This window comes from Rhincodon typus, chromosome 10 (assembly GCF_021869965.1).
Source record: "Rhincodon typus isolate 14 chromosome 10, sRhiTyp1.1, whole genome shotgun sequence".
Taxonomy (NCBI): Eukaryota; Metazoa; Chordata; class Chondrichthyes; order Orectolobiformes; family Rhincodontidae; genus Rhincodon; species Rhincodon typus.
Window position 1 is genome coordinate 59,273,536 of NC_063341.1, and position 53,245 is coordinate 59,326,780.

Sequence of the window (53,245 nt, forward strand, 5' to 3'; positions counted from 1 at the left end):
TTCAGGACTACGTGTTGAGGGATGCACTAAAGCTTGGGGCAGCCGCCACCAAGGCGCGGTGGGGAAAGACCACCGTGTAAGACCCCTCGACCCCGCGCCTCCTCCAACTGGTCAGGGGGCCAACTATGACTACGGTAGAGATGACCACCGGAGTTTTTCTTTTTTTTCCCTTTGTTTTTTCCCTTTAGTTGGTGTACGTACCCCCAGGGTAATCCGGGACGGCTAGGATGACCGGGTAGGTGAAAGTGTGTTTTTTTTTGTATTTTCTATGAATAAAGTATATTTTTTTAAATTAAAAAAAAAATCTATATGGTTGGAGGTAAGAAACAGAAAGGGAGTGGTGATCTTCATGGGTATTTATTATAGACCTCCAAATATTGGGCAGGAAATAGAAGACAGCATTTGTAGGCAGATTATGGAAATTGGCAGGACAAATAGGGTGATTTCAATTACCCTAGGGGAGACTGGGCAAGGTAGCATGTGGGGCACGGAAGGGGAGAAATTCCTGCAACATGGGCAGGAGAATTTTTTGAACACTGCATTTCTAGTCCTACCGGGGAAGAAGCAGTGCTGGATCTGGTCCAAGGAAATGAGGCAGGCCAAGTGGAGAATGCCAGATTGGGGGATCCCAGTTGTGGAATAGTGATCCTAATATAATGTTCTGCAAAAATTTTAATAGTAAAGGACTAATGAAGGATAGTGTAGGGCCCTAAAGAACAAGCAGGGTAAACTGCTCACTGAAACAAAAGGTGTGGCAGAGACACTAAATAAATACTTTGTTTCTGTTTTTACCAAATTAGAAGACGGTATTGAGTAACAGCAGTATATTGATAAATAAAGAAGAGGCGCTAAAAAGGCTGGCAGTACTGCAGGTAGAGAAGTCACCTGGCCTGGATGCATCCCAGAATGCTGAGAGATGTAAGGGAGCAAAACGCGGAGCTGTTGGCAGAAATTTTCCAGGCCTCTCTGAACACAGGATAAGTCCCGGGGGATTGAGATGTCCAAGGATTGCAAATGTGATGCTAGAACATAGAACATAGAACAGTACAGCACAGTACAGGCCCATCGGCCCACGATGTTGTGCTGACCTATTATCCTACTCTAAGATCAAACTACCCTGCATACCCTACATTTTACTATCATCCATGTGCCCATCTAAGAGTCACTTAAATGTTCCTAACATATCTGACTCCACTATCACCGCCGGCAGCGCATTCCACGCACCCACCACTCTCTGTGTAAATGCTGTTGTTTAAGAAAGGACAAAGGATAACTCAGGAAACTACAGACCTGTCAGCTTGACATCAATAGTAGGACAATTGTTGGAGGCTATAATATTGCTGAAGAGGTGATGGCCTAATGGTATTATTGCTAGGATGCTAATCCTGAGACCTAGTGAATGCTCTGGGGATTCAGGTTCAAATCCTGCTGTAGCAGATGGTGGAATTTAAATAAAAATCTGGAATTAAGGAACTAAAAATGGCTATGAACTAATTGTTGGAATAACGCATCTAATTCATTAATCCTCTTTAGGGAAGGAAACTGCCATTCTTACCTCCTCTGGTCTACATGTGATTGACTTTTAACCAACCTCTGGACAATTAGTGATGGGCATTAATGCTGGCCGAGCCTGCAATGCCCACATCCCACGAATGAATAAAAAGAAGGGGCAGGATAAGTATACACTTGGAGAAAAATAAGTTGTTACTAGGCATTCAACATGACTTTGACAAGGGCATTTCTGACAAATTTAACTGAGTTCTTTGAGGTGAAACAGGCAGTGGATGAGGATAGTGCTGAGGATATTGTCTATTAGGACTTTCAGAAAGTACTTGATACAGTGTGACATGGTAGGTTGGTTAGTAAATTAGAAATGTTTGGGATTAATGGGTCCTTGGTAGTGTGGATTAGAAGTTGGCTAATTGAAAGGAAACAGAGGATAAATATAGATGGTATTTCTCAGACTGGAGATGAGTTGAAAATTGTGTTCCCCAAGGATTGGTGTTTTCTGGTTTGTATAAACGATTTGGAGATGGACATTGAAGGCATGATCTCTAAATTTGCAGATGTTACAAAGCTAAGGAAAACAGTGAATTGTGAGGATGATGCTGAGTGACTTCAGAGAGACATTAACAACTTAACCACATGGATAGACACCTGGCAAATGAACTTCAATGCAGGGAAATGCTTTGGTAGAAGAAACACAGAGAGACAATTGAGGGTCAATGGTACAACTTTGAGGGGAGTACAGGAGCAGAGGGACCTCAGGGTTCAAGTGCATAATTTTCTGAAAGTGGCCAGGCAAGTTGAAACAATTGTTAAAATGGCTAATAGGATCCTTGGGTTAGAGGCGGCGAGTATAAAAACAAGGAATTGATGCTAAACCTCTACAAATCCTTGGTTAGAACATATTTGCATTGAGTTCTGGGCACCTTCTTTAAGGAAGGATGTTAAAGCCTTGGAGAGAGTGAAAAGGAGATTTATTCGAATGATATCATGAATGAGGGATTTTAGATGCAAGGAAAGATTAGAGAAATTGGGCTTCCTCCCCTTGGAGCAGAGAAGATTAAGAGGATCCCTTATTGAGGCGTTCAAAATCATAAACAATTTTGACAGGAAAAGGGATGATATTCTGGTTGGTATGTCAGTAACTCTAGGTCACAATTCCATGATTGTCAGCAAGAGAGCTAGCAGTGAGATGAGGAGAAACTTCTTTACTCAGACAGTTGTTAGGGTTTGGAATGTGCTGCTCAGGTCAGTGCTGGAGGTTTCCAAACAGATCTGGGTATATATTTGAAAGTGATTAATATAGAGGGCTACGGAGACAGGGCTGAAGAACTGTACTAACTAGGTAGCTATTTTGAGAGCCGGTACAGACCCAATGTGCTGAATAGCCTCCTCTGTCCTTAAAATTCTACGATTCTATGATTGAGACTGACAATCCATTCACATGAGGAAAGGAGTGTGGAGTATTTTTAATTTATTTGCAAGGGCAAGCAATTCTCTTCATGATGTCTGAAATATAAACACCGAATTCCTTCCTCTCAAGATTTTCATAAGTCACAAATCTGATTTTTAGGGACACCTGTGGAGGTGGAGCTGGTAGTGTAAGGACAATGATGGAACCGCTTATACGAAGTTTGAATGCCCTCGGACAAGTAAAAGTGAATGTGTTTTAACAGAACAGAATATATTAATTAATGAGATCTTAATTAACAGTTTTAAATGTTCATTAAATATGATGGTATGATCAAAAGGTTGGGTAATGCCAATTATTATTTGAATATTTGAAAAAAAAATCACCAGAAGACAATATCTTGAAACTTCAGGCTAGTCAGTTTGACATTTGTTGTAAGATAAAGAACAGCTTGATAAAAATGAATTTCAGAAACAGAAATGATAACTAACAAATTTGAAATTTTTTGAATGTATTACTGACATACATAGCAAATGAAGGAAACTCAGTGGTTATTATACATTTGATTTTATGAAACTTTTGGCAGGTTTCGTGCTGAAGATTTAATTGCTTTGATAGGATTTTTTTTAATTGGCTTACAAATCAGGCAACAGGATTGCTGTAAAACAAAGAGCTTATGAGTACTTTACCTAGAGATTGTGTTATCTAAAATAAATGCAGATAACAGACGAAACTATTGAAAGATTGATTTTAAAGGACATTGTAAGATGGAATAGATTATGTGGTTGTTAGTGTTGGAAGTATTCTGGCTCCAAAACCAGAAAAACATTCAGTTTTGAGAACTGACATTCCTTGTTATAGTGAGCAAATTTCATTAACTTTGGTATTAAAGCGAGTATTTTAACTAGATGCTTGGCTCCAGGATTCTGTGCTTGATTGATTTTTACTCTATACCAATGAAATATATTAGAAAAATAAAACACTAAGGAGGCCAAGATCCTGAGGGTCTGTCTGATTGAGAAATGTTACATTTACTGTAACACATTAACTCTGATTAAAAAAAACAACTATGGAAGTATTAGAACGAGCCTCCACATGCCAGTAATAGTTGGATATTGATGTATTGGTTGGGCTAAAGCTCCACTTCAAGATGTAAAAGACAAATCAGACCAGTATATGTTATTCACAAGTACCATTGTCTTTTCTTTGAAGGAGTTCCATTGGAAAGCAGTTGGCAATGTAGACGTGGTTATTTTGATCAAGACAAAAAGCATTGACTAAGCTGCTCTGGTTCTGTGATGGAATTTGAACAGGAGCAATGTACCAGTCCAATGTCTGAAATTAGGGACTAAGACGTCCTTTGGTCACTGTGGGTAGCACCATTAGAAGTACATTTTAAAAGAAGCTGTTTATGATTTCATTAGGATGAGTTGGATTGAGACTGTTTGTTTCCTGTGGAAATCCAAAATGTTTGAAATACAATCTTGCATTGTACTTTAGGGAGATCTTGATGATATTTTTGGCTAAGTTGTGGTGATAGAGTGAAACACAAAACCATGTCTTCAGGCAGCAATAATCTAGCATTTGAATACCTCAATTTCTAACAGTTTTTTTTAATCCTGCACGTCGGACACAAGCACGTTCCCTGAGGAGAGAATTGTCAAGTTCCCATGGCAACCAAGAGAATCACTTGGGAACTACATACTTGTGGTTATCATGTCTGCTGAGTAACTGCAAAATATGCCTGGTGGCAAACACAAATTAAAAACCAGATACCCCACTTCTGCTAATCAATAAGGCCATTGATTAACCAGGTAGTGTGTTCCACAAAACCATCAAAACATCTTAGCATGATGTGCAGAGTTCAGAAGGAAATGAATGTTGGCAGTTAATATTGACAAGAAGATGGGTTTGAGATCGACATTGAGATCAACAAGGGAAAATGATGGCCTAGTGGTATTATCTCTAGACCTTTATTCCAGAGACCCTAGTGATGTTCAAAGGAGCCAGGTTCAAATGTAGAACTTGAATTCAATAAATACCTGGAATTGGAAATGTATTGATGACTGTGAAACCATTGTCAATTGTGAAAGGGGGAAAAACCCATCTGGTTCACTAATGTCCTTTAGGGAAGGAAACTGCTGGCCCTACAGACCCTCAACAATGAGGTTGACACTTAATTGTCCTATGGCCAAACCAGTGATGCCCACATCCTGTGAATGAATTTTAAAAACAAATTAAAGAGACAGGGCTTGTACATCTAAATATCTATGTCTGCTCCAATTTTTTTCAGTATTCCTAGAAAAAGAGATGAGTTTTATTTGCTTTTAGAACATCCTAAATGCTTTTGGAATCTCCTAAAAAGTCTTTCTTCCTTCCTGTTTTGCCAATTTTCAAGTTGCCCAGTCCACATACAATCTGCAACCAAATGAGTGGAAATTCTAGCATGCTCCCAAGCCATTATTCATGCTACACTTGACCAATTACCACATCTAGGGTAGCCTGGTGGGATTGATGAATTCTTCCTCATTACTATAGAGAAATGTTTCATGCATCAGAGCTGAAAGCAGAAAGTAACTGCAAAAATCTTCTGGCCCTCTATGTATCCACATACTGAAGACCTAACAGGCAACACATTTCTATTGTTATTTAAGAATGGAATTCCGTTAAATGTTGCTCACCTTAGTCTCCCCACTGTTTGCAAAGATTTCTTCTTCAGTTCTCTGTCCAAAGATGAGTCTTATCCGTAGCACCAACAACCTCCAACATGGGTCAAACAAGAAGGCATGTCCACCTCAGCTGAAACAGGGATCAAACCCTATGCTATTGGCATCAGTGTAATCCAAACCACCCATCAGGTACACTGGATGCTCCCAGTTGCAAACCAACTGAGCCAACTGGTCCTCCAAGAAGTCCAGGTTGTTTTGACAGTATACATGTTTACATCTATGTAGCAGTCCTGGAACTATGGATGGCGATAGAGCATCCAATTTCTTCCATCACACGGATGACCAGGAAACTCTCCCACACTTACTGCCTGCCATTGACCTGTTTGGCTATTTTGATTGCACCTTTCCCAAGTCCTGGAATGGGACTTCTGCCTCAGAGACAGGAACACTACATCAAAACCTCACATGAACGTTTATGCAGCTCAGATATCATTGTACAATGCAGCAGCTGATAAATGGAAATAGGCAGCTGACTATTACTTGCACAAGGTAGAAACATGGACAAGTAGATACGAGCAGCTCATCCTTTCAGGTCTCACTAAGCAGTTAGTGGGTGAATATTTAGGATTTTTAACATCTGTAAAAGAATGACGCTTTTGTTTTTAAATTGACCTGCTTCTGGCATTCCAAAGTAACTAAAATAACACTCACAGGACATTTTACAGATTTATCCCAAGCCATTTTCTAATCAGCTGATGCCACCAATAAAAAAAGGTTACAATAATGTATTGAAGATTTCCAGCAGGTACTCTGGACTGTAGGAAAATCTTTCAACATAATTAGCCACTGGAGATTAAGTATTAGAAAAGTATGAAAGCTCTGATTCTGGCATGTTGGTTCAGGGCTATGAAGATGGATGTTATAGTGTGAATCCCAGCTGAGGATTCTGACATTGGCACCATCTTTTGTGCAGTGTATGTTATTAGAAGTCTAAGACCTCTTGTGAGCAATCAGTGTCGCTAGAGTACACTGTCTGCGAATGAATGAATTGAGATGAGCAACTGAATGATCCTGGACAATGTTAAGTCAAGCAGGAGTTACATTGGTCTGACTGTGAGGGTCCAATCTGTAGCTATTGTCAGCAGAGGATGCTGGTGTGAAAAGGACAATAATCACGGTCTCCTTGTACTGATGGGGGTGTGGAGGGGTGCTGATATAACATCAGGATTTCAAGAAAGTTGTTCAGATCCTCATGAGGGCTAAGATGAAACGTCACAACTCATTTAAATGAAGCTAGAACATTTTAGGTACAAAAGCAGAAATGCTGGAAATACTCAGCAGGTCATTAGGCATCTATGGAGACAATCAAAGTAAACATTTCAGATTGATGACCCTTCATCAGGATTGCGGAAAGAATAGATTTTAGGGATTTCTTACACAGAAGTTGCATTCCTTTTTAAAAAAAAAGACTGCTTCCATGAAACCATCAAATAGTTCAACCATCAATGTCAACTATGAAAATAATATTGTACGCTATTATCTCTCTGAATAAGGAACAGAAAGCTCAAGATGGTTTGTTTTAGCGAAGTGGAAACCGCCGTGGATGGTTGTGATATAGAGCAATGTGAATCCATTATGAATATGGAAAAAGTAACTCTGGCCTACAAAGACAACCTGAGGAATTTGGAGTTCTAGAACAATTTCAACACTGATATAAAAGAACCAGACTTGTATGCATTCTGATGATTGAAATGAACTGATAGGTTTACTCTGATTACAGAAGTGGCAACATCTAATATTGCTGTCATTCGTAGATTGATTTATTTTGGGGAGGTCATTCAATTTTTGTTCTACTTTACTTTCTCGTTTTTTTTCCCCCTCTTTCACTGTCAAGACATGAATAGCTGCTGGATAACAATTCTTCACTGCCACTCACCCTTCTCTATCTTACAAAAGTACAAGCCTAAACATTAAAGGTAGGCAGGTTATTCAAAAACCAACCACGTCCTCATCTGGAAACCAAATGAAATCACCAGACAGCAGTCAGCTCAAGAATCTTGACTGACTTTCCCCCTCCCAAGCCCATGGGAGTGATAAGGCCAATTGCAACCTAATGCCATTCTAAATGAGGCCAGCTAACCAATCACTGAACTTTGAACATTCTAAGGAGGGCGATCCATTTGCCAAGTGACCTATCCATCTGGAGTAGGATGAGGTAAATTTAATAAATTGTATAATCTCAATGTCCTCCCTTTGCTTCTTTAGTTCCCTTCACACAACATCTTGGTTGTCGGTTCTCTGGCGCAGTTTCTTGTTTATTTCACTGCACCCAGCCACTTGGGGGTGCTAGATTAAATTGGGAAGACTAATCTTCCCATCTTCTATCCTTGCCTTTGGGAAAACAGCTCACCTCCTTCCACAACTCATTTAGACAGCACAACTGAGACTACAGCTTTAATCCATGGAAACTCATGCTACAGGCTCATTCCATAGCATGATGCTTGGGGCACATGCTACATAGCCATGATTCAGATAAATTGAAGACTCTCTGCTTGACGGACTTTTCCAAGAGATGTACATCAAGACAAACATACATCCAGGACAATTAACTCAAGTGGATAAAATGTGATGGCATTCCAGTATAAGAGCTGTCTACAACCCAGTGTTGCAGATGGACACATTCCACAGCTCATTACTATGAACTGAAGGCTGCACTAAATCACTGGGGCAACCGCAACAAAAGTTCAGTGGTGAAAGCTCAGAGTCTAAGGCTCTTCTATCATTGTACACCAGGGGCTAGCAGCCATCTTTGCAGCAGAGAATGTTTGGAATGTTAATGTATATTGTAAATACAACCAGTAAGAGTAAGTGTGGTAAGCACCTCAGAGTGTGGCACACTATGCACTGAAAGTAAATGAGCTATATTTTAATTTATGGAATATCAAATTTGCACTGTTATACATCATACCTGTTCAAATTTGATCAAGTATATTTTTGGAAAAAAAGTACAATATTCTAACAAAACTGTTTACACTGACAGAACCTGAGGGTGGTGAGATTGTCTCCATTGCTTTTCTGCTTCACAATTTAGAAATCCAGGAACAAAAGTAGTCTGTTGAGTCTATCTGGCCATACAATACAATCAAGGCTGATCAAAATTGTTAAAGATAGTGGTAAATAAGTGAAAATCAAATGTTTTTAGATTATTCGCCAATGCCTCCTGTTTTGCTGTGATATTTTTATCCTTACATATGTTGATCTTTTCAGATCTTTCACAAATTCCTCTTGCAAGGTATCTCCAAATCAAGAGTCTGCAGAGATGTTGATGGTAAATCTTACTGCAGTGCTGGTGACTGCATTTACTCAGTGCTGATATCGATAAAGTAAAACAGCACCCTCTTTAGGCAACTTTAGCTAGTATCACCAATGTGTAAATCCAGGCAAACTATAATCTCCTTGCACATAAAAGAAAACTTTGCTCTGAGACATGTCATCCACATTTTATTCAAAGATTTATTCTATGAAAGATGACTCCTGATAAACATTACTAATCCAGTGAGAAATATTGAGTGCAATTATACAAGCAGCTTGACAGAGCCAAGTTATGATGAGCAGAAATGCAAATTTCCTTCTTAATTTGTCATGGCAGCAGTTTAACCTGGAGGAATGTTTGATATACTGTTCAGAATCAGTAGAGGGTCACTGAGGAGTGGAATTCCCAATATAGATTCAGTGCAGAATACATGTCGGAGTACAAATAGAGTGAGACTTATTGTCATCCTCAAAGGGTTACTGATCACGTCTCATTGATATTTTATTAAACTACTCCAATGCAGTAATGCCATCGGGATTTTAGCTTCAACACATTTACAGGCTACGCTGATGCTCCAGCACAAGAAATTCTGAAATTCAGGTAAAATCATACCCCTTTTTCCTCCAGAGGAACATATAGCTCAGTTTAGCTCCACTGGCATTTTTTAAATCCCTAGGTGCAATCTTGGAACATCAAAGGGAGTTTATGCAGACCTTTGTATTATTGGTCCCGATAACAGCTAAACACGCATGGAATTGACATTCTGTGAATATTCCAGCAAGTCTTTTTGACAGTTCTGGTCCCTACAGAGGAGTTGACTGACAACTTCAATAAGTCTCATCGTCTGTTCAACCTGCAACCTTCTCCATCCCACTGTCACTACAATTAGACACGGAGACCTGCAGTAATCTAACAGCAAAGGAGGGTTTGTTTATCTTGTGGTTTATATCCAGATAGGCTACAGTGAAGCTTGCTGGGCAATGACAGGGAAAGGTCAAGGATGTGGCGAAGTGGACATTGCTTACATTCTCAGGATCTTTCAACCCTTTCAGATCCACTGATCAGATTTCTCACTGCAGATGAGATAAACACTAATCGGTCATGAAAAGAACCGGGTTGATGACCAAAATCCATGTCACTGGTGTAATCGAAATGCTGCCCACCATGGCTCAGTTATGGTACTCTAACCTCTGAACCACAAGATCCTCAGTTCAAATCCCAATTCCAGGCTTAAGCACAAAAATTGAGGCTGAATTCCAGTTTACTATTGAAGGAAAGTTGAGTCACTATTGCCCTGGAAGCCAATGTTTGCACACTCTTTAGAGAGAGGGGGAGGACTGTTGGTGACTTTAACCCAACGGTCACTTCTCAGGAGGGGTGGACTGAGAAGATAGGGCTTTCATAGTAACTTCAGGAATTGAACCTCTGCTGTTAGTATCATCTTGCAGTGCAAACCAAGCATCCAGCCAACTGTTAACAGATCTCCTCGTACTGAACGAATGCTGCTCTGTCAGAGATGCTGTCTTTCTGATGAGCTGTCACACCAATGTCTCATCAGCTTAAAAACCAAAAGAACTGCAGATGCTATTCATCATCAGCTGTCTCATCAGCTTGCTTGAGCGGATATAAAAATTATTTTAAAGAAGAGGGGGGCTAGTTACCCCTAGTATCTTGGCTAATAGTTAATTGCTTGGTCAATGTTGGAATGAAACACTTTATGTGATCATTACCAGATCGTAGTTGCTGGGTGTTTGCAGCGCACAATTTCAGCCACTGAAACTCCTTCGTAACAACAGCTATAGTTCGAAGTATTTCATCGGCTGTAAAGTGCTTTGAGAAGCGCTATATAAATGCAAGTCTTTCTTTAGAGCCTTAACCAGCATTACACAAAGCGTGGCACAAAAACTGGTATAATGCAAGGACCAAGACCATCCTGGGAAGAAAGCCTGCTCTGCTTGTACCAAATCAGAAGCAAAAAGGAGATTTAGAACTCATTATTTCAATACCTTATCCCCACATCATTTATCGAACTATTGAGAATTCCTTTGCTCAGTTTGATAACTTATTCCAAACATTACCATCCACCACTTGGATCTTCCTGCTAAATGTGTAATTTCCCTCCATGACTCCTGCTTCTTTTTTCTGGACGTTGAGGTTGTCGTCTAAGTTTACCTTATTGAAACCATTTAATATTTCATGACACATGATGCAATCCTGTTCAACTGCATTCCCTCTAGGCTGTAAACCTCAAGCTTCTCCACATTTTGACTCTCAATGAATGTGCAAAGTGCTGTTAATCCTTCCTGCAGGATATTTTATCGATCCCATCTGTTCTGAAGACACATCCTTCATAATTATAAAAACATAAAATGCTGCAAACATTCAGCAACATCTGTGGAGAGAGGGTTAATATTCAGCCTAGCAGTGTTATTGTTTTGTCCCACCTTTAATAGTTTGAGTTTCAAAATAACAGTGGTACAGCAGTGAGCAGTACATTGTCAGCTTTATTTACATTTAGCACATTGTCCTTTTGATTCAATGAATACTGTAACGTTTGGGGGATGGAGAGAAGCTGAAGGTTCTTTGCGTTTTTTCCCCAATTGCCAGTAACATAACTCACTTATGTTGAGCCTGGAGGCTCAAAACAAACAACAAAGGTCACAACAAACATTTAGATTGATTCAATAAATGGGGAAACGATTGTCAGCAAAATTCAGTAGTGCATAACATGAAAATAAACACAAGATAGGCTATAATCCTGAAATACAAGCTACAAGTATACTGTCCAAAGGCTCATAATAAATTTCATTTTATAACACAAATGTGATTCAATCTTTCAACCAGTTGAAGTCACTGGCAGATCAAGTTTGCAGTGATGAGTAATTTTCAGCACATCCACTCTGCCCCATAAATCAAACTTCCTCTTCCTTACCAGACATTTGTTTTAAGAAAATCCGTTACCAGCTCGAGATGTGTACCAGGCATTAATACTGTAACATATGCAAATTCTTTGTGAGAAGGATAAATGTCAGCCATTTTCTTTGGTGTTAGAATTTACAATACAGGAATGTGTAATGAAATTCAATTACATCAATGTTCTCACTTGCTAGTTCGGTTATTTTGATTAGCAGCATTTCATTTTCACATGGTAAATCTTCTCAGATTGTTGGTTTGCTACTTCTCCTGCTTCTCTGTGAAGCAACTCCACAAAGGCCAGTATCCCATCACCAAGTCACCCTTTGGTACATGGTACATGGTACTAACCCAGCTACCTCAGGGCCAGCTCCTAGAGTGAACAGAACCCCTGACACTCCTGTTTATATTTGTCAACCAGGACACCCTGATTTGACCAGGCTAACAGCCTCAATCAGGGAAATCATATTCTATGAGGTCCATCTGGCTGACCTCATTCCAAATACTACATCCCTCCCCCTCTAAGTCCTGGGACGTAGGTCTGTTCTTTTTCCTGTAGCATCTCAAACTGGTTTGATGATCCTTTCACTTTCCAGCCTCCTGATTTCTGCCTCTACTTTTGCACATAAGGCAAATGGTACTGGGCAGGCCTTGCAGAATTGTGAAATTGCTTCTAGGCCAATATGTAAGATGGCCCTGTCTCCTTTGATAGTCCCTAAACCTTTCAGAAAAGCTTCTGGGTACTTAATTAGGACTTCACTCAGGCAGCCTTTTTCTAATGAAAAATGCTGAGCCAATCAAGTTGAATCTTTCTCAACCAATTTCTCTCTATCAAGCATGGGCCTGAGCTTTTTACTACAACAAGTGAACCAGCTGCTTCTCATAAGTGACTGGAACTGACGTTGTACCCTTAATATCTGTAAAGGTTCCCCAGTATAGGTGGTCAGTCTAGCTAAGGTCTTACGCAAACTTAAGAGTTGGAATCCAAAGCGAAACTTAGTAAGACTGATTCTGTGATCACTGATACAGCAGCGCCGGTATCAACCTCCAACAGAAATGGGTTACCATTCATCCAGATGTTTATTTTGATTGGTTTTGATTTGGATGTTGCTAAGCAATTTAACTGTTCCAAACCAGCTGTAGGTGGACTTTCCAAGGTGTGCATTTTCATGGATATTGGCCTACAAGTTCTGGCCTACGAGTTCACTTACTCAGTTCAGGCCTAGTGGGACTCTTTCTGCTGTCTCAAGTCCACATACCAGGAGCAATTACAATGGCTTGCCTGCCCGGATCATCAAGAAAATTTTAACCATTTGGCCAAGCCTTGGCTTTGTTTTGGGGTTTTGCTTTAGCTGTCCTGGAGTCTCTCTGTTCAGGATGTGTCCTGAGTGGGGCTATGCAATTGCCTTCACTCAAGTGGTGTCCCACAACTTCAGTCGATCTGGAGAGGGTGTCCATTCCATTGGAATAGCCTGTAACCCATATGCTCCACTTGCCACATTTTCCAATGATAAAGCCATTTGTGGTGCCTGTTTGAAGTCCGGTTGGGCTTCAGCCAGTAGGTGCTTTTGCATGGTCACATCATTAATCCTATATACCAAATTGTCTCTCAGCATCTTACTTGGGGTTAAACCAAAATCACAAGCCTCTGCCAGTCGTTTTAACCTTGTCAAAAATCCCATTACGGATTTCCCTTGTTCTCAAACTGCCAATTAAAACTGATGGCGTCTCAGAATTACAGGAGGCTTGGGGTCATAATATTCCTTAGATAAATCCACCAACCCATCAAATCTTTCAAAGGTTTCAATATCTGGTGCCTCAAGGAAAGTTAGGCTTCTAATAACCAAAAAAGCTGTGGGTCCACAAGTGATTAGGAGAGTTACTCATTGTTTTCCACATACTGGGCCCAGTCTTCGATAGCAGGATCAAACGAGTCAAGTTTCCCAAACAGCGACATGATGCCAGGAATTCTTACCCAACTCAAAGACAACTGTTGTGAGTGAATTGAGTAAGTGAGTGAGTGAGATTGGTGGAGTAGCAGATAGTGAAGGGGACTGTTGGAGAATGCAGCAGAATATAGATAGATTGGAGAGTTGGGTGGAGAAATGGCAGATGGAGTTCAATCCAGGCAAATGTGAGGTGATGCATTTTGGAAGATCCAAGTCAAGAGCGAACTATACGGTAAATGGAAAAGCCCTGGGGAAAATTGATGCACAGAGAGATCTGGGTGTTCAGGTCCATTGTACCCTGAAGGTGGCAATGCAGGTCGATAGAGTGGTCAAGAAGGCATATGGCATGCTTTCATTCATCAGACAGGGTATTGAGTATAAGAGTTGGCAGGTCATGTTACAGTTGTATAGGACTTTGGTTCGACCACATTTGGAATACTGCGTACAGTTCTGGTCGCCACATTACTAAAACGATGTGGATGCTTTGGAGAAGGTGTAGAGGAGGTTCACCAGGATGTTGCCTGGTATGGAGGGCGCTAGCAATGAAGAGAGGTTGAGTAGATTAGGATTATTTACATTAGAAAGACAGAGGTTGAGGGGGGACCTGATTGAGGTCTACAAAATCATGAGAGGTATAGACATGAATGGGCAGGGAGCAGAGGGATACAGATCCTTGGAAAATAGGGGACAGGTTTAGATAGAGGATCTGGATCGGCGCAGGCTTGGAGGGCCAAAGGGCCTGTTCCTGAGCTGCAATTTTCTTGTTCTTTGTTCTTTGAATCTCTACAGGGGTGTGTTTTTCTCTCATCGCCACTGAAATAACTCCACAAAGGCCAGTATCCGTCATTAAGTCACCCTTTATTTACATGTGCATAGTACATGACACTGACACAGCTAGCTCAGAGCCAGCTCCTAGTGAACAGAACTCCTGACACTCCTGTTTATACCCGTCAGCCAGGACTGTCTGATTGGAACAAGTTAACAGCTCCAATTGGGGAACTCATATTCTATGAGGTCCACCTGGTTGACCTCATTCCAATCACTACGCTCTCTGTTCAGTTCCACTGCATGCTCATATATCCTGAGGTTACAAGACCCTCTTTGTATGACTATGTCTTCTTTCTCCATCTCAGTTTTATAGTTAAGTTTTGGAATTTTCATTACTTTTTCTCAAATGTCACGGGTTACTTCAATTGGAAATTTCTAATGTCAGCCTAGTTCTGTGTTGTGACCATCTGATTGGCGAGGGTGAATATTTAGGCTGTAGTATTTTGCCTTTGGGTTTCTTTGATTTAAATCCACAGATCCTGCTGAATGTTTCCAAAATTTTAAGGATATGTCTTCAGAAGAAAATGGAATTGATAGCATATCCCAGATGTATAAGTCATGAGTAACAGAAAAGTACAATCTAAAAATTTGCAACTTGTCATACCCTCTAAGATATACACAATAGACGGAAGAGCAGAGCAACAAGAACAGATCATTAAAACCTATAAGCCTGCTCGAACATTTATTTAAATAATGGATAGTCTGCACTGCAACACTCGCATATATCAATTTATCTCTATTCAACCTGTACTTCTGCAAGGTTCTTGGCACTTCCTCAAATCTCAGTTATGTTAATTTTCACTTTTATCTCTCATTACCTGCTGTTATTCTCCGTTTTTCAGTGAAACTCCCGGGTTTTCTTCCTCTGCTAAAAGATCGTTAACCTTTTAACTGTTTTTCTTTCTCCAGACTGACCTAATGGATGTCTTCCAGTACTTACTGCTTTGATTTCAGTTTTCTCCCTCTGTCTAATCTTTCCGTCTGCCAAAATGCCTCCAACACGTCAAGTTTAGTCCCAAGCAGCTCTGTGATGAAGAACTCTGTGCTTTAAAGTCTGTTCTCTGGAATGCACACCAAGATAAATATCAACTGTGCCTGGAAGACCATCAACCCAGTGAAACACATTCTTTGGTCTGCCTGAAACCTGTTGGTCTTCCAGAGCAAGGAGTAAACCTCGACAGACTGATGCAGACTGGCATATTCTAAGGTCCAAGACTATGTGCTAAGGGACGCACTAAAGCTTAGCACAGCTGCCACAAGGTGCAATGGGGAAAGACCATCGTCTAAGGTCTTTCTGCTGAAGTTAAATGGAGATCTGTTCAGTTACCAGATACCCCAGTGCCTCAAATGCATGCAAATATTGTGTTGTACAAGTAAGAGACGCCTTTAATTTGTTTGTTGGATAGAGTCAAGCTCCAATGTTTGTTTCAAAAACAGAAATTGCTGGAAAAACTCAGCAGATCTGGCAGCACCTGTGGAGAGAAACCAGAGTTAAAGTTACAGGTTGAGTGACCTTTCCTCAGAACCTTCCTCAGGAGTTCTGAGGAAGTGTCAATTGACCCAAAACGTTAACTCTGATTTCTCTCCACAGATGCTACCAGACCTGCTGAATTTTTCCAGCAATTTCTGATTTATAGCATTGCAGTTCTTTTGATTTTTATCCAATGTTTGCTTGTTTCTTCATATGCTTCTGTAGGGAACCAAGCTGATTCAGTGGCTATGTATGTTTACAACGATATATTTATGAATAAAGTATATTTTTCAAATAAAAAAAATTCCAAAAACTTGTGTCCACAAACGATCCTTGTGCCTATTTATGCTATTTGTGTCCCTACTATTGATTTTGGATATCACCAACCTCTCCCCTTACATTCTCTAACTTTGGTTATATCCCATTCCTTGACTTTTCCCTTTGTTTCGTTCACCGTATCTCTTACAGACTGGCAGAGTTGGTTTTCATTTTGCAGTATTGTGTCTCATTTTGTTGTAGTTTCTGTTTTCATGTTGCCTAATACTGAGTTCTGATGAATCATAAAGTGCTGTGATTTGAGTGGTTTGTAAATTGAGGCTGCTGGAAGCCAAGGCCTGTTTTACAACTTGCAAATCTGCAGGTTTGCTGGATTACGGACATGACAATTGATATTTACAGTAAATGAATATATTCTGTGTAGAATTTTATGCAGTACTTGTTACATTTTTATTTGAAAATATCTAATGGCTCTTGGAAGTCTGTTTTAGAAGTTTTGAGGACTTGTTTGCAGATTTTGTGTTTCTGAGGTGGCTGGAGGGGAATCAGCGAGGGATGCCATGATTATGGATTCACAAAGTTCTGAAGTGGATACTATTTCATATTTACTTTCTTTCTTGTTAATTTTTTTACTCTTTATTTTTAGTGACAGCCACTTTGGGTCAGAGTTTCTGCTTTAAACTCATTCTGTGGAAAAGGCACAAACTGTGTGTTTTTGAGAAATGTTTTCCTTTCTTTTGAACTTCCACTCAAAGTTTACTTGCAGATCGCAGAAAGCAAAATTTGCCACAATATTGGGCAACTTTTTAAAAATATTACATTTTAAAAATGATTTTGATAAATACCTCTGGTTTGATGAATCTTGTGGATGAGACCAGGAGGAGGTCATCCCCTGCTTGTAACTTTCAAGTTCGAAGGTCCTGGAGACATTTTTAAAAGGCATTCGACCAAACATTCACATGCTGCAATGCTGGAACATCACTCAGGCTGTCAGAGATGACATCCCCAGGCATACATTTTGTCCCTTCTACAATCGGTCCCCCTTTTATGGTCAGCCTACCACCCTTGTCCAGGGAGACTTCCACCTTTGGCCAGATTTCTTTACTTGTGTCAATGACTATTGAACCTCTCTCTTTCTGTCATCCTGCATGCCCTGTGCAACTTAGATTGTTACCGTCCGATCTCAATTGTAGCCTGACACAGATATGCATTCCTCAAAGATAACAGCGCAAATTCCAGAAGTACACTAACTTGCCTGTATGCCTCTAATACACAGTCAGGAATTTCAAGGCTTGACTTGCTTGCTCTTGAATGGTATGAGTTGGTGAGTTCTGGTGAGTTGGCCTATTATTAAGCACTCACAAATGGCAAATACATACAAAAAGGCCTATTGGACCTTTCCTTTAATTTCCATTTACTAAATTACATAGGATTCTGACCTTTTATCTCCCATATCACTCTGCCTCTATTCCCAATTCCACGAGCAGCATAAGGGACTAACCTACTTCAATAAAAGCCACTGTGTGGTGCTATGGAGTGGATTTTTTTTATTGGACAATGTGTGCACTCAGTGGAAGGTGAATGAGCAGCAGTTTAGGTGGAGTGAATTAATATTGCCCTTTTAAAAGGTATTTTTCAGATAAAACTATCCTTCAAAAGGCGTTCTTCTTTTGTAGTTTGTTTGTTTTTAAAAGAAAACTTATCTGTGGTTGAACACAATCCTGCATGCTGACAGTATGTTTTGTAGGCCTCAGTATTTCCTACAGCTTTTATTTAGAAGCTGTCCTGTTCACAATGTGCTGCAATTCGGGTGGTTTGTAAATTGAGGCTGCTGGAAGCCAAGGCCTGTTCTACAACTTCCAAATCTGCAGGTTTGATGGATTAGGGTCATGGTAATTGATATTTACAGTAAATGAATATCTTCTTTGTAGAATTTTATGCAGTACTTGTTACACTTCTTTTTGAAAATATCTAATAGCTCATGGAAGTCTGTTTGGGGACTTGTTTGCAGATGATGTGTTTCTGAGGTGGCTGGAGGGGAATTAGTGAGTGACACCATGATTATGGATTCACAGGTGACTGGTGAAAGCTATTGCTGTAATTCGGTTTGGTCCCTGAATTTGGGATTTCAATGAACAGTAAAATTCAATCCAGACTAGCTATGAGTTGTATTCCCAACATAAAAGCAAGATCTCCAAACACTTTTAGGCAGGTTTGAAGCACGATTGTTGGAGGCATGATCAGTGGCGAAAGAGATTAGTTTTCAGGTGACATTCAAAGGGTTGTGATGCGTATCAGGTTTGGGCAAGCATTCCAGGGAGCATAGAAACTTACAAAATAGGTAGACTCTTCAGCCGCTCTAATAGGACCTTTGCTGTAGAGTGAGGGAACAGGGAACCAGCAGTAAACTCAAGGCAGACAAGCACAACTTGCGAACTGGAATATGGGGCTGGATGATAATGTTTTAGATGATGCAGATAGAGTCATGGAATCATACAGATTGGGAACAGACTCTTCAGTCCAACTCGTCCATGCTGACCAGGTTTCCTAAACTAAACTTGTCTCACTTGCCTGCGTTTGGCCCATATCCCTCTAAACCTTTCCTATTCATGTACCTATTCAAATATCTTTTAAATGTTGTAACTGTACGTGCATCTACCACTTCCTCTTGCAGTTCATTCCATACACGAACCACCCTCTGAGTGAAAAGATTGCCTCTAGGGTCCTTCTTAAATCTTTATCTTCTCACCTTCAAAATATGCCCCCTAATTTTGAACTCCTCCACCCTAGGGGAAAGACCTTTGCTATTCACCGTTTCTATGTTGGAGTAAAAATCTAAACTTACATTATATATTACCTCCGGACTCTTGAAAGCATTTGACGGAAGCAAGGACATACAGGTATCATGTTTATTTTGTAACATTGATCTGAAGGAAATTTTCATCTATCCAACAGTTATTGTCAGACGGACAATTTAAAAATTTCAGTAGCAGTCTTAGGATGTTGCGAGGGAGAATTGGCTATCGCTGCTTCATCCTTTGCTAATTGTCTAATCTTCTCCATCTCTCCAACTCTCTAAGATCCCTGAGGTCCTCACACTCTATCCTCTTCTTCACATCACACATTGACAGCCAGATGTCTCAGCCCTCACTGGAGTTCTTTCCTTCAACATCTCCTTTTAGATGCTACTTAAGGCACACAAGAATAATACAGAACTATTGTAGAAAATACATGGCGTATGGAAAAACACCTTCAACGAACCCGTGTCTTATATGGTTTACAGTTTGGGGAAAAAGGATCAAATTTAGTAAGATTCAGGACTACTCAGTGCTGCTCAAAAATCTCCCTTGTATATTTTCCGATATTTAGAATGGTTCACCGAATGCGCTCAGAAGTTACACTTTGCAGCATCAAAGTTGTCAAGAAATACACTGCAACCTGAAATAGACAAGCTTCCAATCTATCAAGTTCCCTGATCAAACAATTAATTTGATTGTTCTCCGTCTCTGTTGACTTGACAATTAAACATTGCAGTCTTAAAGAGCAACTGCTTCATCTGAATAATATGCCATGTATTACACAATATACACTAACTTCCTTAATTAGTCACTTACAGTATCAGGAGAGATGGGGCACTGTATGAAACACACACCTGTCACATTTCTGAATTCAATTGAAAAATATCCATTCCTTTTAAACACAGGAGCAAGTCTCTCAGTTCCTGCTAGCATTTCTAATCTTACTCTTGTGGTCTTTCTCCCTAGTTAAGGGCTGGAATTTACAAGTAATGTACTGTAACCTCCATCAATTAATCTCTAATGCAGTTCAGTTCCTGCGTAATTAAGCTGCTTCATCACGGAAGATAACTGCAAAGAGACAAACCAAATGTATCTTAGTGGCTCAGCAACTGTAGTTCAGCCTAGTAAGTTCCACTTAGATACATTTAAGAATCTGTTGAAATTCATTCCCGCTCGCATACTTTCTCTTTAAATATGAATCAAAGCCACAGGTAATGCGAGAGTACTGGAATGTAGTGGTATCTGAAGTAGACCTGAAACATTGACTTTGCTTCCTCTCCACAGATGCTGCCAGACCTGCTGAATTTCTCCAGTAATATCTGTTTTGCTGCTGGTATATAGTGTCTGTCCGTTAACTACATTACAATAGTGGCTACACTTCAAAAGTATATAATTGACTGTAAAGTATTTTGAGGGATCAAGTGACAATGAAATGTGCTACATCAATGCAAAATTTTCTTCTTAGCCTGAAGTTTTCAATGACTGATGATCACTGCATAATAAAAAAAATCCATAGCTCCGAAAATCCTGATTGCCCAGTTCCCTATTTGAAATGCGACAAGTGGCATGGTACCTTCCAGTCAATCTCTGCATTGGCAGGACATGTGCTTGTTGATGCCCAGTTCAGAAATACCTCCATTTTAATATTTTCATCCCTGCATTCAATCCTTCCATAACCATTTTTTCACTATCTTCATAACTTCTTTCTGCTATCTTTGCAACCTCCTATAGCATTAGAGCACTTCGAGATCTCTGGATAACTGATTCTGACCTCTTGAGTTTTATTGCTTCAACACTGGTGACTATGTCTTCAGCTCCCTAGGCCCGAAGCTCCTTTATTCCCTCCCCAAATCTCTGCTCCTTCAACCGTGCTCTCTCCTCCACTAAAATATTTCCTAAAACCTATCTCTTTGACTTAGCTTTTGGTTATCAGAATTAATATTTCCTTAACAGGTTAGCTGTCAAATTTGAATTGGACACTATCCTGTGAAGCAGTTTGGAATGATTCCTACATTAAAGATTGGGTCAGAGAGAGAGAGATGTTTTGCCTGTTTCAGAGTCTTTTGTCTCCACCTAGATCCCTATATTAACTTTCCGGTCTCACCCTTCAGGTGCCCACAATTGGGAACCATAGTCATTGTGGGGTCAAATTGTTTTACATAGGCTTAGCAAAACTTACAAGCCTTTGTGCTCTATTCCTCTATTTATAAAGACGATCAAAAACACAGGCCTCAGTATGATACACAGTACAACTTTGGCTTTGTTGGGCAATTACACGCAACTTGGTCATTCATTGAATACAATCATCTCTTTGAAACTGGCCTTACAATATCCAAATCCCATCATCCAAAAGACTTTGGCTTTATCAACAGCAAAATGAAACTTTTTCATTGACTGATCAGTATTTTCTCATTTTAAATTGAAATTAACCAATCTTACAAATGCTTTTACCATGAAGCATGAAGTAGGAAAACAAAATGGTGGAAATCTGAAATAGGAAAAGGAAATGCTGGAAATACTCAGCAGGCTAGAAAGCATCTCCGGAGAGAAATACAGACTCAACACATCGGATTCACAATCTGCATTGGTTCTGATGAAGGGTCACAGACCTCTGTCCCTCTCTCTGCATAGACACTGCCAGACTTGCTGAGCATTTCCAATATTTCCTGTTTCTTTTGAACAAAAATAACCCTTTTTCTCAGCCCTCCAAAAACAATCAGATTTCTTTTGAAAAAAAAAAATACCAAAGATGCTGGAAATCAGAAACAGAATGAGAAGTTGCTGCAAAAACCCAGCAGGTCAGGCAACATTTGTAGAGAGAAAGTAGAGTTAACGTTTCGGGTCCAGTCAGCCTTCCTCAGAAGCCCCCTTCAGCAGGAAACCAGCAGCAGCTGTCTGAGATGTGGGTGGAAAACATTAAGCATCAACTTGAAAAAAAATTTGTTACGATGTGAGGACAACATGAAGAACCTGCTGAACAAAAGAAAATTCAAAGTTTGAGAAATAATCAATCATTTAAAAATATAAGTGATGGGTGCTAACAGGAGAGCTAACTAACAAAATCTTTCCTCTTTTTGATTAAGAAACAGATTCAGTAGGCCTCAAGGCCTGGTCACCAGGGAAGAGGAGGGGAACTGCAGCCAAGTGAAAGAGATGGTTTTAGGTTGTATTTGTTTCAGGTGATGCGCACTCCAAGTTGGCCATAATGGAATTGTGATGAAAGTGGAGATTGGAAGGGGGTTGCCTTTCAGCCTGCATGTTCTTTCTCTCCCGACCCAGTGTGTGGGTGGATATTGAAGGGTGGGGCAATGTTTTTTGTGACCCCCATCCTCCCCCGTACTGAGCAGCTTCTGTTTATTTGTGTGTGTGTGTCCAGCTCATTCCCAGTCTCAGAATTCTCTTTCTCTCTCACACATACTCAGTCTTTTTCATTCTCCAACATGTGCACACATAGACACACAATTTCTCTCTCGCACACAACACACATTCTGTCACACACATAAACATTCTCTATTTCTCTTCTCTCTCTATCTCATACACACACACTCTCTCTCTCATACACACACTCTCTCTATCTCTCTCACACGCATACTCTCCGTCTCTCTCACACACACACTCTCTCTATCTCAAACACACACTCTGTCGGTCTCTCTCACACACTCTCTCTCTCTATCTCTCACACACACACTCTCTCTCTCTATCTCACACACACACACTCTCTGTCTCTCACACACACACTGTCTCCGTCTCAGACAGACATGTACATTTCCTCTCTGTCTCACACACTCTGTCTGTCTCAGTAACTTTCTCCTGATCCATCTCTCTCATACACAGGCACATACACTCTCACACTCTCTCTCTTCCACACACACACACACCCTGCCTCACTCACAGACCTCCTTCTCTCTCTGTCTCTCTCTCACACACACACGTACACACACGCGCGCACACACACACACGTTCTCTCTCTCTATCTCTCTCACACACTCACTCTTTCTGTCTCAGACGTAGATACACATTCTCTCTTGTCTTTCACACACATTCCCTATCTCTTTCTCTATCCCTCTTTCACACACGCACTCTAAAACCATTGAGAGGGAAGAGGTTGTGTCAGGAGGCAGGACACAAAGGTGGTGATTAGGAGCTATCATCAATCAGCCTGTCTGAAACAGCATCGAGAGGAGAATGAAGGAGGGAGGGATGAGGTCAGGTGTGGGCATGGGCAATGAGACAGCCTAAGACACCAGGAAGAGATCAGGGTTTCAGGTCGGTACTGCCCAGTCTATGGAAGGGCCACATACACCATTGTAGGAAGGAGGTCAAGAACGACCTTTCAGGGTGAGGCTGAACACCATGAGGCTCTTTACCTCATCTTGTACTGCAGCAGCTTCCGCCCACGGCCATCAGAACAGCCTGTGAGTTACCACATAAGGTACGAAAGAAAGGAAGGGTTGGGGGAAATTCCTGTGCCCTACTCAGCCAATATACACTGCTGGTCAGAACGTCAGCAATCATTGGTCGATGATACTGTAGAGTGAGGTGGTGCACTGACTTCATTAGGTACAATGGGCATTGTATACCCTGACTGATAGGCTACTCAGCCAATCAGCTCAGGCCTCCTTGGAGGAATGGACCCTAGTGGTTAGGGCCCTGGTTCAATTCCACCCTCAGGTGACTGTGTGGAGTTTGCATGTTCTCCCCGTGTCTGTGTGGGTTTCCTCCGAGTGCTCCGGTTTCCTCCCACAGTCCAAAGATGTGCAGATTAGGTGGATTGGCCGTGCTAAATTACCCATAGTGTTCAGGGATGTGCAGGCTAAGTGGATTAGCCATAGAATATGCAGGGTTACAAGGATAGGGAAGGGGGGAGTTGGATCTGGGTGCAATGCTTTTCGGAGGGTTGGTGTGGACAAGATGGGCCAAATGGCCTGTTTCCACACTGTAGTGATTCTATGACTAAAGTACTTGGTGATGTCCACTGGTTATGAAAGCATGACATGTATGCAAGTCTTTCTTCCTTGCCTCTGTTCTTACAATTGTAATCTAAACAGTTCAGGTTTTGACAATGATTGTTATTGTCCAGTGTGACTTTCTGCTGGACTCTAGTTTTCCTATCCTTCATGGGAAACATACAAATACAGCACCCACTGATTTAACACACCCTTTCTCCCATGTCCCACACGCCAGCTCCTCAATTGTACATTACTGGAGCCCTGCAATCTGATTGGTAAATTTAATTGGTGAGTTACAGATAACTGTTTTCTAAATTTAGGCTCTTTTAAATCTAATTGTAAATATCATTAGGAGTTGTCATTAGTGTTTTCTCATCATTTCTCTGCAGCTCCCAAGGCCTCCAGGTTCCTTTTCCCTAAGTGTTTTGTTGTTATGGAAACCCGTGCAGGTTCGTTTTTATGCAACAGGATGATTCGCCCTGAGGTCTTTTACTAGAATGACTTAATTTAAAACCAGTATAGGGTTGATTCATTTAAGTCAATTTATATGCAATAAGGAGAGCAAAAATATCAATAATAAATCAACTACCAAGTTTCAGAACTCTAGTATTTTAATCCTCATTGAAGGAATAAAATTTAATAATTAATTATAAAAGTTAATGATTGTAGAATTCATTATCTTCCAGGCCCTGTCTCTGGCAGTGCTGGGTTCGTAATGTTGTGTTTGGTCTCATGCTTCCTCTCCGCTATTGTAACTGGTAATTCTGTCTGCACACCGTTACTTCGGGTTGATTTGCTACAACTTTCTCCCTCACATGTGGGCGGCTAATTTGCTGAGGTAGATGCTGGCGCTTGTAGGCATCAAATGGGCACCAAAGGATCGCCCATTTTGGGGAGCGAGGTCCAAAGACGGCTCAAAGGGGTCCGACTTAAATGGATCTGGCAAATCTTTCACGTATGCCTACAACAGGCATTACCCCGCCATTTTTAACGTGAATAATGGGGGCCTATTTCCTGACATGGGCCTTGTCTGTTGCAGAAACCAATCTGTGCTGGGCCTGCTCTGCTGGAGCCTATGCCACAGCTGCCAATGCAGCATGATGCTTTTCTGGAAAAGGTTTGTTGTCTTTCCAAAAGGCGCTAATTGCAACACTGTAACCATTGTTACATATTGTTAAAAAAAGTCCCTGGTCTGGCCTACATGTGACTCCAGACCCACAGCAATGTGGTTGACTCTTAACTGCCCTCTGGGCAACTAGCGATGGGCAGACAGTGATGCCTATATCCTGTGAATGAATAAAATAAAACCCATTTAGGTCACTAATGCCTTTTAAGGAAATAAATCCGTTGCTACCAGGTCTGACCCAAATGCAGACATACAGGAACATAACTGCCCTCTGAAATGGCCTATCAAGGCTCTCCGATTTATCAAACACCAAAAATTTCGAAAGAAAGAAATGCAACTGATGGACCAGCTGATGCTGACCTAAACAACAGGCACGATAATAGCAAAGCCAGCCCAGTCCACCCTGCAAAGTCCTTCTTGCTAACATCTGAGGACTGTTTAAAAATAAATTGGGAGACTCTCCCACAGACTAATCAAGGATCACAATCTCACAGATGCCAGTCTTCACCCAATTCAAGTCGCTCCTTGTGATGTTGAGAAACAGCTAAAGGGAATAATTCTCAAGGCTTGTGCACCAGAAATGGTCACGCCCCTAGCTGAACTCTTCCAATGTAGTCTACAACACTGGTGACTCCCTGACAATTTAGAAAATTGCCCGGGTAAGTCCTGTGCACAAAAAGCAGGACGAATTCAAACCGGCTAACTACAGCAAAGTGATGGAAGAGATCGTCGACAGTGCTATCAAATGGCACATGCAAAGGAATAACCTGCACACTGGTGCTCAGTTCAGGTTCTGCCTTTCAGCTCCTGACCTCATTACAGCCTCATTCAAATATGCACAAAAGAGCTGAAATCCAGGAGTGAGGTAAGACTGACTTCCCTGACATTAAGGCTGTATTTGAGTGTGACATCAAGGAGTCCTAACAAACCTGGAGTCAATGGAAATTGGGGAAAACATTCTCCTGGTTGGAGTCATGCCTGGCACAAAGGAAGATGGTTGTGATTGTTGAAGGACAACCATGGTCAGGTCATCACTGGAGGAGGTTCTCGGGGATTTTTTCTAATATTTTCTAATTAACCTGTTCAGAGATAGGGCCACTACCACTATGCCACAAGAGCCCTAGTTCCTCAGGGTATCGTCGTAGACCCATCCATCTTCAGCTGTTTCATCAATGACTTTCCCTCCATCATAAAGTCAGAAGTAGGGATGTTCACCAATAATTGCACAATGTTCAGCACCATTTGTGACTTCTCAAATACTGAAACAGTCCATGTTCAGATGCAGAGGTTCTGAACAACATTTAAGCTTGGGCTAATAAGTGGTTAGTAACATTCATGCCATGCAAGTACCAGACAATGACCATCTCCAATGAGAGAAGATCTAATCATCACCCCTTGATATTCAATGGCATTAGCAAGACTGCATCGTCCACTATCAATAACTTAGGGGTTACCATTGACCAAGAACTGAACTGGACCACTCATCTAAATGCTGTGACTACATGATCAGATAAGGGACTAGGAATTCTGCAGCACATAACTGACCTCCTGTCTCCACGAAGCCTGTCCACCATCTGCAAGGCACAAGTCAGAAGTGTGATGGAATACTCTCCACTTGTCTAAGATTGACACTATTTGGGACAAAGTTACCTGTACAATTGGCACCCCATCCATCACCTTCAATATTCACTCCCTCCAGCACTCACATACGGTGACAGCAGCGTGTACTGTCTACAAAATGTACTTCAGTATCTTGATAAGACATCTTCGACAGCACCTTCCAAACTCACAACCCCTACCATCCAGAAGGACAAGGCAACAGATGCATGGGAACACCACCACCTGAAGGTTCCCCTCCAAGCCACACACAATCCTGACTTGGAACTATATCATTGTTCCCTCATTGCCACTGAGTCAATATCGTGGCACTCTCCTCCTTACAGGACCAGGTGTCTCTGCGCTCCAAGGACTTCTGTCATTCAAGAAGGCAGTTCACCAGCACCTTCTCCAGGGCAATTAGGGATGGTCAATAAATGCTGGCTGCCAGCAATGCACATGTCCCGCACATGAATAAATAACAGTTTAACAATAAATCTACATAACTTCAACTGGATATTTTTATGCTGAAGGAATATCTGTTGGAAATTCTCATCATTTGTTAACCGCAATTGCTAAAGAACCTGAACCCAAGGACTGAACAAAAGTTTTGTAATGGGCAAATAAATGCAGAAGAAGGTTTCTCTCCTGGTAAATGTTAAATTATTAGTGCCCTTTGAAATATGTGCACTAAATGATGTAATCACAGTTGGTGGTTTAAAATGATCACACTTTGCTTGGATCACCCGCTGTGACATTACATTGAAGGATAATAAAGTTCCATAATTAAGTTCTCAAATGAATCTATATTTAGCAGAAATGTTGTAGAATATTTGTTGTTTAATGAATATCATCCAAAAAGAAAAGGTTTTTAGTGTCTGTTAAATGTGTTTAATAGGCCATTGAAAAATAGCAGTCTAATGAAGCTTCATCATACCTGCTTCTTTTTGTTTAAAACAATAAGGAATGAGTCTGAAAGATGAGTATAAATTGTATGTGGCAGTAGTGAATCGTAGTAACGCAGTTATGCCCTGCACTGTATGTAATAGCTATGTGCTAATGAGAATGCACAGAGCAATTTTGGCATTTCAATCAATCTGTGCTCTCACCTTTAGAGAATGACAGTTCACCTTTGGACATTTCAAAGCTTTCCACTGATACTTTTTCTTCCATTTGGTTTACAGTCCCAATGCCTTATCCTCTGCATTTCGCTGCTAACCTTTCCTGGCTTTTCCTGGAGTTTGATAACTTATGCCAACGGGTTGAAGCAGCTGCCCGGGCAGGATTCAAAGCAGTGGAGGTGGCATGGCCGTACGATACTGAAGCAACACAGTTAAAGGAAGTTTTGAAGAGGAATGGAATGGAGATTGTATTGATTAATACCCCACCTGGTAAATATATATCAATTAATTCCAAATCCAAATTGAATGTCTAAAGAAGTAAATGATGAGAATGAAGTAAATGATGAGGGAGAGATAATCAACCACGATGTACAGTCTAGATTCAATCATAAATACTTGGGTAGTGAACCCCCTAGAGTCATAGAGTCATGCAGCATGGAAACAGACCCAAGCTAAACTAGTCCCATGTGCCTGGATTTGGCCCATATCCCTCTAAACCTTTCCTATCCATGTACCAGTCCAATTGTCTTTTAAATGTTGTTCCTGTACCTGCATCTGTCACTTCTTCTTCCGCATATGAACCACCTACTGTGTGGAAAAGTTGCCCCTCAGATGCCTTTTAAGTCTTTCTCCTCTCACCTTCAAATTATGCCTCCTGGTTTTGAACTCCCCAAATCTGGGGAAAAGACCTTTAATGATATGTCGAATTAGTCTGTTGGTTTTGGAAGGATCATCAGAATCAATTTTCATTGAACAAAGGCGCTGTCTTTGCTTGCACCTGGGATATTACACTCTTTGGTTGGGCAATGAATGTCCAGGAAGATAGAAGGGTGGGTCTGGAAATTCCTATTGTCCTTCCACTTCACGGCTCGCTAGAACTCCTGCTGGACTTTTTTTCTGTGTTGTCTTTCTCCTTTCCAGGAAACAAAGCAAAAGGAGAACTTGGGCTTGGAGCACTTCCAATGCAGCAGGCCGAATTCCGAACAGGATTGGAATCAGCAGTGAAGTACGCTAAGACTGTAGGGTGCAAACAGTGAGTATCATTCAGGTGCTATTTTAGGACTTTGGTCATTTTGATTACAGTTATTTAGTCAATGCAAACCCCTTAAGCCAACCAATAGCCTGCTAACTGGTTAAGTTTTGAGATGATTTAGTCTGTAGAGGGAGCACTCCTTGGTAATGCGAGCATTGATTGTATCTCCCCACAAGTGCAAAAGGGATTTGTACGGAGGTCCCAGAAATAGCGGTTGGCCATGCAGGGCCCCCCCCCAGTTTGTTCTTAATCTGTTGAAGAATGACCACTGTCACTGTGGTATTTCAAAGACTGCCATTTGACAAATAAGTTTTGCCGCAAAGGCTTTGTTAGTGACTTCCCCTGTTTCCAATCCTTGATTCAATATGTGTCTGCTGGTAAATCTTGTTCAGAAAGGTTGTTTCACATGGGCTGATGAAATGGAAGACAGGCACGAGGTGGTTTGAAATGTCATCCAGGAGTGGTACGTGAGGTGTGGCATGAATATCAGCTTAAGGGTTTTTGTCAGTTGACAGATGTGTAATAGAGTGATGTTTAAGAAGCTGGAGATTATTGAGTGGAGGTTTCCAATTATAATGGCCATTGTTGTATTCAATTGAGTGTCATGAGATGTGTGTATTGGCAGACAAGTACACAGTGCTGTGCTGCAGGGTGTGACAGTGCAAATGCTGAGGTCCAGACTGTTGCAAGCAACAGCACCCCACCTAGAACCGACAGTTTGGCAACTGATACATCTAAAGCCGATTAACTCAGCAGGACTTTGGGTAAAGCGAGAGCAGGGAGAGTGTAGAACTGTTCAGAGAAGACAGGGAGAGAAACTAGAGTGAGGTCAGGGAGAGGGGGAGAAGTGTACTGTAGGGCCACAGCAATAGAAGATAGAGCAAGAGAGGGAGAGACTTGCTGTAAAACTGGAGCAAATCAAAAGTCTCACAACACCAGGTTTTTCTGATGAAGGGTCTAGGCCCGAAACGTCAGCCTTCCTGCTCCTATGATGCTGCTTGGCCTGCTGTGTTCATCCAGCTCTACACCTTGTTATACCAGGTTATAGTCAAACAGGTTTATTTGAAATTACAAGCCTTCAGAGTACTCCTCCTTTGTTAGGTGAATGCCAGTAAGACTGGAGAATAGAGGAGGGACCAAGGGTGCAGACTCAATAACATATTCCATGTAATTAATAATCCAGTGGATTCTCTATGCTCCTACAGCCAACAGAGTCCTGACAGAGCAGGAGGACTGAATTATAAAACTACACATACTGCATTTGTCTAGATGCCAGTCAGAGTAGTTTCTGGACTGGTCGATATGATGTTGCTCTTCATCGGTTTTGAAAGGGATGAGATAATGTCAACCATGGCAAACTTAGCGGGCAGAACCCGTGGCTTGGGATTGAAGAGGATTTAAATTCAAAACTCAGCTGTGGTAACAATATTCTTATGAACAGTTTGGTAAATCTGTGGAATGGGCTCCCAAAGGACTTGATGGAAGCAGAAAGTGTTTATTCATTCATGTGCAAAATAAAGCGATTTATTTCAGCAAATAAAAAATTGGGAGACAGAATACGCGACATGATAATGGGGTAAGTGTAGTGTGCTTGCCTGGAATGGATAATTTCAGCTTTTTGGCTGCCAAAACTCTCCATCACTACTGGTTTTTCTTGCCATTTGCCAGTTCCATCGCAGAGCAGTTGATAAAGATTAATTGCCATGATTAGTCAACAACTCCATTACTGCTGTACCATATCAAAATGGTAGAAGCTAAACTAAGTGAAACTTGCTCATTTACTGTACCTATTGTACATATTGTTTCTATACTCCTATTTAGCTACTGACCTGGACTACTAAATCAGGGAGTGAGAGTTCAGATAGAGAATTTATATTCCATTTAGAACCTGGAAACAAGTGCAGAGTAAGTGTCAAAAGAAGCCCTAGATCTCTACAGTAAGGAGAGAGGCCATTTGGCCTACACCAACCCTCCAAGCAGCATCCCACACAGAATGGGCCTTCATTTCCCCACAGCTCTGCATTTACCATGACTAATCCACCTAGCCTGCACATCCCTGGACAATTTAGCATGGCCAATCCATCTAGCCTGTACATCTTTGGACCACAGGAGAGAACCAGAGCAAACCCACACAGACTCAAGGAGAATGTGCAATGCCAAGGCTGGGATTGAACCTGGGTCCCTGGTGCTGTGAGGCAGCAATGCTAACCGCTGTGCCACCTCATCTCCTTGGGCTTTTGATGGACTACAAATACATTTTGCCTTTAAAACTTGTGTACACCCATGATTTGGACAACAGTCAAGTTAGTGGGGCAGGTGAGAAACATCAACACAACATGCTATTTGAACCTTCGATCTATAACCACAGATTAATTAGGAAATGTATATTTCACTAATAAATTCTTGAAGCAGTGAAACTAAAGCCAAATATTGGGGGAAAAAATCAGACATACTCAAGCCAGACAATATCCGAAGACAAAAATAATGAAATCTGCATATACATCTGAAATTCAAATTGGGACTTAAAGCTTGCCTTTCCATGCATACACAAATGAATTGGGAAGAGGCAGCCACTTTGCTCACTAAACCTTTCGTGATAATGAAGAGGAAGGCCGTGAAAATGTCACACTGATATAATGGCATAGTAGTCACTGGAATAGTAATCCAGAACCCCAGGCTAATGTCCTGCAGCATGGGTTCAAATCACACCATGGCAGATGGTGGAATTTGAATTCAATAAAAATTTGGAATAAACAGCTAAGTGACTGTGTTACCACTGTTGATTGTCATAAATATCCATTCGGTTCACTCATGTCCTTTAGGGAAGGAAATCTGCTTTCCTTACCTGGTTTGGACTACACGTGACTCCAGATCCACAGCACTATGTTGACTCTTAGCTGCCTTTGCCTCCAATCAAGCCGTTCAGTTCAAGGCATATGCAATAAATGCTTGCCCAGCCAGTGACACCTACATCCTGTGACTGACTAATGATCACGGTATTAACCCATCTAGTTCACTGATGTCCCTTAGAGAAGCAAATCTGCTGTTCTTATGCGATCCTTATGGTGGACCACGAAGCCACTCAGTTATAGGTAACCAAGGTAACTAGAGATGGATAGTAAATACCAACCTTGTTACTGACTTTCACGTTCAAGGAAAGAATTTAAAATGTTAGAATATTGTGAAAGGTACATTTTAAAGTAATGAGGTGTAATATCAACGGGAACATTTTTTAAGCAGTATTGCTATTCTTTCTATTTAAGGATCCATTTGATGGCAGGACGTGTTCCAGTGGACTTAGACAGAACATCTGTTACCAAGGCAATGGAGACCACATTTATAGAAAATCTGAAGTATGCTGCAGACATCCTCTCAAAGGTAGCTTTCTAATAGAACAGTAAAACGTCAAAGACTAATGATTCATGGGGAATGTGGTGATATCTGTTGTGCACAATGACTGTTAATGGATCTTCCTCCTCCGTCCTCTTCACTATAAATCTGTTTCGAAAAGTGCCTTAAGACGAGAGTACATCTCAGCCTCGGCAGTTCCTGGAATTAAGTTCACGTTTAAGAGCCAGCCCTTGTAGTTATGGGTAAAAGCAATTGACTTAGGATTGTTACTGTCGCTGGTGAGATTAGACACTGATAACTTTCTGAGTACAATTGAAATAAAAGCAGTAAATGCTGGGAACGCGCGAGAGTTCAGGCAGCATCTGTACAGTTATTGAGGCTACATGTGCTATAAAGACCATAGCACCATTGATTTAGGTAGTTAATGAGTTAAGACATTGGTGATAGCATTCATCACTATTTAGCTGGTATCGCTGACTTAGACTTTTTGTTCTTTGAACCAGATATTATTGTTTTCCCCTCTTTTGTCCCTCCCTACTCTATTGTACCTGAAGTACAAAGACTTTGTTCTGCCTGCCCATAGCCCCTTTACTGTGGGCTACAATGTACCGATCTACTGATGGACAGGAGGACTGGCTGATACTATCATTTTTCAACCTCCCAAAGATATGTCATTCTCTTTTTTTGTATTATTTGCCAAACCTAAGCACCTGAGCATAATGCTAAACTTATTATTTTTATTCAGGAAGAGATGCTAGGGTTGATTGAACCTATTAACTCTCGAATCACAGATCCCCATTACTTCCTGAATACTCCGCGTCAAGGTAAGTGTGAACATTGATCTTTAGGCAGCTCCATTCAAGGTCTGTAAAATACTCAGGTAGTCAGGCTATTCATAAAATTTAAAAAGCAATTGATTTTAAATTTGCTCAGCTGGGTAGAGAAATAAATGTCACACAATATGATCATCTCTTGCTATTTTTCATATGATTTATTAAGGAGCAATACATGAATTGGGAAATCTATTGGGCGTTTGCTAACATACTAAAAGCCTGTGTGCACTTTTGTTCACCATTCCAGTGTCCATCTTTATAATGGAAAATGCCGATGTAAATTTGTCATTCCGTTGGTATACCATCCTGCTAGTGATGGCACTGTTGATCTAGTTTTGTTTGTGCCTCCTTGGTCCCAGCCTGTTTTCTCTTCAAAAAACCTCTTCGACTTTAACTGAACCTGTTCTCCACTTCCCAAACTGCTGTCCTTTTTTTGTAAAGATATTGAAGACATAAAATCTAAGTGTCGTACAAAGTCAACATAGATTATGAATATTCTTCTGGAATGAACGTTCTAGAGTATGAAAAATATAATCTCCACAAGATCTGTTCATCTACAACCTAGATTTCTGCAAAACCCTTCTCTATACTGACCAGCATGGTTTTACTATCTGGGAAGTGAAGCATGTATGTTGGGTTTTTAATCCCTTTTGTAATGTTGTTCTGTGAATTAACTTTCATGTCACACAAGTGCCAGACATAACAGATGGGCTAGGGTGGATTAGCTGTGGTACATGTGGTGTTACAGGGATAGGGTGGGATGCTCTTTGAAGAGTTGGTGCAGACTTGATGGGCTGAATGGAGTCCTTCTGCACTGTAGGGATTCTATGATTCTAGCTGAGAATCTAGCCATTGCTCCTTGATGTTCAACCATTTTATTATTGGCTGATTCCCCAAATGGCATTGCCACCTCTGGATTCCCCACTATCAACATCCTGGGGATCACCATTGGCCAGCAACTGAATTAAGCCAACCATGTAAGCATTACAAGAACAGTTCCGAAGCTAATGGTCATTCAGTGAGTAGCTTCCCTCCTGACTCTACAAAGTCTGACTGCCATAGACAAGACACACTTCAGGAGTGTGATGCTTCTTCGGATTTGGACAGCCCCAACCAGACTCAAAAAGCTTAGCACTGTATCTGTGACAAAGCAGCCCAAATACACGCACCCTGTTCATCACTTTGAAGATTTACTTCCTCCACCGCTGGCAGACAAGGACAACAGTGTGCACCATTTGCAAGATACACTGCAGCAACTCTCCAAGGTATCATCAATAGCACCTTACAAATTTGCGACCTGTCACGCCCCCGCCCATCTGAAAGCTTCTGTCCAATTCACTGGATCTCCTGACTTAGAAGTCTATCACTGTAGCTTTACTGTCCTGGATTAAAATCCTGGAACTCTCTCCCTTACTGCACTACAGGCATGTTTTCCAACTTTACAAGGCTGTAGTGTGTCAAGAAACTGGCTCACCACCACTTTCTAGAAGACAATTAGAGATAAGCATTAGATGCTGGCCACACTAATGGCACCCACTCCTTACAATCAAATAATAACTTGCATTTTAGACATGTAAATGTCATCAGCCTCTCAGGTGTGATGCATATGAAATACCCTTGAGATACAAAAATAAATATTTATATTTATATATTAACATCATACAAGTGTAACTCACGTCAGAATCTGCATTTTAAATTGGTATCTAGGTATTTCCTTCTAGGTTTCAATACTGTTTACAAGTCATTTTAGCACCAAAATGATATTTCGGTATTTCCATGATGAGCCAAAGAGCCTCTTTCGGTGCTGTGAAAACTCTGTGCTGTGCTAGTACAGGACCATATTGAGGAACTGTGTTTACTGGGGTATTTATATCACGTGGAGACAGCTCTGCATTGTATTTACCATGGATTATTTGTGAGAACTGCACATTTATCTCCTGAAATCATGACAGAGAAGGCATGCAGTGCTGACAGCTTTTTAAAGCAGCACTCCTTTACAGCTGCTCCTTTATTTACAAAGGATGCAGAAGGGATTTACCAGTTTATACCAAGGTGGGGTGTGTGTGTGTGTGTCTCTGCTGGAGAAAGTGAGATTTGTTGTATGCTTGGTAGTCTGGATAGGAGTGATTACTGAATCCCCAATAGGTTTGAACAATAACCACATTATTAAATATTAAGAAACAAAATGCATCTTTACAGAAGTATGACTAACTCCACAGTAGCCATGATGCTTCTCTGTCATCTCTTACATGTTCAATGTGGGACGTGATACTCCCTCTGTCCCAGACATTAACCCTTCTACTACACGATTGTTCTGTTTAGAACACAGAAGGTAATGGGAAGCTGACTAGAAGCATTCAATTTTATGAGGAATGTTGATAAGAGTAAATGGGAAGAAATTGTTTTGACTGACAGGAGACTCAGTAACTCAGAGGATACAGATTTAAGATAATTGACAAAAGAGTGAGAGGAAGGGGGTGGTGGGGAAGTGATTGTTGATGTGATGAACTATTGTAATCTGAAATGTGCGCTTGAAGGAGTGTTGGAAGCAGTTTTAACATTGCAAGTGGAATATGATCCACACTCTTAAAAAAGAAATATTTGCAGAATTACAGATACAGGGCAATGGACTGGGAATAATCAGATTTCCAAAGTGTTGACACGGGCATAAGGGGCTGAGTGACCATCTTCTGTGCTGTATAATTCTGCAATCATTAATTCTGGTTAAATGAGCATCTCTCTTGGAGATTGTGCCAATTGCTGTTTTCAGCCACTTGTGAATGACTGAATGGAGCCTGATGCCAATCGTTCAAAATGGCAACAGTTTGCCCATTGAGCTGCGTCAAGCATTGAGTACAAATGCCTCAATGATGAGGAAAAGCAGCAGTAGCAAAGGAAAAGCAAACCCTACACTCTGGATCCCACTACCTCGTGCAACAGCCTATCCACAAAGATCTCCGGATCGAGAATTGACCTGCTCAGTCAAGTGAAGACCCCATTGCATAAACTCACAGCCCTGCACAGACAGGGGCAGCATGGTGGCTCAGTGGTTAGCACTGCTGCCTCACAGCGCCAGGGACCCGGGTTCGATTCCACCTTCGGGTGACTGTCTGTGTGGAGTTTGCATGTTCTCCCCCTGTCTGCATGGGTTTCCTCCGGGTGCTCCAGTTTCCTCCCACTGTCCAAAGATGTGCAGTTTATGTGGATTGGCCATGCTAAATTGCCCGTAATTTTCAGAGATGCCTAGATTAGGTGGGTTACAGGGGGATGGGTCTGGGTGGGATGCTCCAAGGGTCAGTGTGGACTTGTTGGACCGAAGGGCCTGTTTCCACACTGGGGATTCTATGATCTATGATGACATCATCCTAGAACTGAGGAACAGCTGACAACACTGTATCTACCAGCCTGCCTGTTTACAGCTACAGTGCCTTTGACCTACACATTGCAGCAATATGCCGCTATACTAAATCCCCTTGAAAAAGAAACGCTAGCTTAACCCAACCTTTAAAGATTGCATCCTCGTTAAATTAGTCATAACATGTGGTTTAAGACTGAGATGAAATTCAAGCAGTTTAATCTGCTGGTTAGCAACTGTTTCCTTGTGTATACCTGTTTAATAGAGATTGTGCTGTTTGTTTCAGCTGAGAAGATTCTGCAGCAAGTGGATAGGCCCAATCTGAAACTCCAGCTGGTGAGTGACACCGTAAATAGAAAACAATTTCCCAACTTCCCGAGTTGCCAGCGATTTAGAATCTGTAAGAATAATGGAGGACAGAAAGCCTGATGAATCAGTAATCAGATCCTCCTTTGATGAGGACAGCAGTCGGCATATTCATGTTCACTTGGAATATTAATATCACATCCATATCTGATTGCTGCTTTTTGATGTGGACAGAAATACCTCTCAGCGATCCAGCTTGGGTAAATTTCTACTAAACTTGTCGTTATCGCATCAGAAATCTTGACCCTTCAGTGAGTGCCTGTTTCCACATCATCCTTGACGCATCATCCTGCCTCCAGATACCGATTCAGCATATCTATGGCGGCCATCACATCTGCTCACAGTTAATTACTTTATTAATATTAATGTTGCTTTAAGTATGATTAATAATTGATAAAAGTGGGTGGAAGTGATGACGATGGGACTAATTGGCAGTAGTGTAGGATATTCCCTCCAGTACAGGTTCGTTATTTCAAGACTGGCGCCATCACGCTTGAGAATTTGACAAATTTGGGATTATTTTCCAAATTTTGGAACCTATTCCATCACATGCAGCTGTCTCTGTGCCACAGTTTGTACTGATCATCAGTGTGCTAAAGATAACTAGGTTGTAGATCACCATGCTTGGGGTGCCTCAAGTCCTTGGGGAAAGTATGTTGAGGATTTTAAAGTTTGATTGGGCAAGAAGTTTATGCATCTTACGTTGACATGATTCTTGCAGGAAAAATACTGCAATAATGGGAACAGAGAGAATTAGCTGATTTCTGATTCTCTCCCCTGAAAGCAGACAGGAATATTAAAATTGTGATATTCCTACTGGTGGAAAAGGTGCTGGTGTATCCAGAGAATGAGAAGGGCCAGGGAACGGCTGTAAATCTGAAAACACTGCAAAGTACTCGGATCATCTGTGTGTGCAGCTCTTGCTGATCTTGTGCTCTCGGTTCAACCTGAGAACAGCCTCTCCATTCCCATACTTGTAGTGCCTGCAAGTTAAATGTCTTGGTTTTTTTAGACAATTGCAGTTTTTGGATCAGAGTGTGTTCCCCACACAGGAGATAGGGTGCCACCGTTGAAAATGTCCTGCAGGATCCATCTGCTCATGTGTTTTTGTGCCCAACTTTTTTGATACACACTCACTAAATAACCACCATGACCAGAAGGCCACAGCACGATAAGCAATGAATTAGACCAAAATATTTGGATTTGCAAATACTAAGCTTTTACAACATGCTGAGGGAATGACTGATATTCCATGGCACTCCGTTGTTTCCTCTGTCAATAGCACAAGCTACATAGAATCCCTACAGTGTGGAAGCAGGCCATTCGGCCCATCAAGTTCACACTGACTCTCCAAAGAGCATCCCACCCAGACCCACCCCCCTCGACCCTATCCCTGTAACCCTGCATTTCCCATGGCTAATCCACCTAAGCCCGCACATTCCTGGACAGTATGGGCAATTTAGCATGGCCAATCCACCTAATCTACATTAAGACTATCTCCCTAAATCTTTGAAAGGTATAGTACTTATCTGAACATGAGGAGAGGTGATCTGTTTGATGCTGGACCTGAGTTTAAAGGAATGTCTCCAATTTTACACACGTGCACAAGGTGTTCCATTTAACAGTGGTGTTGGTCACAAACACAGTTCTTTTGGTACAGCCAGATTTGTGAAACTCTACCTGCGGTCGGTGGACATTTCCTTCCACTCACTCCAGTTATTTACTGATAGACATAGTTAGAGATTTACCTTAAATACTGAAGGGTCTGCATTCCTTTTGGCAATGAATGAATTAAAGCCTTGCCTGTCATGCACACAGTGCCAACACATGAAGCATCCCTGTGCTGCTGTCATCATCAGTAATTCATGGCAGGATTTTTCAGATCTCATGCCACCAGTCAGCCCCAAAATAGCAAACAGCTTCTCCCGAAATCAGAAATTCACTGCCTGAAATAACAAAGGGCAGTAATCCAGTCATAGAATCATACAGCACAGAAACAGACTCTTTGATCCAACCAGTCCATGCCGACCATAATCCTAAACTGAACTGGTCCCACCTGCCTGCAGTTAGCCCATTTCTCTCCAAACCTTTCGTGTTCATATACTTATCCAAATGTCTTTTAAATGTTGCAACTGTATCGGTAACCACCACTTGCTCTGAAAGTTCATTCCACACACGAACCACCCTGTGTGAAAAAAAAAATTGCCCCTCATCTCTTATTTTAAATATCTCCTCTCATCTCAAATTATGCCCCCTAGTCTTAAAATCCCCCACCCCAGGGAAAAGACACAAGTCATTCAGCTTATCTATACCTTTCATGATTTTATAAACCTCTGTAAGGTCTCCTGTTGTGACAACAGGCATCACAAATTTTTGGACACTGAAAAATTCCTCTCTTGATATTTAACACTGGGGCATTAGGAATTGAATTGTTTGAGTGATAACATTTCCTCACTATGTAAGGTGAAAATAGTCACTAAGTAACCCAATAAGGAAGTCCAGTAAAACTTCTTTACTTAGTGTTCTTACAATGTGGAATTTGCTACCCATTTGATTAGCATATGCACATTGAACAGGAAGTTAGATAAAGATGTAAGGAAAAAGCATAGAAGGATGTGTGAAGATGAAGTAAAGTGGGAGGCAGCTAATGTGGAGCATGGATTCCTGTATAGACTCTGCTGTACTGCATGATAGACCCCTAACATCTGTGTGTGGAATGCAATCCTCTGTCTCACTCAGTTTGTATCACAATCAGACATTGTTTCTGTACAAGATTGGTTCCTTGTAAATTTGATGCTTCAAACTGAGGTAACATAGCGTAAATTTCTGTGCAGAGACTGGATGTTTCTGAATGAACTGAATTGTGTTTTGATGCAGGACTTGTTTCACTGCCAGATAATGGATGGGAACCTCACTCAGAACATCTCCAACTACTTCTCCCGAATAGGCAAGTACTTGCATTCTGTTTACGTGTCTCTGTTTCAGATGGATTGTAGCCAGTGATCTGCCCATATACTAAGAAAGTTATTAAGTTGTGGCACAAGCTAATCTTGCAGCGTTTTTGGAGTGTTGGCGTTTCTGTTGTGAGGCAGGGTTGTGTCTGTGTGCTCTGGTGCTCAGAGAGTGAGTGCTACTTGTCTTTTGAGAACTCAAAGAAATTATAAATAATTAATCAAAGCGCATAATGCTGGAAATACAGGCAGTGTCTGTGGAGTGAAGCAAAATTGCTAGCCTGAATTTTTCAATAACTAAATAGTTGTTTCTGCAGCCACAGATGGTATTTATGCATCAGGCACCCTGTAGAATTCCTGATGTATCAGATTCTAAGGCCCTGGGCAATTGAAGATTCTACTGGACATTCCCCCATGCCTGGAACTCTCAGAAAATATCCATTTAAATCTGAGAATTTGGGGAGTTCCTCAGCAGTTAAGTTTGCTGGGAAATATTAGACAATTAAAAACCGAGTCAAACTCTTTGTAACTGTTAAGCTGAACAGCTGCCCAACTATACATTCCCCCCAGACCCCCTATATACCCCATTCATAGAATTCTCACAGTGTGGAAACTTCGGCCCAACAAGTCCACACTGACCCTCAGAGCATCCCACCTAGACCCATCCCCCTATAACCCACCTAATCTACACATCCCTGAACACAATTTAACATGGCCAATCCACCTAACCTGCACATCTTCAGACTGTGGGAGGAAACCAGAGCACCCGGAGGAAACCCACGCAGACACGGGGAGAATGTGCAAACTCCACACAGACAGTCGCCCGAGGGTGGAATCGAACCTGCGTCCCTGGCGCTGTGAGGCAGCAGTGCTAACCACTGAGCCACCATGCCGCCCCCATTGTTGAACCTGACATACCCTGTACTCCTAGAACCCAGGAAACCCCTCCCTTCTGCGACCCCCACCCCAACTGAGTCAGATATCAGCCTCTTCCCCCAACCGCCACCAACTACAGTCCAGCATCCCTCTTTCCCCACCCCCTAAAATGAGTGAAAAAGTAGAAGTTTGCCACTCATCAGAAAATCCCGCCCAGTGTTTCAATAAAATGGAAGAATGCTACAAATGTAACAGATTTTAAGCAAGTTACAGAGTCAGGGAAAAGAATATATTCCAGTTCTGGGAGGGAAGGGAAGGAGTGAGAGCATAAGTAGGGGAAATTGGGCAGACAGTTTGCTTTTTTTTGATTGAGAGATATCTTCATCTGAGGAAAAGGAAAGTGATATTTTGGAAGTGACACAGTTTGGAAGGTCATTGGTCTGAAATACTAACCTTTCTCTTAATGAAGATAGTTAGAATTATGAAAGGGTTTGATAGAGTTAACACAACAAGAATATTTGTATTCATGAGTGGAGCAAAAGGAGAGGCCATGAATATAAGATATTCCTAAAAGAATCAAGTAGGAAATTCAGAGAAAATTAGTTAAAAGGTGGAATTCACTTCCAGAAGGAGTAGACAAAGTGAATAGAACAATTGAAATGATGCATTTAAGGGGAAGCTGGATTGGCACATGAGTGAGTAGTAAATAGAATGTGTGCTGCTGGAGTGAGATAAGGAAGGCCAGGAGGAGATTCAAATGGAGCATCAGGGCCCGCATGGACTGGTTGGGCCGAATGGGGCTTTTCCACATCAGATATTCTGGGTGTTGATTTGATTTAGAGATGAGAATGCTCCCAGTTCTCAATGACCATCATGAAAATTCCCATTAAGGAGCTAACCCTTAGTGTGTTATTTAGGTACTCTAGCCTTTAGCAGCTACAGATAAAAGTTCACTGCCTGACAAAGTATTGCGGCTCATGAGAAAGAATGTTCAATTTTATGGAGCTAATTGGAGTAGTTCAGCAACTCAATTTCTGAAATTAGAATTAAAATTAAATTTTAAGGATTGCATTTTTCTCAAGGTTAAGAATGACTAAAAGCTGCAAGCTCTTTCATTCTCTTGACTTAACGTCTCGTAATCATGGTACAGAATGTAAGTGGAGTCCTCAGGCATATACAGCAGGCTTGTGAGTGGAATGTCAAAGTGAAATTTCAGTGCTCATTTGCGCAGTATAGAATGAATGCCCTCTGTATGAAGTCCAGCTGAACTCCCTGATGATTCAAACACACTAAGCAGTTCCCACAGTGGAATTGTGCAGTGCTGATCTGTAGAAAGGGCATTATATTTGAGACTGGTACATCATTAAAGTCGGTTAATTTGCAGAAAGACACTGCAGTTTTGCCCAGGCTGATGAGACATTGCATCGAACACAACAGCCACCATCAATACACTGCTAAAGCTGTCATTCCCAGAAACATAATTAAGAACTGTGCTTTTCATTAAAAGATATTCAGTTCACCAAACTTGATGACATACATGCTGTCAGTGAATTCCATGCAGAGATCTGCTGTCAGAGATAATTGTGCTTTTAATCCCGAGCCCTACTTTACATGTTGTTTGGTTAAGGTCCCTGAGGAATATACTGCTGTTCTGATGTGTTGTGTCTTCCACCATCAGGTCATGTCCAAATTGCACAAGCTCCTAACCGGAATGAACCAGACAGTCCAGGAGAGATCAACTACAGCTACATATTCAACTTGCTGGAGAAGTTGGAATATCAAGGTTATATAGGCTGTGAATATTCTCCAAAAGGTAAGTGTATTGTCGTTACGTTTGTCATCATTTGCAAACAGTATATGTGTGTACCTATGGTGTCGTATAGAGAATAGGAGGCCTTTTGTGCCCATTCTTCTCAATCCTGAAGAAGGGTAATACCCGAAACGTTGACTGCTCCTTTCCTCCAGATGCTGCCTGGCTTGCTGTGTTCTTCCAGCCTCCTGTCTGTCTAACTTGAATTCCAGCATCTGCAGTTTTTTTTTGTCCCCACCTGAGCTAGCTGTTTATCCAATTAATCCCATTCTCTTGCTATTGCCCCACAGCAGAACACTTTCCCATTTTCAAGTACATATCCAACTTCTGATTGAAAGTTATTATTGAATCTACTTCTATTTGGCAGTACATTCCAGATCATAACATCTCACTGTGTAAAAAGAATGTTTCCTTGTGTCACTGCTGGTTCTTCTGCCAATCATCTTAAATCCATGTCCTTTGGCTGCCAATCCTTCTGCCAGTGGAAACAGTTTGTCTTTGTTTATTCTATTAAAATCTTCCAAGAATTTTTAACACTTCTACTGAATCTGCCCTTTCTTAATATCCTCTGCTTTAAAGAGAATGCCAGTTTTTACAGTCAATCTACTTAACTGAAGTCTTTGATCCCTAGCACCATTCTGGTAAGCCTACTCTGCATCTCCTCTTTGGCTTTAACATCTTTTCTGAAGTGTGCTGCCCAGAATTGGAAACAATACCCTAACTGTGACCTAATCAGTATAGCCCATGTCTCCATTCATAACGTCAAAGAACTTGTCATAACTTTCTCAATTTGTTCTGCCACATTCAAAGAGTTGCTTAAGTACGACTTAAGGGGAGGCTATGGCCTAGTGGTATTACCGCTGGACTGCTAATCCAGAGACCTAGATAACGTTCTGGAGACCTGGATTCAAATCCCACCACGGCAGATGGTGAAATTTGAATTAAATAAATATCTGGAATTAAGAGCTTAATGGTGTCCATGAATCCATTGTCGATTGTTGGAAGAACCCATCTGGTTCATTAATGTCCTTTAGGGAAGGAAACTGCCATCTTTACCAGGTCTGGTCTACATGTGACTCCAGACCCACAGCAATGTGACTCTGAACTACTCTCTGGGCGATTAGGGATGGACAATAAATGCTGCCTAGCCAGTGACGCCCTCATCCCGTTAATGAATTAAAAAAACACCAGTTCAAGCTGTTCCTAAACTTCTAATATTGTCTGATTTAGTTTATGCTGCTTCTCCTCATTTATATGTCACAATTTTCTACATCATTCTTTAAGTACCATTATTTTCCCATTTCACTTGTCTGTCTATGTCTTCCTGAAGTCTGTTCCTGTCTTCCTCATTGTTCACTACTTTCCAAGTTTCATGTCATTTGCAAACTTGTGCCCTGCGGAGTGATGTCCAAGTAATTTTTATGTATCAAAAACAGCAGTAGTTTCAACGTTATATCTGAGGAATATCTGGAATTAAGAATCTAGTGATGACCATGAATCCATTGTCAATCGTCGGAAAAACCCATCTGGTTCGCTAATGTCCTCTAAGGAAGGAAACTGCCATCCTTACCTGGACTGGCTCAGTTGACTCTGAACTGTCCTCTGGGCAATTAGGGATGGACAATAAATGCTGCCTGGCCAGCAACACCCTCGTCCCATGAATGAACAAAAAAAATTATATCTGAGGAGACGCTGCTGAACACTTCAATTCATAGAAAGCGTAGGCCATTCAACTCCTCAAAGCCTGATCTACTAATCAATAAGATTGTGGCCAATCTCCACTTCCCTATGACCCTTGTCACTTTGTCCACCAACAATCTAACTTAGATTTGAATAAATCCATTGATCTGGTGTCCACTGCATTCTCAGGAAGTTGTCCTTACCAAGATCTGGCGCCCGGTGCCAAGATTAAGAGAGCTGTCCCACACAGTAGTCAAGCAAGAGCCTGACATGCCCCAGACCCGGCAGATCCAGGTAGTGGCATTGTTTAATAGTCGCCCTGGGAGTCCTCAACATTGACTCTGGATCTCATAAAATCTTATGGCATCAGGTCAAACATTGGCGAGGAAATTCTGAAAAAATATGGTTAAAAGGTGAAATTCACTTCCACAAAGAGTAGCTGAAGTGAACAGCACATGCAGACATAAGGAAGAGGCTGTGATTTATAACCGTTCAGCACATCTGGCTGGAGATGAATGCAAATGCTTCAGCCTTGCGTTTTGCGCTAATGTGCTGGGCTGTGTCATCATTCCGGTTGGGAATGTGTGTGGAGCCTTCACCTCCTGTTTGTTGTCTGCCTATTATATATGATCGGATATGGCAGGATTTCAGAACTTTTTGAATTTTCTACTTGATACCTTTGCGAGCATCTTATATTCACAGCATCCATTCGTGCCACATGAATCAAGAAATGTCTTAAGGCACTAGATACTGTAAAGGTTATGGGATCCTATATTCTGACAATAACATTGCTCCTGAATACCCAGCCAAGCTGTTCCAGTACAACCACAAAATTAGCATCTACCTAACCATGTGGAAAATCGCCCAGGCATGTCTTGTATACAAAAAGCAGGACAAATCCAAACTAGCCCGATTACTCTTGATCATCAATAAATTGATGGAAATATTATCAAGTGGCACTTGCAAATTAATAACCTTCTTACTGATGCTATTTTCTGGTTTCCTCCGGGACCATGTAGCTCGTAACAGTTCAAATGTGGACAAATACCTGAACTCCAGAGGCAAGGTGAGACTGAATATCCTTGACATCAAGGCAGTATTTGACAGAGTATAGGATCAAGCAGATTGAGCAAAATTGCCATCAATAGCAATCTATGGGTAAACTCTTTGCTGGTTGGAGACATACTGATGCTAAAGTAGATCATTGTGCATTTTGATGGTCATCATCTCAGCTCCAGAACATCTCTGAGGAGTTCTTCAGGGTAGTCTCCTCATCCCATCATCAACTGCCCCATCAATGACCTTCCCTCCATCAGGTCAGAAATGGGAATATTCACTACTACTTGCTCTTTTACTGTGATAATGACAGCATTCTCATCTTTGCTGGAGATACATTTAGTACCTACTACCACAATTAGAAGATCTGCTTATTGGTCCTTGACTGGTCTTTCCCTCCCTTTGTCCATCCTTTCACTATTCATACTTTTGATTGCAAATTACAGTTCACAAAAAGTAATGACTCAACAAAATTAGGAAAGTTTCACATCACATCCAATCGTCAAAAAAGTCTTCCAACTGTGAAGTTTTTAATTTTTACTATTATCATTACGTTCATGAAACTGCATGAACAGTAAAAAGAACTAAAATCAAAACAACTGTTGCTTTTTTTGTTCAAACTCGGGATATACAATGAGAAAGGGGTGAGACTATTTGCTTGCAGAGAAATCTAATGGGTGATATATGCGCAGGATTGTGTAAGTAAAGGGTCAATACTGTCTTCTAATAATAAATCAATGTTTTTCAGCTGTTTGAAGAATTTGCAAGATGCTAGCAAATCTGTTGCACTGTGTATATTAGCAAAAAGAAAAGAAAAATAGTAAGCTTGATCTGGAACAATTTAACATTCTATTAAAAGAGAGGGTCATTTCTGAGTTTGTTACTTAATTTTGTCATGATAAGATCTCTTAAAGCATTAGACAAATACCCCATAACAATAGAATCATACAGGGAGCTCCAGAGGTAAAACAGCATGAGCTGGCAAGGCAACAATCATTTGTTAAAGTATGAGTTTAATTGGGTTCTCTTATTGTAATTAAACAGGCAGCACAGTCGATGGTCTTGGATGGTTGAGGAGCTACTGGACCAACCAGGACGCCAGAAAGCTGCCTATTTCAGATGAATGTTAACAATGGAGATGAAGTGTATTCTGCCAAATCCTCCTCTTGAGTAACAGCAGTTTAATTGCAATGAAATCAGATTGTAATTCACATTGAGTGTACGTCTGATAACAGGACGATCCCTTACGTAATTATTCGTAAAGTAATTTTCACAGCTTGAAAGTGTGGAACTAAACATGTCAAACTCAAATTATGTACAATCCAGCTCACACACACAACCTCAGCAAGGGTTCCTAATAAAGATTTCTTGATCCCGAAAGAAATAAAACCAAAGGCTGAACTAATCAGGTGCAGGGCTGGATGAACACAGCAGGCCAAGCAGCATCATAGGAGCAGAGAGGCTGACGTTTCGGGCCTAGACCCTTCATCAGAAAAGGGGGAGGGGAAGGGGATTTTGAAATAAATAGGGAGACAGTGGGAGGCGGATAGAAGAGGGATAGAGGAGAGGCCTATCCCCTTCCTAACTCCCTACCTACACTCACCTTTACTGGCTCCATCCCCGCCTCTTCGACCTGTTTGTTTCCTCTGCACCTATCCTCTCCTCTATCCCTCTTCTATCCGCCTCCCACTCTCTCCCTATTTATTTCAAAACCCCCTTCCCCTCCCCCTTTTCTGATGAAGGGTCTAGGCCCGAAACGTCAGCCTCTCTGCTCCTATGATGCTGCTTGGCCTGCTGTGTTCATCCAGCCCTGCACCTTGTTGTCTCGGATTCTCCAGCATCTGCAGTTCCTACTATCGCTGAACTAATCATTTGGCTGCTTATCTCATTGAGTCATAGAGCACAGAGAAGAAACTTTGATCCAACTTGTCCATGCTAACCAAGTTTCCCAAACAAAACTAGTCCCACCTGCCTGCATTTGGTCCATATCCTTCTAAATCTTTCCTATCCATGTACCTTTCCAAATGTTGTTTTAAATGTAGCTGTATCTGCATCTACCACTTCCTCTGGCAGTTCATTCCACATACGAACCACCCTCTGTGTGAAAAAGTTGCCCATCAGGTTCCTTTTAAATCTTTCTCCCCTCAACCTAATGTTACGCCCTCTAGTTTTGAACTCCCCTACCCTAGGGAAAAGACCTTTGCTGTTCACCTTATCTATGCCCCTCATGATTTTATAATCCTCTATAAGGTCACCCCTTAATCTCCTACACTCCAATGAAAAAAAGTCCCAGCCTATCCTTATAACTCAAACCCTCCAATCCTGATAACATTCATGTAAATCTTTTCTGCATCCTCTCCAATTTAGTGATATCCTTCCTACAGCAGGGTGACTAGAACCATAAGCAGGATTCCAAAAGTGGCCTCACCAATGTCCTGTACAACTGTAACATGACATCCCAACTCTTATACTCAGTGGTCTGAGCAATGAAGGCAAGTGTTCCAAACACCTTCTTTACCACCCTGTCTACCTTTGACACAATGGAACATTTTTCATCATTCTTGAAACACCATTCCTATCCATTCCAACAGCACAATAAGTCTTCACTAACAAGTTAACCATCATAACAACTGGCTGCTTCCCCATTCTCTTTAAAAGGAATTTGTATTTTCAACCTTAGTTCTTATTGGTAGTCTGATTCATATCGCCACTACTGAATGATCATCCAGACATTCCAACTAATACCTGCACTTACATAGGGCTACTTAATTGTTAAAGCCCTGCATGCTCCAGTTTCTTTCCAACAACTTGTTTCTTTCAGCACAATTGACATGTCGCAACATTTTAAAGATGTTAAATCATTCCTGCTCCCAGTCTACCTTTCTTCCTGTAACAGAGAAAAGTTCTATACATCTCTCCTCATAACTTAGAACCCCTCAATCCCAAAATCAGTCCAGTAGTGTTCTCAGACAGCTCTTTAATGTAACAATAATGCTTTGGAAAGTATGGCCAAAGCAAGGTCTGATCAATGAGAGTGGCTGGTGCAAGTTAAGAATAACTTCTCTTAACTATCGCCAAACAGGAGCCAGGATTTAATTAGTTTCATCCCATGGGCAATTAGGAATGAACAATAAATGCTGGTCTTACTAGTGGCAATCATATCTTAACAACTTCATAGTGAGAACACAAAGATAAGTAAACACACCTAGATCCATTTCGTACCCAACCTTTATTGCAAGACAAAAATTGTTTCCCTCAGGTGGCTTGAAGACAGTTTGATCTTGCTGTCTCTGTTCAGGGTTTATTTTGCAAAAATAGCATTTCTTTATTATCTATATCTTTGCTGTTTCTTTAACAATAATGTATCACTGCGCTAAAATCCATCTACACATTGTGGACTTAGTATGCTTAATTGGTCTGGGCCTCTGAATATTGTTTATCTATCTTAGGTTTATTACCTATCCACTTAGCTTGAAATCATCATCACATTTGACGTAAGTGTATTCCTCCAGGTTATTTATGAATCCTGTGAACAGTGGGAAGCTGACACAGATCTGTGTGCCACGCTGTTGCTCACTGTCATTGAGGCAGTGATTTCTATTTTTTTTTATCACAGCCTATGCCTTCTTGTTGCCAAGTCACTTTTCAATCCAGCTGGCTTAATTGTCACCAGTTCTATGAGCCTCATTATAAAATGAACACAATGACAGTCTAGTCCAAGTTTTTAGTCATTTGTCTGAGGGAATATTTCTGTTTACTGAATGGAATAATTTAAAGTATTTTCTCTTTGTTTTGCAGCATGTTCATTGTCCTATTTACATATCAAGTTATAACGAGACTGACTCCTTTGAGAAAATGTGCTCCTGATAGCTATCATTATCCACGTTTTAAAGGATTCTCAAATTATTTAAAAAATGTAAACACTGTATAAATTGACTTTAAAATTAAACAGTGGAAAGACTTAATTATCTTTGATTATATCAAATTCTTTGAGCTGGCATCTTTTTCGATGTTTGTTGGAATATTTTATAAAGTCTATGTTGATGTCCTTGTTGTTGATAGTAGTGTACACATACACAAGAATGGTTGTCCCAACACTGAGCGAGAGCATTAAGCTAATGATAAAAGGGTGAAATAATGATTAAATACATTTTTTGTATAGTGGGTCATCTGTCAAGAAGCAAAACTTAACTCAAGCCTATTTACATGCTATTTGTCATTTTCTAACAATCATCAGTTTTACCCAAACAAACTAGCTGCTGTGAAAAATTGAAATGCTTCCTGATATAGAATGAGTTACTCCTCTTACATTAGGGTTACAACATGTTGTGGAGGTCATTTGCATGGAGCTTACTCTGCAATTATTTGTTGCTTGAGGGTGTACTGAATGGTGACAGGGATTCAAAAACAGAAAAGCGTTCCAACAGCAATGTTCCATTCTTTCGTAAAAAACAAACTGAATAAATTAAACAAAACTCATTCTAATAATCTGAGCCTTTTCCTGATTCCCCACTGTAGCAGATCATTTCTTCAGGTAGGGAGGAACCCGAACGTTATTGGGCAGGGTTATGATGAAATGAGGAGGGGTGAATCAGCATCCCTCTTCATAACTTCCTTGGTTGATCACAACATAAGTTTAAGTTCTTTTTAGCATATGGCTATCCATACCTTTGCCCAGTTAAAATTTAGTTAACTGTTCTATGGAGCCAATTACAAGATTTTCTTGAGTGAAAGAATGCTAAATTTTATTTGTTTTATTACCTCCTAACCTCTAGAAAAATAAGCATACAACCTCTGCAAAATCATGTGGGCTCTCAAAAAGACAGGATGCAAAATTAAAAAGGGGATAGTATTCAGTAATATTCAGTATAATGCAAGGTAAGGAGATTAATTAAAGACTTTAGGATGTCCTTGAGATGTAAGGTTTTAGCCTGAGACCATGGTTGGGTATTGCACAATCAACAATAATGATGGTTGTCGTTATTCCTTGTGTTCTTGATGATCTGATGTTTGTTTCCAATCAATATTGTCTCCAGGTGCTTTTATTTTTACAGAGACAGGGAGACTTTTCCAGAGACATATCCCTTTTTGCAGAGAAAAGAAGCACCTATGTTGCTCCATTGAAAATAGCTCCTTGAAACAAAAGTTGTATATTCTCTCTTGGAGTGGTTGTGTTTCTCGGTCTTCATGATTCGGTGATGTTCTTCATTCCCAACGTGTGAAGGTTATCATAATGGTGCATCAGAGTTGGGAATGTTCTCATGGTTGGGAATGGGTTAACTATCTTAATTGCCTTTGTACAAAATGTTAGTTTCATTTCGGCTGGGTCTTGACTAATCCACATTTATTTCATGAAACATCACCACTTGTGTGATCAGGTGATGCCCGAGGACATGTTAAGTCAATTTTTCTGATCTATTTTTAAAACCATTTCAGGTGGACCCAACATCAATATGACAGTCCTGCACATCTGTTTGCTCAGATCATGACATTGCTACTGGAACTACAGATCATAAAGTGGGTTTAACTTAACCCACAGTGTTGTGAAAAAAGGAGTCTTCAGATAAAAACAAGATGACATTCAGTGAAAAATAATCAGTGAAACTCATAAAAAAAACAAATATCGATAGGGAGCTGTTAGGTCCACAGATACTCAGAGCTAAATCCACACAACTGGCGGCTAAGTACAGAAAATGTCTAATTCAGTGACAGCTCACAAGACACACCACTCTGTGGGTTACCAAATGTGTCAGGAGTTGATAATGTTTGGTCCTTTGAGAGAAAAGCTGCTGAGTGTAAGAGTATTATGCATTTACTCTCAGCAGCACCTTTGTAGAAATGTCTATACAGGACAGTAATAATATACAGTATTGCCCCAAGCTTCCTCCTGTGGTATTGCTTGTGCTCAGATTAAACAGAGTTTAGTTGCTGTGGTCCCAACTTCAGAATCAACTGCATTAACATAATTCCTCTCACTTTAAACCTATGGCCCCTGGTTTGGGACTCCCCTACCCTGGGGAAAAGACCTTGGCTATTCACCCTATCCACGCCCCTCATGATTTTAGAAACCTCAGTAAAGTCATCCCTCAGCCTCCAAAGCTCTAGGGAAAATAACCTGAGCCTATTCAGCCTCTCCCTATAGCTCAAACCCTCCAACCCTGGCAACATCCTTGTAAATCTTTTCTGAACCCTTTCAAGTTTCACAACATCCTTCCTATAGTAGGGAGACCAGAATTGAATGCAATATTCCAATAGTGGCCTAACCAATGTCCTGTACAGCCACAACATGACTTTCCAACTCCTATGCACAATGCACTGACCAATAAAGGAAAGCATACCAAATGCTACCTTCACTATCCTGTCTTCCTGTGACTCCACTTTCAAGGAACTATGAACTTGCACTACAAGGTTGTCTTTGTTTAGCAATGCTCCCCAGGACGTCACCATTAAGTGTATAAGTCCTGCCCTGATTTGACTTTTCAAAATGCAGCACCTCACATTTATCTAAATAAAACTCCATCTGCCACTCCTCACCAATGTGTACCATCAATAAGGTGCTCTGCAGAAATTCACCAAAGCGCCTCAGACAGCACCTTCCAAAACTATGACAACTTCCATCTTTAAAGACAAGGGCAGCAGATTCAGGGGAACACCAGCACCCTCAAATTTCTCTCTAAGCAACTCAGTGTCCTGACTTGGAAAGTTTTAACCATTATTCAGCGACATTGGATCAAAATCTTGGAATTGCCTCCCTAATGGCATTATGGGTCAACCTACAGCACGTGGCAGCTCACCACCATCTTCTCCAGGGCAACTAGGGACGTACAATAAATGCTGGTCCAGCCATGAAACTATGAGTGAATTAAAAACAAAAGCAGGATTAGGATATCATAAATGTCATAGTGAGTGATACACACAAGTAAGAATGTAAAAACTTTCAAAATCAGTGGCAATACACTAAAAATGAGAAAACATACAAAAATTTGCAGTCCACATATAATGCAAACAACACTATGTGGAAATCCCAATGTAATTAAGGGGAACATTTAATTTCAAGTAACAAATAAAAGATGGCCCCCATAAGGATGATGGAGATAGATAAAATGGTCATCAGTATGATTACCAACAAAACAACTGGAGACTTTTTTTTCCTTTATTCATTCACAGGATGAGGGCATCGCTGGCTAGGCAGCATTTATTGCCAAACCCTAATTGCCCAAAGAGCAGTTAAGAGTCAGCCACATTACTGTGGATCTGGAGTAACATGTAGGCCAGACCAGGTAAGAATGGCAGTTTCCTTTCCTAAAGGACACGAGTGAACCTGGTGGGTTTTTCCTGACAATCAACAATGGATTCATGGCCATCATTAGATTCTTAATTCCAGATATTGCTGTATTTGAACTTCACCATCTACCATGGCAGGATTCAAACCTAGGTTCCCCAGAGTGTTAACTGGGCTTCTGGATTAATACTCTAGCAATAATACCACTAGGCCATTGCCTCCCCTTCTGATGAAAGAGTCAGAAAATGTCCTGATACATTTGAAATGCATCGAGATGTGTTTTATGGTAGAAAATGATTGGAAAGGAAATTAATCACCAATCTTTTACAAAATAGTTTGTAGAAAGTGTGTACTTAAGCAATAGAAGGTAATTAACATGATTCTGGCTGAATACAAATAAAACATGCCCCAAGGTCCATTAACTTCCAAATTTACATTCAAATCTAACTTAGACCAACAGAATTAAAATATCCTTGATCTACTAATCTTTGGGTTCTACAAAAATTGAGTGTGTGTTGTTGAAAACATTTCCAAGTGAACACACAGCAAAGAATTTGCTGGGGTAGTAGGAACTGCAGATGCTGGAGAATCTGAGATAACACGGTGTAGAGGTAGATGAACACAGCAGGCCAAGCAGCATCATAGGAGCAGGAAGGCTGACGTTTTGGGCCTAAAGAAAGGTCTAGGCCCGAAACGTCAGCCTTCCTGCTCCTATGATGCTGCTTG

At 41.0% G+C, this 53,245-nt stretch overlaps 1 protein-coding gene across 3 annotated transcripts; it reads left to right on the forward strand.

Moving 5' to 3' along the window:
- Positions 1-17,869: 17,869 nt before the first annotated feature.
- Positions 17,870-49,202, forward strand: hyi (hydroxypyruvate isomerase). 3 transcript variants are annotated; one of them, XR_007263109.1, is made up of 10 exons: positions 17,870-17,964; positions 27,990-28,196; positions 28,848-28,959; positions 32,223-32,337; positions 33,056-33,134; positions 36,785-36,834; positions 39,742-39,811; positions 42,370-42,504; positions 46,282-46,456; positions 49,036-49,202. XR_007263109.1 is itself a non-coding variant. In XM_048602317.1 (10 exons), the coding sequence occupies exons 2-9, from the start codon at positions 27,995-27,997 to the stop codon at positions 46,365-46,367; spliced, it is 849 nt and encodes a 282-aa protein (XP_048458274.1). In that variant the 5' UTR covers positions 17,870-17,964; positions 27,990-27,994; the 3' UTR covers positions 46,368-46,407; positions 49,036-49,202. The 3 variants fall into 3 exon arrangements, 2 of the variants coding, with proteins under 2 accessions (XP_048458274.1, XP_048458276.1); XM_048602317.1 differs by having other exon boundaries at positions 46,282-46,407; XM_048602319.1 differs by lacking the exon at positions 46,282-46,456.
- Positions 49,203-53,245: the final 4,043 nt, after the last annotated feature.

What these genes read in the sequence shown, in the direction of transcription:
- hyi (XM_048602317.1), top strand. Translation starts at nt 27,995, where the DNA reads ATGCCTTATCCTCTGCATTTCGCTGCTAACCTTTCCTGGCTTTTCCTG. An exon ending in AAGACTGTAGGGTGCAAACA is followed by an intron (nt 28,960 to 32,222) that starts GTGAGTATCATT and finishes TTTCTATTTAAG; the next exon opens with GATCCATTTGATGGCAGGAC. An exon ending in CCAATCTGAAACTCCAGCTG is followed by an intron (nt 36,835 to 39,741) that starts GTGAGTGACACC and finishes GTTTTGATGCAG; the next exon opens with GACTTGTTTCACTGCCAGAT.